The 55,067-nt window shown below is 41.0% G+C and overlaps 1 long non-coding RNA gene across 4 annotated transcripts; it reads right to left on the reverse strand.

Moving 5' to 3' along the window:
• Nucleotides 1-601: 601 nt before the first annotated feature.
• Nucleotides 602-44,958, reverse strand: LOC147997111 (uncharacterized). 4 transcript variants are annotated; one of them, XR_015653349.1, is made up of 4 exons: nucleotides 44,724-44,958; nucleotides 30,797-30,959; nucleotides 6,460-6,492; nucleotides 602-644 (listed from the first exon to the last, which is right to left on the reverse strand). It is a non-coding gene; the product is annotated as an uncharacterized LOC147997111 (long non-coding RNA). The 4 variants fall into 4 exon arrangements; XR_015653347.1 differs by lacking the exons at nucleotides 602-644; nucleotides 6,460-6,492 and adding exons at nucleotides 6,565-6,980; nucleotides 7,386-7,492; XR_015653348.1 differs by lacking the exons at nucleotides 602-644; nucleotides 6,460-6,492 and adding exons at nucleotides 6,569-6,980; nucleotides 7,386-7,514.
• Between the last annotated feature and the right edge of the window lie 10,109 nt (nucleotides 44,959-55,067).

A 55,067-nucleotide genomic window follows, 5' to 3' on the forward strand; every position in this document is an offset into this window, starting at 1 on the left:
AATAAAGGCTGTTGAGAAGAATCCGACGGTGTTGCGTCTTCTTTGCTGGTTGAGGTGGGCATTTCAAATGGTGGCCATGTATGGGGACCCAAGAAAATTCTCATGTGATTCAGAACTCTTCTAACTCAGGACGGCGACGTCGGTAAGTTCCCGGATGGGACAATAAGGCTCCCAGATAGGGACAATAAGGCTCCCGGATAAGGGACAATAAGGCTCCCGGATAAGGGACAATAAGGCTCCCAGACAAGGGACAATAAGGCTCCTGGATAGGGGACAATAAAGCTCCCGGATAAGGGATGATAAAGCTCCTGGATAAGGGAATATAAAGTTCCCTAATATGGACAATAAGGTTATCTGGAGTAAGCAGAGATGATGAGAGCCTTGGTTTAGAGGTTAAAAAGTCTGTGCTCTAGGATTTGTAATTTTGTTTCTTCTTTGTGTGGTGGATTTGTTTTTCTTTTTAATTGCTACCGTCCTGGGCATGAGTGCATTTGCTGGGAAGAGCCCACTAATGATGAGCTACAAGATCGTGTGTAAACACGCCTGCTCGCCCTGCTTGTAAATCGATCGTAAATAAGCTCCTAAAGCGTGGGAAACTCACCCTGCTCCTGTTAGCTCTTCAGGAGCTTCTTGGTCAGCGTAACCTTAAAATCAAAAAGAAAATCCTGTTGAGTTTTCTTGATGAATGTAACCGTTGTGCTCCGTGGTTTATAGTGTCAGGATTGCTTACTTTGAGAGCATGGGACAAGTTAGGAGAAGATCTGAATAGGGAAACAACAGACGGCAAGCTTAAACCAGGGACAAAGCTGCTTTGGCAAATGGTCCGTGCCTGCTTAGAAGATAAACGATGTGAAGAAGCTGTTCGCACAGGTCAAAAAATCCTTATAGAGCAACAGGAAAGTATGTCAGAGGGAGAGAAAGTTTTTAAGGAAGGAAAGAAAAGAAAGGGGGAAAGGGAGTAAAAGAGAAGACAGAAAAAAACCAAAGGAGAGGATAGACAAAGACAGGAATAATAATCAGGACCTAGAGACAAAGAAAATATATCCCTCATTAAAGGCATTGACCTTGGGAATGTCTAGTGACTCAGAGCTTAGTGAAAATGACTTGGCAGACCTTGAGGAAGAAACTGCTCATAAATAAAAGTTCCCCAGATAAGGCCTCCGGCTATGGAGCAAGTGTAGTGAGTAGGAAATTTAATTTTATGGACCCCGCTGTAGTGGTGGTGTGTTGATTGATAGCCAATGTTATTTTTTTGAAGCATAGTGTTTTATCTGTGCTTGTGCTCACAGCCCACACAGTTGGGGGGAGCGAAACTAGCTGCGGAGCCGCTGCAGCGAACATGGGGACTTCTCAGTCTCACCCAATTTTTCTAGCTCTTCAAGAGCTGTTTGAAAGAAAAAAGGCTTAGGATAAAAAGAAGCACTATAGAGAGATTTCTTAGTGAGTGCGATGCCATTGCACCTTGGTTCGCTGTCTCTGAGAATCTCACAGTGGACAGCTGAGATAAGCTGGGGAAAGATTTAGATTTTGATTGGGAGCAAGGAATCTTAAAGGCGGAGTTTCAGCCAGTATGGCATTTGGTGCGTAGCTGCCTAGAAGATCAGAAATGCTGTCAGCAGGCTATAAAAAAAGGGACAGGCTGTGTTAGAAATGCTACAGGAGGAATGATCTGAAAAGGCTGAGAGTGAGGCGGAGGAGGACTCTAGGAAAACAAGAACAAGAAAGGAATTTATCCATCACTCAAAGAACAAGGTCAGAGAAAAAAAATTCCAGTTGCTGCCTTTAGTGGCCTGACCTTTAACATTTGCTCGCAGAAGGAGAGTGCTCATTAAAAGAAGTTCTTTAAGGGAGCCTGCCTTATCTGCTGGCCTTATTCCAAGAGAGGAGTTGATCTCCAACATTAAGTATATGGAGAATGCCTTTGATCCTATCCCCTCAGCAGCCAGTTCCTGCCCCTATGGTCAAAATGCCCCAGGTTTGGGGACAGGGGAGCTCCTGAAGTAGTTTCATAAAAAGTCTGCAACAGACTGTGAGTAACTTTGTTTTTCCAGACAGAACAGGCTTTACTTTAAGATGATAAGAGGAGAAAGTCTTGGCACCAACTCTTCAGCTTACTCCAATTAGAGGCTGTGGCCAAGGTCAAGATTAATGTTTTCTTTTCCATGGGCCCTTAGCCCACTGAGACAGTTTGATAAAGGGCTGCTACTGAGATCCTGAAAGTCCCAGGTATACTGGTTACAATTTCTTTTGTCAGCCACTTGACAAAAAGATCATTTAAAAACATTAAATGACTTTCAGAAATTACTAGGAAACATAAATTGGATTCGACCCTATTTTAAAATGCCCAATGTAGATTTACAACCACTCTATGAGATCCTGAAAGGGGATTCTCAGCTTACTTCACCCGTGCTTTAACCAAGGAAGCATGATTATCCTTAAGGAAAGTAGAAGAAAGACTGGAAAAGGCAATGCTAAGAAGGTACAAGGAAAAGGAAGATCTCCTTTTGTGTATACTGAGAACCTTTCTTCAGCCTACAGGAGTGCTATGGCAACAAGGACCACTTCTGTGAATTTATCCTCATATTTCTCCTAATAAGACCCTTGAATATTACCCTTCTGCTGTTGCACAGCTTGCTATGTTAGGTGTTAAATCTTGCATTCAGCATTTTGGTATTGTACCCAAGAGAATTATTATACCATATACTACAGCTCACATAGAAACATTGTGTGCCTTGATAGATGATTGGGCCATATTACGCTGTAGTTTTGATGGAGAGCTTGACAATCATTATCCTAAGGATCCTTTGCTACAATTTTTTACTGAACATCCAGTGATTTTTCCTAAGGTCACTGCCTCAGAGCCTTTGTCTGGAGCATTAGACATTTATACAGATGGCTCCAAAACAGGTGTAGGTGCTATATGGTTGATTCTCAAGAACCAGTATTGATTCAATACAGTCCCGAAGGACCACATTAGCTAATTGGTTAGATCCTATGAGTGACAGTGCAATGAGCACTGGGGCCATCCTGGCTGCTTTGAGTCTAGTTATCCAAGGAGTCTCTTCAGGCAGTGGAAACACATCAGTCAATAATTCTGCTGAGTTGAACATTACAACTTTAATTATGATGCATAATTGTAGTTTTCCATGTATTACTCCTTTGCAAGCTAATTTTTCTCAGTATTCTCAACAGAGCAAAGAAATCTCAAATTATCTGAAAGGAAACTGGTCCATGAAAGCAGAGAACTATTGAGACAATTGCTGATGCAGATTGCTGTCCTTAACAACACTAGATTGGAACCTATCACGTTTGGAGACTTCACCTCATGGATTACCAATGCTTTCTCCTTTTTCAAAGAATGGGCTGGCATGTTTGCCTGGGGGGCCATTGTCTTCTTGAGATGTGGAGTATGTCTATGGCTCTTTTGCCGTTTACAACAAGAGCATGCCAGACACAAAGCGATTGTTTACCAGGCTATGGTCGCCATTAAAAGTGGTGCTTCTCCCAACATATGGCTGGCCTCTTTGAAAAATTAAGAGTTCGCCCTAGATCGTATTGTGTCACTGTCATGTGAAGTCATTGTATCCAGAGACGGGCAACTTTCCTCTTGCTCGGACCAACCTAAGGCAGGGGCCCGGTGGCTATAGGGTGACCCAGTGACGGGAAAGGTCGAGCTTCTGAGAGGAAAGATCTAAGACAGAAACAATGACAATATTGATGTAACACCTTGATCTAGACAAGTCATAGACAGAGGTGGCTATACCCCATTTGAATGTACGGGCTGGTCAAATGCCCCTCTGCTCAGTTTCTCCCCCAAATAAACACACACGTATAGCCCAGAATAAGTTCATTTATTGCCATTAGGGTGCAGTCCTAACTGCAAGAGTGGCTCGCCATGGCCAAGCTGGGCACTCTGTGAGGCATGTCTGATCTCTCTCAGACCACTACCTCCACCTAATGGTTTCATTTTTATAATACAAAAAAAGGAGGAGTTGTAGGGAGCAGCACATATAGATAAAGATGGCACTGACATTTAGTGGTCGTTTGTGGTATACAACCATTACAGCACATGTGTTGGCATACCTCCAACATCTACAAGGCCAGGGTGATGTTCATGCTAATAAGGTACTTCATGCTCCACCAATCCCTAGAGGACAAGTTTACAGCCACAACCTGTTTTGTTTATAAGGCGAGTGACTTTGTTCCTTGGGGTCCCCTGTACCAACAATGGGGTGTTCCTGCAATAAAGGCTGTTGAGAAGAATCCGACGGTGTTGCGTCTTCCTTGCTGGTCGAGGTGGGCGTTTAAACCCAACATTTTGCTACATAAAAGAAACAAACCTCAATGACAAAGACAGAAACTAACTCAGAGCAAAAGGAAATGGTCCAAAGAAAAACCAAGATTAGCCATTCTAATATTGAATAAAATAGACTTTCAACAAAAAGTTATCTAAAAGATAAGGAAGAAAATTTCATATATATCAAAGGAAAAAATCCTCCAAGATGTCTCTCAATTTTAAATATCTATGCTCCAAATGCAAGGGCACATACATTCATAAAAGAAACCTTACTAAAGTTCATACAATGAGCCTCGCACAATTATAATGGGAGACATAAACACTCCACTCTCATCAATGGACGGGTCATGGAAACAGAAAATAAATAGAGACAGAGAGAAATTAACAGAAGTTATAAATCAAGTTGTTTTAATAGATATTTATAGAACATTTCAACCTAAAGTAAAAATATACCTCCTTCACAGCACCTCATGGTATCTTCTCAAAAAAATGACTATATAATTGGTCACAAAACAGGCCTTAACAGATACAAAAAGATTGAAATAACCCCATGCATGCTATCAGATTACCATGAACAAAGGCTGGTCTTCAACAACAAGAAAAACAACAGTAAGCCCACATACACATGGAAGTGGAACAACGCTCTACTCAATGATAACTTGGACAAGGAAGAAGTAAAAAAGAAATTAAGGACTTAAGAAATTAATGAAAATGAACATACAACATACCCAAATTTGTGGGAAACAATGAATGCAGTTCTAAGGGGGAAATTCATAGCTATTAGTGCCTCCAAAAATAAACAGGAGAGAGCATGCCCTAATAGTTTGACAGCACACCTAAATGCTCTAGCACAAAAAGAAGCAAATATACCCAAGAAAAGTATACTGCAGGAAATAATCAAACAGAGCTGAAATCAACCAAGTAGAAACAAAAGGAACAATACAAGGAGCTGGTTCTTTGAGAAAATCAACAAGATCAATAAACCAGTAGCCAAAATAACAAGAGAGGAGAGAGAGAGAGAGAGAGAGAGAGAGAGAGAGAGAGAGAGAGAGAGAGAGAGACAAAGAATGAAAATTAACAAAATCAGAAATGAAAAGGGAGACATGACAAAAGAATGTGAGGAAATTCAATAATTCATCAGATCCTACTAGAAAAGTCTATATTCAACAAAATTTGAAAACTTAGATGAAATAGACAATTTTCTACACAGATTCAAGGTACCAAAGTTAAATCAGGATCAGATAACCATATAAAGATTCCTATAACTCCTAAAGAAATAGAAGCAGTTATTAAAAGTCTCCCAACCAAAAAGAGCCCAGGTCCAGATGGACTCAGTGCAGAATTCTATCAGACCTTCATAGAAGACCTCATACCAATACTGTCCAAACCCACAACCCAAAGAGTACACATGGACAGACCCATATGTAGCATATAGGATGGCCCTGTTGGGCAACGATGGAAGGAGAAGCCTTTGTTCCTGCCAAAGCTGTAACCCCCCAGTATAGGGGAATGTCAGGACTGGAAGCAGGAAAGATTGGGTGGTTGGAGGGGGGAACATCCTCATAGAAGAAGGGGCAGGGGGAATGGTGTAGGGTTTATTGATGGGAAACTGAGAAAGGGAATAACATTTGAAATGTAAATTAAAAATATCTAATAAAAAATGCAGGAGTCACCTTTTTAAAAAAGTTCTAAATATATGGACATAAGATTGTATGCATGCTTATCTGTGTATTTAAATTGGTACTTGCTAATTTTATCATATAGACATATGCTTTAATTATAAATGCAGTATGACTCTAATATATGCTTTGAGCAACAAAGGTAAGACAAAAGACAAAAATATCTCATATTCATAACACATTTTAAGAAGAAAATATATTACATTGATATACAATGAACACTGTGACTTTTACCAAATGAAGTTCAATAGATGACCTAGGCTATTCTCTTTCTCTCTTTCTTTCTCTCTTTCTCTCTTTCTCTCTTTCTTTCTTTCTCTCTTTTCCTTCCTTCCTTTCTTTCTTCCTTTCAATTGTCAGCACTACAACAGAAGGACTACAAGTGTTCCACAACTCATAGCTGGAAGAACTTAGAATTCAATGTGATTACTTTGTAATTGCAGATATCCTCTGGCTTTACAGTTATTAGTATTCTCCACTTACCATCATTTCAGAAATGCGGCTAGCTCAGCATAACTGAACAGAAGACAATAAATGAAAATTAGTGGGAAAGATTATCTTCTAGAATTGAAACACTCCAGAAACATTGATTTTGTTCATTTTTATTCTTCCATTGATAATAATCATAAAGAGTTGGTCCAACATAATGAAGGTTTGTTAAATGTGAATCAGTTATAGAATGTGTGTTCTATGTATATCAAAACTGTACTATAAAATGACAGACGTATGCAGAATTAAATAAGTAGAGACATACATTTTCAGTACTTAAATTCCAGAAAACTTACACTTATTATTTGAGCAGTTCAAGCAAAGCCATCTTCTGTAAAAGATGTCATTATGTTTGCTCTGATTAGACTAAACAGATATTCATATTTGTCCTTAGTATAAGAAGTTCTCTTCTTGATACTTGCTTACATCGCATTTTATTAGTAGTTATTAAAGTAGTTCTGTCAATTTTTCACTGTTTCTTTATGTATGTTCCAGTTCAATTACTGTGGCTTTTTCTGTATAAGGAGATTAGAAAATGGGCCTTGGTTATTTACAACCTAGACAAACTAGACAAGATGCTCCAGTGGCTGGATTGGGGTTCTAGACCATGCCAAATGTTTCTCATGTCTTTCCCTGAATAAATATACCCCATTCAACTGTATCAATCGACAGTACTGACTTTGTCCTAAAGTTCAATATTGACTATATTGAATCAAAATAAATAAGGAGTTACTCAATAACACTCTCAGGATTTAGAACATGCATTTTATAACAGTTTGCTTTTTATAATTTACAGAACATTTGTGGTCCAACATTTTGGAGATCTCCATTATGCATAACAGAATAAGTAGTAATTTGTGACTGACTAATGTTGGTCTGAAATCCCCCAATTTTGAAAAAATTATATTGAAGAAACGTACCCAGTATATTTCTTTAAAATCAGAATTATTTTACATCCAAAGAAATGGTTGTTCCTTCTCCATTTATCCATTTCTTGTGATGAGGATTTTTACAGACTTTTAATCTCCTAGAATGAAATCAGTATGTCCCTTTTGAAGAAGGGGCATCTTTTAAAATATTTCTTAACTCTTTGAATTTCATATATTGAATTTTGATTTTCTCATAGATATAACTCCCATCCCATACCACCAATCTTGTGTTCTCATTCTTAACCTATCAAATCTCATACATACTCTTAGGTATATGTTGTTTCATCTCTTTGGAGACATACTTGCAAGGATATCCAGATACCCATTTCTGGCAGCTCTCAATTACTAGTAGCTCCGCAGATAATGGTGAGACAATGTGGTCACCTCCAGGCAACACATACTTGCTGGCATTTTGTTTGGATTGCAGTTTCACTTGCAATGTGGTTGTTGTCACTACTGTTTAAGTTTATGTATGCTGATGTCCATTTTGTCTGGAAAGCATTTTCCTAGTCTTTTGGCCCCAGTTTTGCCATCTTTCCTGAGTCTCAAACATTAGGAATATGAAAAACAGTACTCCAATTATGTCTGAGCACTCTGCATTTTCTTATCCTTCTTAAGTATCCATGGGTCTTTGATAATTATCGTTTGATATTTTTTACAGAAATAAAACCAACTTTTAATTTAATTACTATGTCTTGAAAGTAATAAAACTTGGCTCTGTCCTGGTACCTTTGACCTATTTAGTTACATGTCCATGGCTTTGAAAATAGTTCCAGATGTGTGTTCTAGCTTGTTTAGTGGGTCTTAAATTCACTCAGAACATTGTTAGTTACTCCCACAATTTTCAGGTTACTAGGTTAGCTAGTAGACATAAACTCTTAACATTTTACATACATACAATAAAAACAGTTTAAATTACTGATTTTATAATATATTAACACTGACCCTCTTAGAGATGATAGGCTACCAAATACAATGTGGGTACCAGGTACAAGATACCTCTATAGGAGTTTTGGGCCAGTAATGTTCAAAAAACTCAGAGATATTACAGGCTATAGATACTGTAATGTCTTATGTTTTAAAATTTGATGGTAAGACCACATAGCTGATGGCACCTTATTCTCAAGTCACTGGTCCTGAAAAGTCAAGCTAATGTAGACCTAACAATAAAAATTAAGATCAACTTGCATATAATTTGCCTTAATAAAAAGCAAGGAGCAGAAGGCAGCACAGGCCCTCCTGGTTGACTCCCTCACAGAGGGCTCAAAAGCAACCACCCCCTGAGCAAACTTGAGCCGCGGGATCAAAGGTAAGACCAACTGTTCTGCTCCAAGTGACCTGCCTGGTGGTATCAGGACACACAGAGGCAAAATTCCTCTGGGACCAGACACCTCGGTTTCTAGCTGGAGCCTGAAGCTCCCTGATCCTGGCCCGCAGCTCCCTGCTTCCAAACTCCATGGGAGAGAAAGCTCATTGCCCAGACAGGTGGGCACTCATGAGAGTGCAGGGCAGGAGAGAACGTAAGTACTGACCACCATTGCACACATGCCTGGCCCAAGAGGAAACTGTATAGGGCCTCTGGGAACAGGAAGATAGGGGCACTCAAGTTGCAGGAGCCCGGTGGTACAGACTGTGCACAGATCTAAAGGGAACAGCTCCCTGCACCCAAATCCCGTGGGAGGGAGAGCTAGACCTTCAGAGGGGCAGATACACTTAGGAAGCCAGAGGAGAATACTCTCTGCCCACATTTCTGACTCTAGAGGAAACTGCCTAGCACCATCTGGGCTACCTGTGCACTGGGACCTGAGAGAAGGTGAGGAAGGCCCTTCTGGTTGCTTGCCTCATGGAGAGCTGAAACTCATCCCCGAGGAATGACTTGAGGTGAGAGACCAGAGATAAGATGAAGTTTTCTGTTACAGGTGACCTGGCTGGTGGACTCAGGACACACACCCACAGGAAGAGTTGAAGACAAGTAGACAGGAATGAATAAATGCCTGAAAACAGAAAACTCTGTCCCCATAACTGGCTGAAAGAAAACAGGAAAACAGGTCTACAGCACTCCTGACACACAGGCTTATAGGACAGTCAAGCCACTGTCAAAAGGAGCAGAACAAGGTAACACCAGAGACAACGTGATGGCAAGAGGCAAGCACAGGAAAACAAGCAACAGAAACCAAGACTACACAGCATCATCAGAGCCCAATTCTCCCACCAAAGCAAACACAGAATATCAAAACAAACAAGAAAAGCAAGATCAAGTTTTAAAATCACATTTGATCATATGATGGAGGACTTCAAGAAAGACATAAAGAAACTCACTTAAAGAAATGCAAGAAAACACAAATAGACAAGCAGAAGCCTATAGAGAGAAGAGGAGCAGGAGGAGTTAGGAGGATGTTGTCCTGGAATCCAGGAAAGGGATTGACAATTGAAATGTAAATAAGAAATACCCAAGTTAATAAAGATGGAAAAAATGTATTGTAGAGATCAGAACTTCAAGGCCCATACCTAAATATAAATAAAATCAATTCAGAGCTAACAAACCACCAATTTCAAATTAAATAGAAAAAATACTTGAAGCAATCCCACTAAAATCAGGGACAAAATAAGAATGCCCACTCTCCCAATATCTAGTCAATATAGTACTGGGAGCTGTAGTTAGAGCAATAAGACCATGAAAGTGGGTTAAGGGAATGCAGATTTTAAAAGAATATTTCAAAGTATCAGTATTTACAGAAGATATGAGAGTATACATAAGCAATCTCCAAAATTCTACCAGATAACTTCTACAGCTTATAAACAACCATGAAAGTGACTGGATATAAAATTAAATCAAATTAGTAGCCTTTTATTATACAAATGTTAAGTGGGCTGAGAAAGAAATTAGGGAAACAGCACCCTTCACAATATTCATAAGTAATATAAAATATCTTGGGATAACTCTAACCAAACAAGTGAAAGAGCTGTATGACAATAACTTTAGGTCTCTCAAGAAAGAAAACGAAAATCTCAGAAAATGAAGAAATTTCCCATGATCATGGATTGACAGAATTAACATAGCAAAACTCATGATCTTATCATAAGTAATGTATGGATTCAACACAATCCCCATCAAAATCACACCCAAATTTTTCAAAGACATGGAAAGGCAATTGACAAATTCATCTGGAAATGCAAACATCTCAGAATAGTGAAAACAAGTCTTAACAATAAGAGAACTTCTTGGGGAATCACCATGTCTGACCTCAAGTAATACTACAGAGAAATAGTGACAAGCAGCATAATATTGGTACAGAGAAACCAGGTTGATCAGTGGAATAGAATTAAAGATCAAGAAATAAAACCACACACTTATGGACACCTAATCTTCGACAAAGAAACCAAAAATATACAATGCATAAAAGAAAGCATCTCCAATGAATGGGGATGGTCTAACTGGCTATCTGTATGTGGAAAAATGAAAATAGACCCATATTTGTCACCTCAAGTCCAAATGAATCAAAGAACTCAATACAAAACCAGATACACTGAATCTAATAGAAGAGAAAATTCTAAGGAGTCTCAAACACATTGACACTGTGAGAAACTTCCTAAAAAGAACACCGATGGCTCAGGCTCTAAGATCACGAATTGATAAGTGGAGCCCCATGAATGAGCAAAGCTTCTGTAAGGCAAAGAACACAATCAATAGTAAAATCAGCAACCTACAGATTGGAAAAAAAATCTTTACTAACCCCTCATCTGATAAAAGTCTAATATCTAAAATATATGAATAACTCAAGAAAGTAGCCACCAAACAAGCAAACAATACAATACAATACAGTGAAAAAATGGGGTATAGAATGAAACAGAGAATTCACAACAGAGGAATCTTGAAGGGCTGAGAAGTACTTAAAGAAATTTTCAAAGTGCATAGTGATCAGGGAAATGCAAATTAAAGTAGCATGAGATTGCACCTTACACCAATCGGAATGGCTAAGATCAAAATTCAGGTGACAACACATGCTGGAGAGAATGTTGGAAAAGGGCAACACTCTTCCATTGCTGGTGGGATTACAAACCAGTACATCCACTCTGGAAATAAATCTAGATTTTCCTCAGAAAACTGGAAATAGGTCTACCTGAAGACATAGCCATACCACTCTTGGACATATACCCAATAGATGCCCCACCATGCCACAGTGGCACATGCTCCACTCTGTTTACAGAAGCCTTATTTGTGAGAGACAGAAGCTGGAAATGAACCAGATGTCCCACAATGGAAAAATGGATACAGAAAAGGTGGTTCATTTACACCATGGTATACTACTCAGCTATTAAGAATGAGGACATCGTGAGATTTGCAGGACAATGGATGGAACTAGAAAGTATCATCCAGAGTGAGGTAACTCAAACCCAAAAGGATATGCATAGTATATACTCACAAAGTGGATATTAGCCAAAAAGTACACAACACCTAGAGTATAACCTACAGACTGTAAGAAGTATATTAAGAAGAAATGCCCAAGTGAGGAGGCTTCAATCCCACTTAGAAATCAGAAGGACATAATTGTAAGAGGTGGACGAAGGGAATAGTCTGGGTGTCAGAAGGGAGGAGAAATGGAAAGGGAGAGCAGGATCAATATGGGGGCAGATGAGAAGCCGAAAGGGCCAAGATTATGGGGTGGTAGTTACAGGGATCCTCTAGAAAGTGAATCACGGCTGCCGCCGCGGAGAGCTCATAAGCAACACCCCACGAGCAAACTTGAGCCTTGGGACTGCAAGTAAGACCAACTTTTCTGCTGCAAGTGACATGACTGGTGGCCTTGGGACACACAGAGGCAAAATTCCTCTAGGACCGGACACTTCCGGTTTTTAGCAGGAGTCCCAATCTCACTCTCCCTGCCTCCAGATCTCTGCTCCCAAACCCCGTGGGAGAGAGAGCTCACCGCCAAGACAGGTGGGCAATCCTGAGATTGCAGAGCTGAAGAGACCAACAACACTGCCCACCCCTGCCCACATCCAAGAGGAAACGGTATACTGCCTCTGGGTTCCTGGAGATAAGGGACAGGAGCAGCAGGTCCCCTGCATCTGAGACACTGCCGGAACCTGAAGGGACTGACCAGATAAAGAGTTCTCTGCACCCAAATCCCGTGGGAGGGAGAGCTAAACCTTCAGAGAGGCAGACACGCCTGGGAAACTAGAAGAGACTACACTCGGCCCACATCAATGACTCCAGAGGAAAACACCAAACTCCATCTGGAACCCTGGTGCACTGAAGTTCCCGGAAAGGGCGGCGCAGATCTTCCTGGTTGCTGCCGCCACGGAGAGCTCATAAGCAACACCCCACAAGCAAACTTGAGCCTCGGGACCACAGGTAAGACAAACCTTCCAGCTCCTAGCGAACTGCCTGGTAAACTCAAGACACAGGCCCACAGGAACAGCTGAAGACCTGTAGGTAGTAAAAACTACACGCCCGAAAGCAGAAAACTCTGTCCCCATAACTGGCTGAAAGAAAACAGGAAAACAGGTCTACAGCACTCCTGACACACAGGCTTATAGGACAGTCTAGCCACTGTCAGAAATAGCAGAACAAAGTAACTCTAGAGATAATCTGATGGTGAGAGGCAAGCGCAGGAACCCAAGCAACAGAAACCAAGACCACATGGCATCATCGGAGCCCAATTCCCCCACCAAAGCAAACACGGAATATCCAAACACAACAGAAAAGCAAGATCTAGTTTCAAAATCATATTTGCTCATGCTGCTGGAGGACTACAAGAAAGACATGAAGTACTCCCTTACAGAAACGCAGGAAAACATAAATAAACAAGTAGAGGCCTACAGAGAGGAATCAAAAAATTCCCGGAAAGAATTCCAGGAAAACATAAACAAGTAGAAGCCTATAGAGGGGAATCATAAAAATCCCTGAAAGAATTCCAGGAAAACACAATCAAACAGTTGAAGGAATTAAAAATGGAAATAGAAGCAATCAAGAAAGAACACATGGAAACAACCCTGGATATAGAAAACCAAAGGAAGAGACAAGGAGCCGTAGATACAAGCATCACCAACAGAATACAAGAGATAGAAGAGAGAATCTCAGGAGCAGAAGATTCCATAGAAATCATCGAATCAACAGTCAAAGATAATGTAAAGCAGAAAAAGCTACTAGTCCAAAACATACAGGAAATCCAGGATTCAATGAGAAGATCAAACCTAAGGATAATAGGTATAGAAGAGAGTGAAGACTCCCAGCTCAAAGGACCAGTAAATATCTTCAACAAAATCATAGAAGAACACTTCCCTAAGCTAAAGAAAGAGATACACATAACCATACAAGAAGTCTACAGAACTCCGAATAGATTGGACCAGAAAAGAAACACCTCCCGAAACATAATAGTGAATGCACAAAATAAAGAAAGAATATTAAAACCAGTAAGGAAAAAAGTTCAAGTAACATATAAAGGCAGACCTATCAGAATCACACCAGACTTTTCGCCAGAGACTATGAAAGCCAGAAGATCCTAAACAGATGTCATACAGACCCTAAGAGAACACAAATGCCAGCCCAGGTTACTGTATCCTGCAAAACTCTCAATTAACATACATGTAGAAACCAAGATGTTTCATGACAAAACCAAATTTACACAATATCTTTCTACGAATCCAGCACTACAAAGGATAATAAATGGTAAAGCCCAACATAAAGAGGCAAGCTACACCCTAGAAAAAGCAAGAAACTAATCATCTTGACAACAAAACAAAGAGAAGAAAAGTACACAAACATAACCTCACATCCAAATATTAATATAACAGGAAGCAATAATCACTATTCCTTAATATCTCTCAACATCAATGGCCTCAACTCCCCAATAAAAAGACATAGATTAACAAACTGGATACGCAATGAGGACCCTGCATTTTGCTGCCTATAGGAAACACACCTCAGAGACAAAGACAGAAACTATCTCAGAGTGAAAGGCAAGAAAACAACTTTCCAAGCAAATGGTCGTAAGAAGCAAGCTGGAGTAGCCATTCTAATATCGAATAAAATAAATTTTCAACTAAAATTCATCGAAAAAGATAAGGAAGGACACTTCATATTCATCAAAGGAAAAATCCACCAAGATGAACTCTCAATCCTAACTATCTATGCTGCAAATACAAGGGCACCTACATATGTAAAAGAAACCTTACTAAAGCTCAAAACACACATTGCACCTCACACAATAATAGTAGGAGATTTCAACACCCCACTCTCATCAATGGACAGATCATGGAAACAGAAATTAAACAGAGACATAGACAGACTAAGAGAAGTCATGAGCCAAATGGACCTAACGGATATTTATAGAACATTCTATCCTAAAGCAAAAGTATATACCTTCTTCTCAGCTCCTCATGGTACTTTATCCAAAATTAACCATATAATTGGTCAAAAAACGGGCCTCAACAGGTACACAAAGATAGAAATAATCCCATGCGTGCTATCGGACCACCACAGCCTAAAACTGGTCTTCAATAACAATAAGAGAAGAACGCCCACATATACGTGGAAATTGAACAATGCTCTACTCAATGATAACCTGGTCAAGGAAGAAATAAAGAAAGAAATTAAAAACTTTTTAGAATTTAATGAAAATAAAGATACAACGTACCCAAACTTATGGGACACAATGAAAGCTGTGCTAAGAGGAAAACTCATAGCGCTGAGTGCCTGCAGAAAGAAACAGGAGAGAGCATATGTCAGCAGCTTGACAGCACACCTAAAAGCTCTAGAACAAAATGAAGCAAATACACCCAGGAGGAGTAGAAGACAGAAAATAATCAAACTCAGAGCTGAAATCAGCCAGGTAGAAACAAAAAGGACCATAGAAAGAATCAACAGAACCAAAAGTTGGTTCTCTGAGAAAAGCAACAAGATAGATAAACCCTTAGCCAGACTAACGAGAGGACACAGAAAGTGTTTCCAAATTAACAAAATATGAAATGAAAAGGGAGACATAACTACAAATTCAGTGGAAATTCAAAAAATCATCAGATCTTAATATAAAAGCCTATATTCAACAAAACTTGAAAATCTGAAGGAAATGGACAATTTCTAGACAGATACCAGGTACCGAAGTTAAATCAGGAACAGATAAACCCCTTAAACAACCCCATAACTCCTAAGGAAATAGAAGCAGTCATTAAATGTCTCCTACCCAAAAAGAGCCCAGGACCAGACCGGTTTAGTGCAGAATTCTATCAGACCTTCATAGACGACCTCATACCAATATTACCCAAACTATTCCACAAATTGAAGCAGATGGAGCACTACCGAATTCCTTCTATGAAGCCACAATTACTCTTATACCTAAACCACACAAACCCAACAAAGAAAGAGAACTTCAGACCAATTTCCCTTATGAATATCGATGCAAAAATACTCAATAAAATTCTGGCAAACCGAATGCAAGAGCACATCACATGATCGTTTCATTAGATGCTGAGAAAGCATTTGACAAAATTCAACACCCCTTCATGATAAAAGTCCTGGAAAGAATAGGAATTCAAGGCCCATACCTAAACATACTAAAAGCCATATACAGCAAACCAGTTGCTAACATTAAACTAAATGGAGAGAAACTTGAAGCAATCCCACTAAAATCAGGGACTAAACAAGGATGCCCACTCTCTCCCTACTTATTCAATATACTTCTTGAAGTTCTAGCCAGAGCAATCAGACAACAAAAGGAGATCAAGGGGATACAGATGGGAAAAGAAGAGGTCAAAATATCACTATTTGCAGATGATATGATAGTATATTTAAGTGATCCCAAAAGTTCCACCAGGGCACTACTAAAGCTGGTAAACAACTTCAGCAAACTGGCTGGGTAAAAAATTAACTCAAATAAATCAGTATCCTTCCTCTACACAAAAGAGAAACACGCTGAGAAAGAAACTAGGGAAACGACACCCTTCATAATAGACCCAAACAATATAAAGTACCTCGGTGTGACTTTAACCAAGCAAGTAAAAGATCTGTACAATAAGAACTTCAAGAGTCTGAAGAAAGAAATTGAAGAAGACCTCAGAAGTAGGAAAGATCTCCCATGCTCATGGATTGGCAGGATTAATATAGTAAAAATGGCCATTTTACCAAAAGCAATCTACAGATTCAATGCAATCCCCATCAAAATACCAATCCAATTCATCAAAGAGTTAGACAGAACAATTTGCAAATTCATCTCAAATAACAAAAAACCCAGGATAGCTAAAACTATCCTCAACAATAAAAAGACTTCAGGGGAATCACTATCCCTGAACTCAAGCAATATTACTGAGCAATAGTGATGAAAACTGCATGATATTTGTACAGAGACAGACAGATAGACCAATGGAACAGAATTGAAGACCCAGAAATGAACCCACACACCTATGGACACTGAATTTTTGACAAAGGAGCCAAAACCATTCAATAGAAAAAAGATAGAATTTTCTGCAAATGGTGCTGGTTCAACTGGAGGTCAACATATAGAAGAATACAAATCGATCCATGCTTATCACACTGTAAAAAGCTTAAGTCCAAGTGGATCAAGGACCTCCACATCAAACCAGATACACTCAAACTAATAGAAGAAAAACTAGGGCAGCATCTTGAACACATGGACACTGGAAAAAATTTCCTGAACAAACCCCCAATGGTTTATGCTCTAAGATCAAGAATCGACAAATGGGAACTCATAAAACTGCACATTTTCTGGAAGGCAAAGTACACTGTGGTTAGGACAAAATGGCAACCAAAAAATTAGGAAAAGATCTTTACGAATCCTACAACAGATAGAGGCCTTATATCCAAAATATGCAAAGAACTCAAGAAGTTAGACCGCAGGGAGACAAATGACCCTATTAAAAAATAGGGTTCCGAACTAAACAAAGAATTCACAGCTGAGGAATGCCAAGTGGCTGAGAAACACCTAAAGAAATGTTCAACATCTTTAGTCATAAGGGAAATGCAATTCAAAACAACCCTGAGATTTCACCCCACACCAGTGAGAATGGCTAAGATCAAAAACTCAGGTGACAACAAATGCTGGTGAAGATGTGGAGATAGAGGAACACTCCTCCATTGTTGGTGGGATTGCAGATTGGTACAACCATTCTGGAAATCAGTCTGGAGGTTCCTCAGAAAATTGGACATTGAACAACCTGACAACCCAGCTATAACTCTCTTGGGCATAGACCCAAAGATGCCCCAACATATAAAAAAGACACGTGCTCCACTATGTTCATCGCAGCCTTATTTATAATAGCCAGAAGCTGGAAAGAACCCAGATGCCCTTCAACAGAGGAATGGATACAGAAAATGTGGTACATCTACACAATGGAATATTACTCAGCTATCAAAAACAATGCCTTTATGAAATTCATAGACAAATGGTTGGAACTGGAAAATATCATCCTGAGTGAGGTAACCAAATCACAGAAAAACACACATGGTATGCACTCATTGATAAGTTGCTATTAGCCCAAATGCTTTTATTACCCTAGATGCATAGAACACATGAAACTCAAGACGGATGATCAAAATGTGAACGCTTCACTCCTTCTTTAAAAGGGGGAACAAGTACAACAATGCCAAGCAACCAGAGCTTCCAGGGACTAAGCCACTACCTAAAGACTATACATGGACTGACCCTGGACTCTGACCTCATAGGTAGCAATGAATATCCTAGTAAGAGCACCAGTGGAAGGGGAAGACCTGGGTCCTGCTAAGACTGAACACCCAGTGAACTAGATTGTTGAGGGGAGGGCGGCAAGGGGGGAGGCTGGGGAGGGGAATACCCATAAAGAAGGGGATGGGGGAGGGGATGTTTGCCCAGAAACCGAGAAAGGGAATAACACTCGAAATGTATGTAAGAAATACTCAAGTTAATAAAAAAAGGTGGGGGACAAGAATACCCTTGGCAGGGAATAGAGAGGCAAAGATTAAAACAGACACAGAAGGAACACCCATTCAGCGCCTGCCCCACATGTGGCCCATACATATACAGCCACCCAATTAGACCAGATGGATGAAGCAAAGAAGTGCAGGCCGACAGGAGCTGGATGTAGATCCCTCCTGAGAGACACAGCCAGAATACAGCAAATACAGAGGTGAATGCCAGCAGCAAACCACTGAACTGAGAATAGGACCCCCATTGAAGGAATCAGAGAAAGAACTGGAAGAGCTTGAAAGGGCTCAAGACCCCTTATGAACAACAATGCCAAGTAACTAGAGCTTCCAGGGACTAAGCCACTACCTAAGGACTATACATGGACTGACCCTGGACTCTGACCTCATAGGTAGCAATGAATATCCTAGTAAGATCACCAGTGGAAGGGGAAGCCCTGGGTCCTGCTAAGACTGAACCCCCAGTGAACGTGATTGTTGGGGGGAGGGCGGCAATGGGGGGAGGATGGGGAGGGGAACACCCATAAAGAAGGGGAGGGGGAGGGATTGGATGTTTGCCTGGAAACCGGGAAAGGGAATAACATTCGAAATGTAAATAAGAAATACTCAAGTTAATAAAAAAAAAAAGATATTTATGGAACATTCTATCCTAAAAAAAAAAAAAAAGATATACATTCTTCTCACCACGTCATGGTACTTTCTCCAAAATTGACCATATAATTGGTCATAAATCAGGCCTCAACAGATTCAGAAAGATAGAAATAATCCCATGGGTCCTCTCAGACCACCACGGGGTAAAGCTGGTCTTCAATAACAATAAGGGAAGAACGACAACATATATATGGAAGTTGAGCAGTGCTCTAATCAATAATAACCTGGTCAAAAAAGAAATAAAGAAAGAAATTAAAGACTTTTTAGAATTTAATGAAAATGAAGGTACAACATACCCAAACTTATGGGACATAATGAAAGCTGTGCTAAGAAGAAAACTCCTAGCTCTCGGTGCCTGCAGAGAGAAACAGGAGACAGCATATGTCAGCAACTTGACAGCACACCTAAAAGCTCTAGAACAAAAAGAAGCAAATACACCCAAGTGGAGTAGAAGGCAGAAAATAATCAAACTCAGAGCTGAAATTAAGCAAGTAGAAACACAAAGGACCATAGAAAGAATCAACAGAACCAAAAGTTGGTTCTTTCAGAAAATCAATAGATAAATCCTTAGCCATACTAATGAGAGGACACAGAGAGTGTGTACAAATTAACAAAATCAAAAATGAAAAAGAGACATAACTACAGAATCATAGGAAATGCAAAAAAATCATCAGATCCTACTACAAAAGCCTATATTCAACACAACTTAAAAATCTGCATGAAATGGAAAATGTCCTAGACAGATACCAGGTACCAAAGTTAAATCAGGAACAGATAAACCATTTAAACAGCCCCATAACTCCTAACGAAATAGAAGCAATCAGAAAAGGTCTCCCAACCAAAAAGAGCCCAGGTCCAGATGGGTTTAGTGCAGAATTGTATCAGAACTTCATAGAAGACCTCATACCAATATTATCCAAACTATTCCACAAAATTGAAACAGATGGAGCACTACCGAATTACTTCTATGAAGCCATAATTACTCTTATCCCTAAACCACACAAAGACCCAACAAAGAAAGAGAACTTCAGACCAATTTCCCTTATGAATATCGACGCAAAAATACTCATAAACATTCTGGCAAACCGAATCCAAGAGCACAACAAAACAATCATCCAGCATGATCAAGTAGGCTTCATCCCGGGAATGCAGGGATGACTTAATCTACAGAAAACCATCAACGTAATCCATTATATAAACAAACTGAAATAACAAAACCACATTATCATTTCATCATATGCTGAGAAAGCATTTGACAAAATTACACACCCCTTCATTGTAAAAGTCCTGGAAAAAATAGGAATTCAAGGCCCATACCTAAACATAGTAAAAGCCATATACAGCAAACCAGTCTCTAAAATTAAAATAAATGGAGAGAAACTTGAAGCAATCCCAATAGAATCAGGGACTACACAAAGCTGCCCACTCTCTCCCTACTTATTCAATATAGTTCTTGAAGTTCTAGCCAGAGCAATAAGACAACAAAAGGAGATCAAGTGGATGCAGAATGGAAAAGAAGAAGTCAAAATATCACTACTTGCAGATGATATGATAGTATATTTAAGTGATCCCAAAAGTTCCACCACAGAACTACTAAAGCTGATAAACAACTTCAGCAAAGTGGCTGGGTACAAAATAAACTTAAATAAATCAGTAGCCTTCCTCTAAACAAAAGAGAAACAAGCCAAGAAAGAAATTAGGGAAATGACACCCTTCATAATAGTCCCAAATAATATAAAATATCTTGGTGTGACTTTAACCAAGCAAGTAAAAGATATGTACCATAAGAACTTCAAGCCTCTGAAGAAAGAAATTGAAGAAGACCTCAGAAGATGGAAAGATCTCCCATGCTCATGGATTGGCAGGATCAATATAGTAAAAATGGCCATTTGACCAAAAGCGATCTACAGATTCAATGTAATCCCCATCAAAATACCAATCCAATTCTTCAGAGAGTTAGACAAAACAATTTGCAAATTCATCTCAAATAACAAAAATACCCAGGATAGCTAAAACTATCCTCAACAATAAAAGGACTTCAGGGGGAATCATTATCCCTGAACTCAAGCAGTATTGCAGAGAAATAGTGATAAAAACTGCATGGTATTGGTACAGAGACAGACAGATAGACCAGTGGAATAGAATTGAAGACCCAGAAATGAACCCACACACCTATGGTCACTTGATTTTTGACAAAGAAACCAAAACCATCCAATGGAAAAAAGATAGCATTTTCTGCAAATGGTGCTGGTTCAACTGGAAGTCATCATGTAGAAGAATGCAGATCAATCCATGCTTATCACCCTATACAAAGCTTAAGTCCAAGTGGATCAAGGACCTCCACATCAAACTAGATACACTCAAACTAATAGAAGAAAAAGTGGGGAACTATCTCAAAAACATGGGCACTGGAAAAAAATTTCCTGAACAAAACACCAATGGCTTCCGCTCTTAGATCAAGAATCGACAAATGGGATCTCATAAAACTGCAAAGCTTCTGTCAGGCAAAGGACCCTGTTGTAAGGACAAAACAGCAACCAACAGATGGGAAAAGTATCTTTACCAATCCTACAACAGATAGAGGGCTTATATCCAAAATATACAAGGAATTCAAGAAGATAGACTGCAGGGAGACAAATAACCCTATTAAAATTGGGGTTCAGAGCTAAACAAAGGATTCACAGCTGAGGAATGCCAAAGGGCTGAGAGACACCTAAAGAAATGTTCTACATCTTTAGTCATAAGGGAAATGCAAATCAAAACAACCCTGAGATTTCACCTCACATCAGTGAGAATGGCTAAGATCAAAAACTCTGGTGACAACAAATGCTGGCAAGGATGTGGAGAAAGAGGAACACTCCTCCATTGTTGGTGGGATTGCAGACTGGTACAACCATTCTGGAAATCAGTCTGGAGGTTCCTCAGAAAATTGGACATTGAACTGCCTGAGGATCCAGCTCTACCTCTCTTGGACATATACCCAAAAGATGCCTCAACATATAAAAGAGACACGTGCTCCACTACGTTCATCGCAGCCTTATTTAGAATAGCCAGAAGCTGGAAAGAACCCAGATGCCCTTCAACAGAGGAATGGATACAGAAAATGTGGTACATCTACACAATGGAATATTACTCAGCTATCAAAAACAATGCCTTTATGAAATTCATAGGCAAATGGGTGGAACTGGAAAATATCATCCTGAGCGAGGTAACCCAATCACCAGAAAACACTCATGGTATGCACTCATTGATAAGTGGCTATTAGCCCAAATGCTTGAATTGCCTAGATGCACAGAACACATGAAACTCAAGACAGATGATGAAAATGTGAATGCTTCACTCCTTCTTTTAAAGGGGAACAAGAATACTCTTGGCAGGGAAGAGATAGGCAAAGTTTAAAACAGAGGCAGAAGGAACACCCATTCAGAGCCTGCCCCACATGTGGTCCATACATATACAGCTACCCAATTAGATAAGATGGATGAAGCAAAGAAGTGCAGCCCGATTGGAACCAGATGTAGATCTCTCCTGAGAAACACAACCAGAATACAGCAAATACATAGGCATATGCCAGCAGCAAATCACTGAACTGAGAACGGGATCCGCGTTGAAGATATCAGAGGAAGGACTGGAAGAGCTTGAAGGGCCTCAAGATCCCATATGAACAACAATGCCAAGCAACCAGAGCTTCCAGGGACTAAGCCACTACCCAATTACTATACATGGACTGACCCTAGGCTCCACCATCATAGGTAGCAATGAATAGCCTAGTAAGAGTACCAGTGGAAGGGGAAGCCCTTGGTCCTGCCAAGACTGAAGCCCCAGTGAACGTGATTGTTGCGGGGAGGGCAGTAATGGGGGGAGGATGGAGAGGGGAACACCCATGTAGAAGAGGAGGGGAAGGGGTTAGGCGGATGTTGGCCCGGAAACCGGGAAGGGGAATAACAATCGAAATGTAAATAAGAGCCCCCACCCGCGGATCCCGGCCCGCAGCAGCTCTCTGCTCCCAGACCCGGTGAGAGAGAAACCCAACCGCCTGGTCAGGTGGGCACTCCTGAGGCTGCAGAGCGGAAGAGACCACCAACACTGCTCACCCCTGCCCACATCCCTGGCCCAAGAGGAAACTGTATAAGGCCTCTGGGCTCCCGTGGGGGAGGGCCCAGGAGCGGCAGGACCCCACCAGACCCTGAAGGAAACAGACCGGATAAACAGTTCTCTGCACCCAAATCCCGTGGGAGGGAGAGCTAAACCTTCAGAGAGGCGGACAAGCCTGGGAAACCAGAAGAGACTGCTCCCTGCACACACATCTCGGACGCCAGAGGAAAAAGCCAAAGACCATCTGGAACCCTGGTGCACTGAAGCTCCCGGAAGGGGCGGCACAGGTCTTCCTGGTTGCTGCCGCTGCAGAGAGCCCCTGGGCAGCACCCCACGAGCAAACCTGAGCCTCGGGACTACAGGTAAGACCAAATTTTCTGCTGCAAGAAAGCTGCCTGGTGAGCTTGGGACACATGGAAGCAGAATTTCTCTAGGACCCAGCACGTTCTGTGTTTACCGGAAGTCCCCCACCCGCGGATCCCGGCCCGCAGCAGCTCTCTGCTCCCAGACCCGGTGAGAGAGAAACCCAACCGCCTGGTCAGGTGGGCACTCCTGAGGCTGCAGAGCAGAAGAGACCACCAACACTGCTCACCCCTGCCCACATCCCTGGCCCAAGAGGAAACTGTATAAGGCCTCTGGGCTCCCGTGGGGGAGGGCCCAGGAGCGGCAGGACCCCACCGGACCCTGAAGGAAACAGACCAGATAAACAGTTCTCTGCACCCAAATCCCGTGGGAGGGAGAGCTAAACCTTCAGAGAGGCGGACAAGCCTGGGAAACCAGAAGAGACTGCTCCCTGCACACACATCTCGGACGCCAGAGGAAAAAGCCAAAGACCATCTGGAACCCTGGTGCACTGAAGCTCCCGGAAGGGGCGGCACAGGTCTTCCTGGTTGCTGCCGCTGCAGAGAGCCCCTGGGCAGCACCCCACGAGCAAACCTGAGCCTCGGGACTACAGGTAAGACCAAATTTTCTGCTGCAAGAAAGCTGCCTGGTGAGCTTGGGACACATGGAAGCAGAATTTCTCTAGGACCCAGCACGTTCTGTGTTTACCGGAAGTCCCCCACCCACGGATCCCGGCCCGCAGCAGCTCTCTGCTCCCAGACCCGGTGAGAGAGAAACCCAACCGCCTGGTCAGGTGGGCACTCCTGAGGCTGCAGAGCGGAAGAGACCACCAACACTGCTCACCCCTGCCCACATCCCTGGCGCAAGAGGAAACTGTATAAGGCCTCTGGGCTCCCGTGGGGGAGGGCCCAGGAGCGGCAGGACCCCGCCGGACCCTGAAGGAAACAGACCAGATAAACAGTTCTCTGCACCCAAATCCCGTGGGAGGGAGAGCTAAACCTTCAGAGAGGCGGACAAGCCTGGGAAACCAGAAGAGACTGCTCCCTGCACACACATCTCGGACGCCAGAGGAAAAAGCCAAAGACCATCTGGAACCCTGGTGCACTGAAGCTCCCGGAAGGGGCGGCACAGGTCTTCCTGGTTGCTGCCACTGCAGAGAGCCCCTGGGCAGCACCCCACGAGCAAACCTGAGCCTCGGGACCACAGGTAAGACCAAATTTTCTGCTGCAAGAAAGCTGCCTGGTGACCTCAAGACACAGGCCCACAGGAACAGCTGAAGACCTGTAGAGAGGAAAAACTACACGCCCGAAAGCAGAACACTCTGTCCCCATAACTGACTGAAAGAAAGGAAAACAGGTCTACAGCACTCCTGACACACAGGCTTATAGGACAGTCTAGCCACTGTCAGAAACAGCAGAACAAAGTAACACTAGAGATAATCTGATGGCGAGAGGCAAGCGCAGGAACCCAAGCAACAGAAACCAAGACTACATGCCATCATCGGAGCCCAATTCTCCCACCAAAACAAACATGGAATATCCAAACACACCAGAAAGGCAAGATCTAGTTTCAAAATCATATTTGATCATGATGCTGGAGGACTTCAAGAAAGACATGAACACACTTAGGGAAGCACAGGAAAACATTAATAAACAAGTAAAAGCCTACAGAGAGGAATCGCAAAAATCCCTGAAAGAATTCCAGGAAAACACAATCAAACAGTTGAAGGAATTAAAAATGGAAATAGAAGCAATCAAGAAAGAACACATGGAAACAACCCTGGATATAGAAAACCAAAAGAAGAGACAAGGAGCTGTAGATACAAGCTTCACCAACAGAATACGAGAGATGGAAGAGAGAATCTCAGGAGCAGAAGATTCCATAGAAATCATTGACTCAACTGTCAAAGATAATGTAAAGCGGAAAAAGCTACTGGTCCAAAACATACAAGAAATCCAGGACTCAATGAGAAGATAAAACCTAAGGATAATAGGTATAGAAGAGAGTGAAGACTCCCAGCTCAAAGGACCAGTAAATATCTTCAACAAAATCATAGAAGAAAACTGCCCTAACCTAAAAAAAGAGATACCCATAGACATACAAGAAGCCTACAAAACTCCAAATAGATTGGACCAGAAAAGAAACACCTCCCGTCACATAATTGTCAAAACACCAAACGCACAAAATAAAGAAAGAATATTAAAAGCAGTAAGGGAAAAAGGTCAAGTAACATATAAAGGGAGACCTATCAGAATCACACCAGACTTCTCGCCAGAAACTATGAAGGCCAGAAGATCCTGGACTGATGTCATACAGACACTAAGAGAACACAAATGCCAGCCCAGGTTACTGTATCCAGCAAAACTCTCAATTAACATTGATGGAGAAACCAAGATATTCCATGACAAAACCAAATTTACACAATATCTTTCTACATATCCAGCACTACAAAGGATAATAAATGGTAAAGCCCAACATAAGGAGGCAAGCTATACCCTAGAAGAAGCAAGAAACTAATCGTCTTGGCAACAAAACAAAGAGAATGAAAGCACACAAACATAACCTCACATCCAAATATGATTATAACGGGAAGCAATAATCACTATTCCTTAATATCTCTCAATATCAATGGCCTCAACTCCCCAATAAAAAGACATAGATTAACAAACTGGATACGCAACGAGGACCCTGCATTCTGCTGCCTACAGGAAACACACCTCAGAGACAAAGACAGACACTACCTCAGAGTGAAAGGCTGGAAAACAACTTTCCAAGCAAATGGTCAGAAGAAGCAAGCTGGAGTAGCCATTCTAATATCAAATAAAATCAATTTCCAACTAAAAGTCATCAAAAAAGATAAGGAAGGACACTTCATATTCATCAAAGGAAAAATCAACCAAGATGAACTCTCAATCCTAAATATCTATGCCCCAAATACAAGGGCACCTACATACGTAAAAGAAACCTTACTAAAGCTCAAAACACACATTGCACCTCACACAATAATAGTGGGAGATTTCAACACCCCACTCTCATCAATGGACAGATCATGGAAACAGAAATTAAACAGTGATGTAGACAGACTAAGAGAAGTCATGAGCCAAATGGACTTAACGGATATTTATAGAACATTCTATCCTAAAGCAAAAGGATATACCTTCTTCTCAGCTCCTCATGGTACTTTCTCCAAAATTGACCATATAATTGGTCAAAAAACGGGCCTCAACAGGTACAGAAAGATAGAAATAATCCCATGCGTGCTATCGGACCACCACGGCCTAAAACTGGTCTTCAATAATAATAAGGGAAGAATGCCCACATATACGTGGAAATTGAACAATGCTCTACTCAATGATAACCTGGTCAAGGAAGAAATAAAGAAAGAAATTAAAAACTTTTTAGAATTTAATGAAAATGAAGATACAACATACTCAAACTTATGGGACACAATGAAAGCTGTGCTAAGAGGAAAACTCATAGCGCTGAGTGCCTGCAGAAAGAAACAGGAAAGAGCATATGTCAGCAGCTTGACAGCACACCTAAAAGCTCTAGAACAAAAAGAAGCAAATACACCCAGGAGGAGTAGAAGGCAGGAAATAATCAAACTCAGAGCTGAAATCAACCAAGTAGAAACAAAAAGGACCATAGAAAGAATCAACAGAACCAAAAGTTGGTTCTTTGAGAAAATCAACAAGATAGATAAACCCTTAGCCAGACTAACGAGAGGACACAGAGAGTGTGTCCAAATTAACAAAATCAGAAATGAAAAGGGAGACATAACTACAGATTCGGAGGAAATTCAAAAAATCATCAGATCTTACTATAAAAACCTATATTCAACAAAATTTGAAAATCTTCAGGAAATGGACAATTTCCTAGACAGATACCAGGTATCGAAGTTAAATCAGGAACAGATAAACCAGTTAAACAACCCCATAACTCCTAAGGAAATAGAAGCAGTCACTAAAGGTCTCCCAACCAAAAAGAGCCCAGGTCCAGACGGGTTTAGTGCAGAATTCTATCAAACCTTCATAGAAGACCTCATACCAATATTATCCAAACTATTCCACAAAATTGAAACACATGGAGCCCTACCGAATTCCTTCTACGAAGCCACAATTACTCTTATACCTAAACCACACAAAGACACAACAAAGAAAGAGAACTTCAGACCAATTTCCCTTATGAATATCGACGCAAAAATACTCAATAAAATTCTGGCAAACCGAATTCAAGAGCACATCAAAACAATCATCCATCATGATCAAGTAGGCTTCATCCCAGGCATGCAGGGATGGTTTAATATACGGAAAACCATCAACGTGATCCATTATATAAACAAACTGAAAGAACAGAACCACATGATCATTTCATTAGATGCTGAGAAAGCATTTGACAAAATTCAACACCCCTTCATGATAAAAGTCCTAGAAAGAATAGGAATTCAAGGCCCATACCTAAACATAGTAAAAGCCATATACAGCAAACCAGTTGCTAACATTAAACTAAATGGAGAGAAACTTGAAGCAATCCCACTAAAATCAGGGACTAGACAAGGCTGCCCACTCTCTCCCTACTTATTCAATATAGTTCTTGAAGTTCTAGCCAGAGCAATCAGACAACAAAAGGAGATCAAAGGGATACAGATCAGAAAAGAAGAGGTCAAAATATCACTATTTGCAGATGACATGATAGTATATTTATGTGATCCCAAAAGTTCCACCAGAGAACTACTAAAGCTGATAAACAACTTCAGCAAAGTGGCTGGGTATAAAATTAACTCAAATAAATCAGTTGCCTTCCTCTATACAAAAGAGAAACAAGCCGAGAAAGAAATTAGGGAAACGACACCCTTCATAATAGACCCAAATAATATAAAGTACCTCGGTGTGACTTTAACCAAGCAAGTAAAAGATCTGTACAATAAGAACTTCAAGACACTGAGGAAAGAAATTGAAGAAGACCTCAGAAGATGGAAAGATCTCCCATGCTCATGGATTGGCAGGATTAATATAGTAAAAATGGCCATTTTACCAAAAGCAATCTACAGATTCAATGCAATCCCCATCAAAATACCAATCCAATTCTTCAAAGAGTTAGACAGAACAATTTGCAAATTCATCTGGAATAACAAAAAACCCAGGATAGCTAAAGCTATCCTCAACAATAAAAGGACTTCAGGGGGAATCACTATCCCTGAACTCAAGCAGTATTACAGAGCAATAGTGATAAAAACTGCATGGTATTGGTACAGAGACAGACAGATAGACCAATGGAATAGAATTGAAGACCCAGAAATGAACCCACACACCTATGGTCACTTGATTTTTGACAAAGGAGCCAAAACCATCAAATGGAAAAAAGATAGCATTTTCAGCAAATGGTGCTGGTTCAACTGGAGGGCAACATGTAGAAGAATGCAGATCGATCCATGCTTATCACCCTGTACAAAGCTTAAGTCCAAGTGGATCAAGGACCTCCACATCAAACCAGACACACTCAAACAAATAGAAGAAAAACTAGGGAAGCATCTGGAACTCATGGGCACTGGAAAAAATTTCCTGAACAAAACACCAATGGCTTATGCTCTAAGATCAAGAATCGACAAATGGGATCTCATAAAACTGCAAAGCTTCTGTAAGGCAAAGGACACTGTGGTTAGGACAAAACGGCAACCAACAGATTGGGAAAAGATCTTTACCAATCCTACAACAGATAGAGGCCTTATATCCAAAATATACAAAGAACTCAAGAAGTTAGACCGCAGGGAAACAAATAACCCTATTAAAAAATGGGGTTCAGAGCTAAACAAAGAATTCACAGCTGAGGAATGCCGAATGGCGGAGAAACACCTAAAGAAATGTTCAACATCTTTAGTCATAAGGGAAATGCAAATCAAAACAACCCTGAGATTTCACCTCACACCAGTGCGATTGGCTAAGATCAAAAACTCAGGTGACAGCAGATGCTGGCGAGGATGTGGAGAAAGAGGAACACTCCTCCATTGTTGGTGGGATTGCAGACTGGTAAAACCATTCTGGAAATCAGTCTGGAGGTTCCTCAGAAAATTGGACATTGAACTGCCTGAGGATCCAGCTATACCTCTCTTGGGCATATACCCAAAAGATGCCTCAACATATAAAAGAGACACGTGCTCCACTATGTTCATCGCAGCCTTATTTATAATAGCCAGAAAATGGAAAGAACCCAGATGCCCTTCAACAGAGGAATGGATACAGAAAATGTGGTACATCTACACAATGGAATATTACTCAGCTATCAAAAACAACGAGTTTATGAAATTCGTAGGCAAATGGTTGGAACTGGAAAATATCATCCTGAGTGAGCTAACCCAATCACAGAAAGACATACATGGTATGCACTCATTGATAAGTGGCTATTAGCCCAAATGCTTGAATTACCCTAGATCCCTAGAACAAACGAAACTCAAGACGGATGATCAAAATGTGAATGCTTCACTCCTTCTTTAAATGAGGAAAAAGAATACCCTTGGCAGGGAAGGGAGAGGCAAAGATTAAAACAGAGACTGAACGAACACCCATTCAGAGCCTGCCCCACATGTGGCCCATACATATACAGCCACCCAATTAGACAAGATGGATGAAGCAAAGAAGTGCAGACCGACAGGAGCCGGATGTAGATCGCTCCTGAGAGACACAGCCAGAATACAGCAAATATAGAGGCGAATGCCAGCAGCAAACCACTGAACTGAGAATAGGTCCCCTATTGAAGGAATCAGAGAAAGAACTGGAAGAGCTTGAAGGGACTCGAGACCCCAAAAGTACAACAATGCCAAGCAACCAGAGCTTCCAGGGACTAAGCCACTACCTAAAGACTATACATGGACTGACCCTGGACTCTGACCCCATAGGTAGCAATGAATATCCTAGTAAGAGCACCAGTGGAAGGGGAAGCTCTGGGTCCTGCTAAGACTGAACCCCCAGTGAACTAGTCTATGGGGGGAGGGCGGCAATGGGGGGAGGGTTGGGAGGGGAACACCCATAAGGAAGGGGAGGGGGGAGGGGGATGTTTGCCCGGAAACCGGGAAAGGGAATAACACTCGAAATGTATATAAGAAATACTCAAGTTAATAAAAAAAAAAAAAGAAAAGAAAAAAAAAGAAATGTAAATAAGAAATACTCATTTAATAAAGATAAAAAGAATACATAAATAAAATTTGAAAAAAAGAATATAAATAAAAGCAATGCCTAAAGGAATTGGAATAGACACTGGAAATCTCAAATACAAAAGGTGCTGACATTTGGCAGCTATAGAGTCCTAGCCTATTCTGGAAAGACAAATATGATCTCTACCCTCCACCATTCAGTTTACTCTGGAATCTGCCCAGTATACACATAAGCGTACATACACTTACCTTGACCTTTAGAAACCTTTTCATGAATTGGGATCCTTCCTCTTCCAGAGAACGCTTCCCCATAGTCAATGAGGGCTTCTTTCAATGCCTCATAGCCATACAATAACACAGTAGGCTGTGAGCCAAAATATAGAGTGTACACAGGACCATAGGTTTTAGAAAACTGGAAAGAAATAGCAAACATAAATATTAGTGGAAGTGTCATTGTATTTTCCATAGAATGAGTCTATTTAGTTTGATGATAGTACTGTGTCATAATATTTTTATTCTGAAAAAAAACAGTTTAAAGTCTGTATAATTCTTTACATTATAATGATTATCATATATTGGTGGCTTACAGTGCCAGAATATCTCCCAGGCTGTTGACACAACAAAACCAGAGATTTATAACACTAAGATATTAACCTCATCTGTTCATCATGTTACACAATAAAACTGAAGTAAAATATCTACATTTATTTTCAGGGTTCTATTTCAAATAAGTAGACACAATTTTGACACTCTGCTTATCCATTATTGGATATTGAGAGTGACTTTCATGATATTCCCATACTGAAATGAATTTCAATAGCCAGATGAGTGTGGCAGAACCAGCTAACCAGGAAGTTATCTTAACTTCCTGTTAAGATAAGGTAGCCCTGTGATAAAGAGTAGAAATCTAAAACCTGAGATCATCACAAATGTTCCACTTCCATTCTCATCTATTATAATAAATACATAGAATGTACATCAAACAAAGTGTACCATAGCATGAAACATCATAGAAAAAAATGCATTCTCACTAATCAGCATCCTAGGCCCCAGTGATGGCCTATGAATGGAATAAAAGTGATTGGGATAATACTACATGTGCTACCACACACTGTTTACAGTTTTTATTTCATGTATGAGTTCATTCACATTAGATTACTTCAAATAAGGCACCAGTAATTTCTTCAGAGTACAACATTAATGCCAAATCAAAAATCAATGCAAGTATAAAATTCTGAATCATTGAAATATTACTTACCCTTTACCTTCAGTCAAAATAATAGAAAATGATGTTAAAAAATAGTTCATAATTACTTGCATTTCAGGTTGTTCAATCGTAAACCTAGAGTATTACTAATTTTCTGACCAACACTGGATGCAAAAGTCAGATAAAAAGAATAGAACTTTAGGGGAACAGGAAGAAAGGGGCACTCAATCTAAAGATCCCCTGTGGTCCAGACACCACCCGAATCTGGAGGGAATGGGTCAACAGCTCCCTGCACCCAAATCCCATGGGAGGGAAGGCTTCAGAGGGTCACACATGCCTGGGAAGACAGAAGACACTACACTCTGCCCACATTTGTGACTCCAGAGGAAAATACCTAATGCCTTCTGGGAACCTGGTGAACTGCAGGCCCTTCTGATTGTCACCCTCAAGAGGAGCTCAAAAGCAGCGCCCCAGGAGCAACTTCAGCCCTGGGATTAGAGGGAAGACCAACTTTTCTGCTCCAAGTGACCTGACTGGTGGACTCAGGACACACGCCCAAAGGAACACCTGAAGACCAGTAGACAGGAAAGACTACACACCTGAAAGCAGAACATTCTGTTCCCATAACTGGCTGAAAGAAAACAGGAAAACAGGTCTACAGCACTCCTGACACACAGGATGGTCTAGCGACTGTCAGAAATAGCAGAACAAGGTAACACCAGAGACAACCTGATGGCAAGAGGCATGAGCAGGAACCCAAGCAACAAAAACCAAGACTACATGGCATTATCGGAGCCCAATTCTTCTGCCAAAGCAAACACTGAATATCCAAACACACCAGAAAAACAAGATCTTGATTTTAAATCACATTTTATCATGATGAAGAAGGACTTCAAGAAAGACATAAAGAACTGCCTTAGAAATACAGGAAAATATAAATAAACGAGTAGAAGCATATAGAAAGTAATCACAAAACACCTTGAAAGAATTCCAGGAAAACACAAACAAACAGGTGAAGGAATGAAAAATGAAAATAGAAGCAATAAAGAAAGCACAAAGGGAGACAACCCTGGATATAGAAAACCAAAGGAAGAGACAAGGGGCCATAGATACACACATCACCAACAGAATACAAGAGATAGAAGAGAGAAGCTCAGAGGCAGAAGATTCCATAGAAACCATTGACACAACTGTCAAAGATAATGTAAAACAGAACAAGCTACTGGTCCAAAACATACAGGAAATCCAGGACACAATGAGAAGGTGAAACCAAAGGATAGCGGGTATAGAAGAGAGTGAAGACCCCCAGCTCAAAGGACCAGTAAATATCTTCAACAAAATCATAGAAGAAAATGTGCCCAACCTAAAGAAAGACATGCCCATAAAATTAGAGGAAGCCTACAGAACTCCAAATAGATTGGACCAGAAAAGAAACTCCTCCCGTGACATAATAGCCAAAACACCAAATGAACAAAATAAAAAGAGAATATTAAAAGCAGTAAGGAAAAGAGTCAAGTAACATATAAAGGCAGACCTCTCAGAATTATACCAGACTTCTGAGCACAGACTATTAAAGCCAGAAGATCCAGGACAGATGTCATACAGACCCTAAGAGAACACAAATGCCAGCACAGGTTACTGTATCATGCAAAACTCTCAATTAAAATAGATGGAGAAACTAAGATGTTCCATGACAAAACCAAATTTATACAATATTTTTCTACAAATCCAGCCCTACAAAGGAAAATAAATGGTAAATCCCAACATAAGGAGGCAAGCTACACCATAGAAAAAGCAAGAAACTAATCATCTTAGCAACAGAACAAAGAGAAAAAAGCACACAAACATAATCTCACATCCAAATATGAATATAACAGGAAGAAACAATCACTATTCCTTAATATCTCTCAACATCAATCAACTCAATTCCCCAATAAACAGACATAGATTAACAAACTGGATATGTAATGAGGACCCTGCATTCTGCTGCCTATAGGAAACACACCTCAGAAACAAGACAGACACTACCTCAGAGTGAAAGGGTAGAAAATAATTTTCCAAGCAAACGGTCAGAAGAAGCAAGCTGGAGTAGCCATTCTAATATCAAATAAAACATATTTTCAACCAAAAGTCATCAAAAAAGATAAGGAAGGACACTTCATATTCATCAAAGGAAAAATCCACCAAGATGAACTCTCAATCCTAAATATCTATGCTCCAAATATAAGGGCGCCTACATACATAATAGAAACCTTAATAGAGCTCAAAGCACACATTGAACCTCACACAATACTACTAGGAGATTTCAACACCCCACTTTCATCAATGAACAGATCATGGAAACAAAAATTAAACAGAGACATAGACAGACTAAGAGTAGTAATAAAACTAAAGGACTTATCACATTTTTATAGAACATTCTATCCTAAAACAAAAGGCTATACCTTCTTCTCACCACCTCATGGTACTTTCTCCAAAATTGACCATGTAATTAGTCATAAAACAGGCCTCAACAGATACAGAAAGATAGAAATAATCCCATGAGTCCTATCAGAACACCATGGGCTAAAGCTGGCCTTCAATAACAATAAGGGAACAACGCGCACATATACATGGAAGTTGAACAATGCTCTACTCAATGATAACCTGTTCAAGGAAGGAATAAAGAAAGAAATTATGGACTTCTGAGAATTTAATGAAAATGAAGGTACAACATACCCAAACTTATGGGACACAGTGAAAGCTGTGCTAAGAGGAAAACTCATAGCTCTGAGGGCCTGCAGAAAGAAACAGGAGAAAGCATATATCAGCAGCTTGACAGCACACCTAAAAGCTCTAGAACAAAAAGAAGAAAATACACCCAGGATGAACAGAAGGCAGGAAACAATCAAACTCAGAGCTGAAATCAACTAAGTAGAAACAAAAAGGACTATACAAACAATCATCAGAAGGAAAAGTTGGTTCTTTGAGAAAACCAAAAAGATAGATAAACCCTTAGCCAAACTAATGAGAGGACACAGAGAGCGTGTCCAAATTAACAAAATGAGAAATGAAAAGGGAGACATAACAACAAAATCAGAAGAAATTCAAAAAATCATCACATCCTACTACAAAAGCCTAAATTCAACAAAACTTGAAAATCTGCAGGAAATGGACAATTTCCTAGACAGATACCAGGTACCAAAATTAAATCAGGAATGGATAAACCATTTAAACAACCCCATAACTCCTAAAGAAATAGAAGCAATCATTAAAGGTCTCCCATCCAAAAGAGCCCAGGTTCAAATGGGGTCAGTACAAAATTCTATCAGACCTTCATAGAAGACCTCATACCAATACTATCCAAACTATTCCAAAACTGAAACAGAGGGAGCACTACCGTTTTCCTTCTATGAAACCACAAACACTCTTATACCTAAACCACACAAAAACCCCAGCAAAGAAAAAGAACTTCAGACCAATTTCCCTTATGAATATCGACACAAAAATACTCAATAAAATTCTTGCAAACCGAATTCAACAGCACATCAAAACAATCATCCATCTTGATCAAGTAGGCTTCATCCTAGGCCTGCAAGGTTGCTTTCATATACAGAAAAGCTTCAATGTAATCCACTATATAAACAAACTGAAAGATAAAAACCACATGATCACTTCATTAGATGCTGAGAAAGCATTTGACAAAACTCAACACCACGTCATGATAAAAGTCCTGGAAAGAATAGGAATTCAATCTCTGCTCCCGAACCCAGTGGGAGAGAGACCTCACCGCCTGTATAGGTGGGCACTCTTGAGACTGCAGAGAGGAAGAGACCACCAACACTGCCCACCCCTGCTCACATCCCTGGCACAAGAGGAAACTGTATATGGCCTCTGGGTTCCCGTAGAAGAGGGCCCAGGAGCAGCTGGTCCACTGCGTCTGAGACACCGCCAGAAGCTGAAGGGACCGACCGGATAAACAGTTCTCTGCACCCAAATCCCGTGGGAGGGAGAGCTAAACCTTCAGAGAGGCAGACACGCCTGGGAAACCAGAAGAGACTGCACTCTGCACACATCTCTGACGCCAGAGGAAAATACCAAACGCCATCTGGAACCCTGGTGCACAGAAGCTCCTGGAAGGGGCGGCTCAGATCTTCCTGGTTGCTGCTGCAGTGGAGAACTCATAGGCAGCACCCCACAGGCAAACTTGAGCCTCAGAACCACAGGTAAGACCACCTTCTCTGCTGCAAGTGGCCCACCTGGTGAACTCAAGACACAGGCCCACAGGAACAGCTGAAGACCTGTAGAGAGGAAAAACTACACGCCCGAAAGCAGAACACTCTGTCCCCATAACTGGCTGAAAGAAAACAGGAAAACAGGTCTACAGCACTCCTGACACACAGGCTTATAGGACAGTCTAGCCAATGTCAGAAATAGCAGAACAAAGTAACACTAGAGATAATATATGGCAAGAGGCAAGCGCAGGAACCCAAGCAACAGAAACCAAGATTACATGGCATCATCAGAGCCCAATTCTCCCATCAAAACAAACATGGAATATCCAAACACACCAGAAAAGCAAGATCTAGTTTCAAAATCATATTTGATCATGATGCTGGAGGACTTCAAGAAAGACATGAAGAACTCCCTTAGAGAACAAATAGAAGCCTAGAGAGGAATCGCAAAAATGCCTGAAAGAATTCCAGGAAGACACAATCAAACAGTTGAAGGAATTAAAAATGGAAATAGACTGGGATCGGTCCCCAGCTCCGAAAAAAAAATAAAAAAAAAATAAAAATGGAAATAGAAGCAATCAAGAAAGAACACAGGAAAACAACCCTGGATATAGAGAATCAAAAGAAGAGACAAAGAGCTGTAGATACGAGCTTCACCAACAGAATACAAGAGATGGAAGAGAGAATCTCAGGAGCAGAAGATTCCATAGAAATCATCGACTCAACTGTCAAAGATAATGTAAAGCGGAAAAAACTACTGGTCCAAAACATACAGGAAATCCAGGATTCAATGAGAAGATCAAACCTAAGGATAATAGGTACAGAAGAGAGTGAAGACTCCCAGCTCAAAGTACCAGTAAATATCTTCAACAAAATCATAGAAGAAAATTTCCCTAACCTAAAGAAAGAGATACCCATAAGCATACAAGAAGCTACAGAACTCCAAATAGATTGGACCAGAAAAGAAACACCTCCCATCACATAATAGTCAAAACAATAAATGCACAAAATAAAGAAAGAATATTAAAAGCAGTAAGGGAAAAAGGTCAAATAACATATAAAGACATACCTATCAGAATCACACCAGACTTTTCGCCAGAAACTATGAAAGCCAGAAGATCCTGGACAGATGTCATACAGACCCTAAGAGAACACAAATGCCAGCCCAGGTTACTGTATCCTGCAAAACTCTCAGTTAACATAGATGGAGAATCCAAGATATTCCATGACAAACCCAAATTTACACAATATCTTTCTACATATCCAGCACTACAAAGGATAATAAATGGTAAAGCCCAACATAAGGAGGCAAGCTATACCCTAGAAGAAGCAAGAAACTAATCGTCTTGGCAACAAAACAAAGAAAAGAAAAGCACACAAACATAACATCATATCCAAATATGAAGATAACAGGAAGCAATAATCACTATTCCTTAATATCTCTCAACATCAATGGCCTCAACTCCCCAATAAAAAGACATAGATTAACAAACTGGATACGCAATGAGGACCCTGCATTCTGCTGCCTAAAGGAAACACACCTCAGAGACAAAGACAGACACTACCTCAGAGTGAAAGGCTGGAAAACAACTTTCCAAGCAAATGGTCGTAAGAAGCAAGCTGGAGTAGCCATTCTAATAACAAATAAAATCAATTTTCAACTAAAATTCATCAAAAAAGATAAGGAAGTACACTTCATATTCATCAAAGGAAAAATCCACCAAGATGAACTCTCAATCTTAAATATCTATGCTACAAATACAAGGGCACCTACATACGTAAAAGAAACGTTACTAAAGCGAAAAACACACATTGCACCTCACACAATAATAGTAGGAGATTTCAACACCCCACTCTCATCAATGTACAGATCATGGAAACAGAAATTAAACAGAGACGTAGACAGACTAAGAGAAGTCATGAACCAAATGGACTTAACAGATATTTATAGAACATTCTATCGTAAAGCAAAAGGATATACCTTCTTCTCAGCTCCTCATGGTACTTTCTCCAAAATTGACCATATAATTGGTCAAAAAACAGGCCTCAACAGGTACAGAAAGATAGAAATAATCCCATGCATGCTATCAGACCACCACGGCCTAAAACTGGTCTTCAATAACAATAAGGGAAGAATGCCCACATATAAGTGGAAATTGAACAATGCTCTACCCAATGATAACCTGGTCAAGGAAGAAATAAAGAAAGAAATTAAAGACTTTTTATAATTTAATGAAAATGAAGATACAACATACCCAAACTTATGGGACACAATGAAAGCTGTGCTAAGAGGAAAACTCATAGCACTGAGTGCCTTTAGCAAGAAACAGGAAAGAGCATATGTCAGCAGCTTGACAGCACACCTAAAAGCTCTAGAACAAAAAGAAGCAAATACACCCAGGAGGAGTAGAAGGCAGGAAATACTCAAACTCAGAGCTGAAATCAACCAATTAGAAAAAAAAGGACCATAGAAAGGATCAACAGAACCAAAAGTTGGTTCTTTGAGAAAATCAACAAGATAGATAAACCCTCAGCCAGACTAACGAGAGGACACAGAGAGTGTGTTCAAATTAACAAAATCAAAAATGAAAAGGGAGACATAACTACAGATTCAGAGGACATTCAAAAAATCCTCAGATCTTACTATAAAAGCCTATATTCAACAAAACTTGAAAATCTGCAGGAAACGGAAAATTTCCTAGACAGATGCCAGGTACCGAAGTTGAATCAGGAACAGATAAACCAGTTAAACAGCCCCATAACTCCTAAGGAAATAGAAGCAGTCATTAAAGGTCTCCCAACCAAAAAGAGCCCAGGTCCAGACCATTTTAGTGCAGAATTCTATCAGACCTTCATAGAAGACCTCATACCAATATTATCCAAACTATTCCACAAAATTGAAACACATGGAGCACTACCGAACTCCTTCTATGAAGCCACAATTACTCTTATACCTAAACCACACAAAGACCCAACAAAGAAAGAGAACTTCAGACCAATTTCCCTTATGAATATTGATGGAAAAATACTCAATAAAATTCTGGCAAACCGAAATCAAGAGCACATCAAAACAATCATCCACCATGACCAAGTAGGCTTCATCCCAGGCATGCAGGGATGGTTTAAAACCATCAACGTGATCCATTATATAAACAAACTGAAAGAACAAAACCACATGATCATTTCATTACATGCTGAGAAAGCATTTGACAAAATTCAACACCCCTTCATGATAAAAGTCCTGGAAAGAACAGGAATTAAAGGCCCGTACATAAACATAGTAAAAGCCATATACTGCAAACCAGTTGCTAACATTAAACTAAATGGAGAGAAACTTGAAGCAATCCCACTAAAATCAGGGACTAGACAAGGCTGCCCACTCTCTCCCTACTTATGCAATATACTTCTTTAACTTCTGGCCAGAGCAATCAGACAACAAAAGAAGGTCAAGGAGATACAGATCGGAAAAGAAGAAGTCAAAATATCACTATTTTCAGGTGATATGATAGTATATTTAAGTGATCCCAAAAGTTCCACCAGAGAACTACTAAAGCTGATAAACAACTTCAGCAAAGTGGCTGGGTATAAAATTAACTCAAATGAATCAGTTGCCTTCCTCTATACAAAACAGAAACAAGCCGAGAAAGAAATTAGGGAAACGACACCCTTCATAATAGACCCAAATAATGTAAAGTACCTCGGTGTGACTTTAACCAAGCAAGTAAAAGATCTGTACAATAAGAACTTCAAGACACTGAGGAAAGAAATTGACGAAGACCTCAGAAGATGGAAAGATCTCCCATGCTCATGGATTGGCAGGATAAATATAGTAAAAATGGCCATTTTACCAAAAGCAATCTACAGATTCAATGCAATCCCCATCAAAATACCAATCCAATTCTTCAAAGAGTTAGACAGAACAGTTTGCAAATTCATCTGGAATAACAAAAACACAGGATAGCTAAAACTATCCTCAACAATAAAAGGACTTCAGGGGGAATCACTATCCCTGAACTCAAGCAGTGTTACAGAGCAATAGTGATTAAAAACTGCATGGTATTGGTACAGAGACAGACAGGTAGAACAATGGAACAGAATTGAAGACCCAGAAATGAACCCACACACCTATGGTCACTTGATTTTTGACAAAGGAGCCAAAGCCATCCAATGGAAAAAAGATAGCATTTTCAGCAAATGGTGCTGGTTCAACTGGAGGTCAACATGTAGAAGAATGCAGATCGATCCATGCTTATCACCCTGTACAAAGCTTACGTCCAAGTGGATCAAGGACCTCCACATCAAACCAGATACACTCAAACTAATAGAAGAACAAATAGGGAAGCATCTGGAACACATGGGCACTGGAAAATATTTCCTGAACGAAACACCAATGGCTTATGCTCTAAGATCAAGAATGGACAAATGGGATCTCATAAAACTGCAAAGCTTCTGTAAGGCAAAGGACAATGTGGTTAGGACAAAACAGCAACCAACAGATTGGGAAAAGATCTTTACCAATCCTACAACAGATAGAGGCCTTATATCCAAAATATACAAAGAACTCAAGAAGGTAGACCACAGAGAGACAAATAACCCTATTAAAAAATGGGGTTCAGAGCTAAACAAAGAATTCACAGCTGAGGAATGTCGAATGGCTGAGAAATACCTAAAGAAATGTTCAACATCTTTAGTCATAAGGGAAATGCAAATCAAAACAACCCTGAGATTTCACCTCACACCAGTGAGAAGGGCTAAGATCAAAAACTCAGGTGACAGCAGATGCTGGAGAGGATGGGGAGAAAGAGGAACACTCCTCCATTGTTGGTGGGATTGCAGACTGGTACAACCATTCTGGAAATCAGTCTGGAGGTTCCTCAGAAAATTGGACATTGAACTGCCTGAGGATCCAGCTATACCTCTCTTGGGCATATACCCAAAAATGCCCCAACATATAAAAAAGACAAGTGCTGCACTATGTTCATAGCAGCCTTATTTATAATAGCCAGAAAATGGAAAGAATCGAGATGCCCTTCAACAGAGGAATGGATACAGAAAATGTTGTACATCTACACAATGGAATATTACTCAGCTATCAAAAACAATGCCTTTATGAAATTCGTAGGGAAATGGTTGGAACTGGAAAATATCATCCTGAGTAAGGTAACCCAATCACAGAAAAACACACATGGTATGCACTCATTGATAAGTGGCTATTAGCCCAAATGCTTGAATTACCCTAGATGCCTAGAACAAATGAAACTCAAGACGGATGATCAAAATGTGAATGCTTCACTCCTTCTTTAAAAGGGGAACAAGAATACCCTTGGCAGGGAATAGAGAGGCAAAGATTAAAACAGACACAGAAGGAACACCCATTCAGAGCCTACCCCACATGTGGCCCATACATATACAGCCATCCAATTAGACCAGATGGATGAAGCAAAGAAGTGCAAGCCAACAGGAGCCGGATGTAGATCGCTCCTGAGAGACACAGCTAGAATACAGCAAATAAAGAGGCGAATGCCAGCAGCAAACCACTGAACTGAGAATAGGACCCCTGTTGAAGGAATCAGAGAAAGAACTGGAAGAGCTTGAAGGGGCTCGAGACCCCATATGTACAACAATGACAACCAACCAGAGCTTCCAGGGACTAAGCCACTACCGAAAGACTATACATGGACTGACCCTGGACTCTGACCTCATAGGTAGCAATGAATATCCTAGTAAGAGCACCAGTGGAAGGGGAAGCCCTGGGTCCTGCTAAGACTGAACCCCCAGTGAACTAGATTGTTGAGGGGAGGGCGGCAATGGGGGGAGGATGGGGAGGGAAACACCCATAAAGTAGGGGAGGGGGAGGGATTAGGGGGATGTTTGCCTGGAAACCGGGAAAGGGAATAACACTCGAAATGTATATAAGAAATACTCAAGTTAATAAAAAAAAAAGTATAGGAATTCAAGGCCCATACTTAAGCATAGAAAAAGCCATATACAGTAAACCAGTAGCTGATATTAAACTAAATGGAGAGAAACTTGAAGCAATCCCACTAAAATCAGGGACTAGACAAGGCTGCCCACTCGCTCCCTACTTATTCAATATAGTTCTTGAAGTTCTAGCCAGAGCAATTAGACAACAAAAGGAGATCAAGGGGATATATTTTGGAAAAGAAGAAGTCAAAATATCATTATTGGCAGATGATATGATAGTATATTTAAGTGATCCCCAAAGTTCGACCAGAGAACTACTCTACCTGATAAACACCTTCAGCAAAGTGGCTGGGTATAAAATTAACTCAAATAAATCACTAGGCTTCCTCTACAAAAAAGAAAAACAAGCCGAGAAAGAAATTAGGGAAACGACACCCTTCATAATAGTACCAAATAACATAAAATACCTCAGTGTGACTTTAACGAAGCAAGTGAAAGATCTGTATGATAAGAATTTCAAGCCTCTGAAGAAAGAAATTGAAGATCTCTGAAGATGGAACCATCTCCTATGCTCATGTTATGGCAGGAAAAATAGAGTAAAAATGGCCATTTTATCAAAAACCATCTACAGATTCAGTTCAATCCCCATCAAAATACCAATCCAATTCTTCAAAGTGTTAGACAGAACAATTTGAAAATTCATCTGGAATAAGAAAAATCCCAGGATAGCTAAAACTATTCTCAACAATAAAAGGATTTCTGGGGGAATCACTATCCCTGAACTCAAACAGTATTACCAAGTAATCGTGATAAAAACTGCATGGTATTGGTACAGAGACAGACAGATAGATGACTGGAATAGAACTGAGGACCCAGAAATGAGCCCACACACCTATGTTCACTTGATTTGACAAAGGAGCCAAAATCATCCAATGGAAAAAAGATAGCAGTTTCAGCAAATGGTGCCGGTTCAACTGGAGGTCAGCATCTAGAAGAATGCAGATCGATCCATGCTTATCACCCTGTTCAAAGCTCAAGTCCAAGTGGTTCAAGGACCTCTACAGCAAACCAGATACACTAAAACTGATAAAAGAAAAAGTGTGGAAGAATCTAGAACACATGGGCACTGGAGAAAACTTCCTGTACAACACATCAATGGCTTATACTCTAAGATCAAGAATCGACAAATGGGATCTCATAAAACTACAAAGCTTATGTAAGGCAAAGGACACTGTTGTTAGGACAAAACAGCAAACAACAGATTGGGAAAAGATCTTTACCAATCCTGCAACTGATAGAGGGCTTATAGCCAAAATACACAAAGAAGATTGCACAAAGGTAGATTGTAGGGAGACAAATAACCCTATTAAAAATGGGGTTCAGAGCTAAACAAAGAATTCACAGCTGAGGAATGTCGAATGGCTGAGAAATACCTAAAGAAATGTTCAACATCTTTAGTCATAAGGGAAATGCAAATCAAAACAACCATGAGATTTCACCTCACACCAGTGAGAATGGCTAAGATCAAAAACTCAGGTGACAGCAGATGCTGGAGAGGACGGGGAGAAAGAGGAACACTCCTCCATTGTTGGTGGGATTGCAGACTGGTACAACCATTCTGGAATTCAGTCTGGAGGTTCCTCAGAAAATTGGACATTGAACTATCTGAGGACCCAGCTGTACCTCTTTTGGGCATATACCCAAAAGACGCCACAACATATAATAAAGACACATGCTCCAGTATGTTCATAATAGCCAGAAGCTGGAAAGAACCCAGATGCCCTTCAACAGAGGAATGGATACAAAAAATGTGGTACATCTACACAATGGAATATTACTCAGCTATCAAAAACAATGACTTTATGAAATTCATAGGCAAATGGTGGAACTAGAAAATATCATCCTGAGTGAGGTAACCCAATAACAGAAAAAACACACATGGTATGCATTCATTGGTAAGTGGATATTAGCCCAAATGCTCGAATTACCCTAGATCCACAGAACACACGCAATTCAAGAAGGATGACCAAAATGCGAATGCTTCACTCCTTCTTTAAAAGGGGAACAAGAATACCCTTGAGAGGGAATAGGGAGGCAAAGTTTAGAACAGAGGCCGAAGGAATACCCACTTAGAGCCTGCCCCACATGTGGCCCAGTCATATACAGCTACCAAACTAGATAAGATGGATGAAGCAAAGAAGTCAATGCCGACAGGAAGAGGATGTAGATCTCTCCGTAGAAACACAGCCAGAATATAGCAAATACATAGGCAAATGTCATCATTAAACCACTGAACTGAGAATGGGACCCCTGTTGAAGGAATAAGAGAAAGGACTGAAAGAGCTTGAAGGGGCTTGAGACTCCATATGAACAACAATGTCAACCAACCAGAGCTTCCAGGGACTAAGCCACTACCCAAAGCCTATACATGAATTGACCCTGGGCTCCAACCTCATAGGTAACAATGAATAGCCTAGTAAGAGCACCAGTTTTAGGGAAGCCCTTGGTCCTGCCAAGACTGAACCCCCAGTGAACATGATTGATGGCGGGTAGCGCAGTAATGGGGGGATGATAGGTAGGGGAACACACTTATAGAAGGTGAGGGGGAGGAGAAAGGGGGATGTTGGTCTGCAAACCGGGAAAGGGAATAACAATCGAAATGTGAATAAGAAATACCCAAGTTAATACAGATGAAAAAAAAAGAATAGAACTTTACACTTTTTGACTTTATACTCATGTTCACAATATTTTCTCCAGTAACAAAATTTCATAAGAGCAGAATGACTTATATCCCCTTGCAATATACCTGAAGAGCATAAGGCATACTTACTTTGGTTAAGGATTAGCAGATGTCCTTCATATCTAGCTGAAGGTAATTTCTAATAATTGGGAGAGGAGTAGGGCCAGGAGGGAGCTTCCCTCTCCTAGAGTTATTTCTCCACAGTGAGAGGAAAAGCAGACAGGAAAGACTGAGTACCAACACCACAATTGGATCCATGGAGACACTTTTTACTGACACAGGTGTGATCAGGCACTCCTCAGATTTTTATAGTGCATCATATCAGAATCAACATTCTGTGTTTGGGCATCTTTGTACAATCATCTAGTCACTGTTTAACTCTCTTCCAAATGGACTTTGTCTCAATGATAAGACAAAAAAGAGCTCTTTTTTTGTTTGTTTGTTTGTTTGTTTGTTTGTTTGTTTGTTTGTTTGTTTTTTCTTTGTTTTTTTTGAGGGGGTCTGTAAGAGATTTTGGCTTAATTTTATTGAGTTGAGACTTATAACACTGATAAATATGAACATTCAAATCTTGAAATATACATGAGTTACTTGTTTAAAACTATTTATAGCACTGGAGCAGCAGATCCCCAGCAGTCCAGACACCACCCGCACTTGAAGGGAATTGGTCAACAGTACTCTGCACACAAATCCCGTGGGAGGGAGAGCTAGAACTTCAGAGGGGAGACACACCTGGGATACAAGAAGACACTACACTCTGCCCACATTTCTGAGTCCAGAGGAAAACACCTAAGGCCATCTGGGACCCCGGTGCACAGGGGTTCCAGGAAAAGGCGGCCCAGGCCTTCCTGGTCGCTGCCCTCACCAAGAGCTCAAAAGCAGCCCCCCATGAGCAACTTGAGCCACGGGACCACAGGTAAGACCAACTTTTCTGCTCCAAGAACCTGCTTGGTGGACTCAGGACACGCAGAGGCAAAATTCCTCTGGGACCGGACACTTCTGGATTTTGGCTGGAGCCCAAACCTCAATGATCCCAGTCCACAGCTCCCTGCTCCCAAACCCCTTGGGAGAGAGATCTCACCGCCCAGACAGGTCGGCACTCCTGAGACTGCAGAGTGGTAGAGACCACGAATACTGCTCACCCCTGCCCACATCCCTGGCCCAAGAGGAAACTGTATGAGGCCTCTGGGAACCAGAAGATAGGGACACTGGAGCAGCAGATCCCCCGCAGTCAAGACACCACCCGAAACTGAAGGGAATTGGTCAACAGCTCCCTGCACCCAAATCCTGTGGGAGAGAAAGCTAAACCTTCAGAGAGGCACACATGCCTGGGAAGACAGAAGAGACTACACTGTGCCCACATTTGAGACTCCAGAGGAAAGCACCTAATGCCTTCTGGGAACCTGGTGAACTGCAGACCCTTCTGATTGTCGCCCTCAAGAGGAGCTCAAAAGCAGCCCCCCCCCCAGGAGCAACTTCAGCCCTGGGATTAGAGGGAAGACCAACTTTTCTGCTCCAAGCTTGCTTCTTCAAACTATTTGCTTGGAAAGTTGTTTTCCAGCCTTTCACTCTGAGGTAGTGTCTGTCTTTGTCTCTGAGGTGTGTTTCCTGTAGACAGCAGAATGCAGGGTCCTCATTGCGTATCCAGTTTGTTAATCTGTGTCTTTTTATTGGGGAGTTGAGTCCATTGATATTGAGAGATATTAAGGAATAGTGATTGTTGCTTCCTGTTATATTCATATTTGCCTGTGAGGTTATGTTTGTGTGCTTTTCTTCTCTTTGTTTTGTTGCCAAGACATTAGTTTCTTCCTTTTTCTGGGTGTAGCTTGCCTCCTTATGTTGGGCTTTGCCATTTATTATCCTTTGTAGGGCTGGATTTGTAGAAAGTTATTGTGTAAATTTGGTTTTGTCATGGAATATCTTGGTTTCTCCATCTATGTTAATTGAGAGTTTTGCAGGATACAGTAAGCTGGGCTGGCATTTGTGTTCTCTTAGGGTCTGTATGACATCTATCCAGGATCTTATAGCTTTCATACACTCTGGCAAGAAGTCTGGTATGGTTCTGATAGGTCTGCCTTTATATGTTACTTGACCTTTTTCCCTTACTGCTTTTAATATTCTTTCTTTATTTTGTGCATTTGGTGTTTTGACTATTATGTGACGGGAGGAGTTTCTTTTCTGGTCCATTCTATTTGGAGTTCTGTAGGGTTTTGTATGCTTATGGGCATCTCTTTCTTTAGGTTATGGAAGTTTTCTTCTATGATTTTGTTGAAGATAATTTACTTGTCCTTTGAGCTGGGAGTCTTCACTCTCTTCTATACCTATTATCCTTAGGTTTAATCTTCTCATTGAGTCCTGGATTTCCTGTATGTTTTGGACCTGTAGCTTTTTCCATTTTACATTATCTTTGACAGTTCTGTTAATGATTTCTATGAAATCTTCTGCTCCTGAGATTCTCTCTTCTGTCTTTTGTATTCTGTTGGTGATGCTTGTATCTGTGGCTCCTTGTCTCTTCCTTTGGTTTTCTATACCCAGGGTTGTTTCCATATGTTCTTTCTTCATTGCTTCTATTTCCATTTTTAATTCTTTTAACTGTTTGATTGTGTTTTCCTGGAATTCTTTCAGGGATTTTTGTGATTCCTCTCTATAGACTTGTACTTGTTTATTTATGTTTTTCTGCATTTCTCTAAGGGAGTTCTTCATGTCTTTTTTGAAGTCCTCCAGCATCATGAGCAAATATGATTTTTAAATCTAGATCTTGATTTTCTGGTGTGTTTGGATAATCACTGTTTGCTTTGGTGGGAGAATTGGGCTCCGATGATGTCATGTAGTCTTGGTTTCTGTTGCTTGGGTTCCCCTGCTTGCCTCTCTCCATCAGATTGTCTGTGGTGTTACTTTGTTCTGCTATTTCTGACAGTGGCTAGACTGTCCTATAGGCCTGTGTGTCAGAAGTGCTGAAGACCTGTTATCCTGTTTCTTTCATCCAGTTATGGGATGTTTTCAGGCATGCAGTCTTTCCTGTCTACTGGTCTTCAGCTGTTCCTGTGGGCCTGTGTCCTGAGTCTACCAGGCAGGTCGCTTGGAGCAGAAAAGTTGGTCTTACCTGTGTCCCTGCGGCTCAAGTTGCTTGTGGGGAACTGCTTTTGAGCTCTTGGTGAGGGTGGCAACCAGGAGGCCCTGAGCTGCCTTTTCCGGGATCCCCTGTGCACCGGGGTCCCAGATGGCATTAGGTGTTTTCCTCTGGAGTCAGAAATGTGGGCAGAGTGTAGTCTCTTCTGGCTTCCCAGGCATGTCTGCCCCTCTGAAGGTTTAGGTCTCCCTCCCATGGGATTTGGGTGCAAAGAACTTTTGATCTGGTCCCTTCAGGTCCCGGGGATTTCTGGAGCATGGGGGACCTGCAGCTCCCATACCCCTATCTTCCAGTTCCCAAAGGCCATGTACAGTTTCCTCTTGGGCCAGGGATGTGGGCAGGGATGGGCAGTATTGGTGGTCTCTCCCACTCTGCAGTCTCAGGAGTGCCCACCTGTCAGGGCAGTGAGCTCTTTCTCCTAAGTGGTTTGGGAGCAGTGAGTTGCAGGCTAGGATCATCGAGGGTGGGGCTCCAGCTAAAAACCGGAAGTGTCCAGTCCCATAGGAATTTTGCCTGTGTGTGTCCTGAGACCACCAGGCAGGTTGCTTGCAGCAGAAAAGTTGGTCTTACCTGTGGTCCCATGGCTCAAGTTTGCTCATGGGTGTTTGGTTTTGAGCTCTCCATGAGGGCGGCAACCAGGAAGACCTGCACCACCTTTTCCAGGAGCCCCCATGCACTGGGGTTCCAGAGTCATTAGGTGTTTCCTCTGGAGTCCAACTTTATGAAATTCTTAGACAAGTGGATGGATATGGAAAATATCATTCTGAGTGAGGTAACCCAGTCACAGAAAACACACATGGTATGCACTCATTGGTAAGTGGCTATTAGCCCAAATGCTTGAATTACCCTAGGTGCACAGAACACATGAAACTCAAGAAGGATGACCAAAATGCGAATGCTTCACTCCTTCTTTAAAAGGGGAACAAGAATACCCTTGGCAGGAAATAGGGAGGCAAAGTTTAGAACAAGGGCAGAAGGAACACCCATTCAGAGCCTGCCCTGTATATGTATGTGGCCCATACATATACAGCCACCAAACTAGATGAGATGGATGAAGCAAAGAAGTGCAGGCCAACAGGAACTGGATGTAGATCTCTCCCGAGAGACACAGCCAGAATACTGCAAATACATAGGTGAATGCCAGCAGCAAACCACTGAACTGAGAATAGGACCCCTGTTGAAGGAATCTTAGAAAGGACTGGAAGAGCCTGAAGGGGCTTGAGACCCCATATGAGCAACAATGACAACCAACCAGAGCTTCCAGGGACTAAGCCACTACCCAAAGACTATACATGGACTGACCCTGGGCTCCAACCTCATAGGTAGCAATGAAAGCCTAGTAAGACCACCAGTGGAAGGGGAAGCCCTTGGCCCTGCCAAGACTGAACCCACAGTGAATGTGATTGTTGGGGGGAGGGTGGTAATGGGTGGAGGATGTGGAGGGGAAGCCCATATAGAAGGGGAGGAGGAAGGGTTAGGGGGATGTTGGCCTGTAAACCGGGAAGGGGAATAGCAATCGAAATGTAAATAAGAAATACTCAAGTTAATAAAGATAAAAAAAAAAAGAAAGGAAAAGAAAAAAGCAGAATTAGAAATAACACTTGCGAGCTGGATTCCAAACTTCACTGAGCCCTGCCCACAGCTCACTGCTCCGGAACCCCATGGGAGAGAAAGCTCACCGCCCGGACAGGTGGTCACTCCTGAGACTGCAGAGCGGGAGAGACCACCAATACTGCCCACCCCTGCCCACATCCCTGGCCAAAGAGGAAACTGTATACAGCCTCTGGGAAACAGTAGATAGGTGCACTGGAGTTGCAGACCCCTGCACCTAAAGACACCGCCAGAACCTAAAGGGACTGGATTAACAGCTCTCTGCACCCAAATCCCATGGAAGAGAAAGCTAAACCTTCACAGAGGCAGACAAGCCTGGGAAGCCAGAAGACACTACACTCGGCCCAAATTTCTGACTCACAGGAACACACAGAAACTCTTCAGGCCCACAGGAACAGCTGAAGACCTGTAGACAGAAAAATCTACACACCCAAAAGCAGAACACTCTGTTCCCATAACTGCCTGAAAGAAAACAGGAAAACAGGTCTACAATACTCCTGTCATACAGGCTTATAGGACAGTCTAGCCACTATAAGAAATAGCAGAACAAAGTAACACCAGAGATAATCTGATGGCGAGGGGCAAGCACAGGAACCCAAGCAACAGAAACCAAGACTACATGGCATCATCGGAGCCCAATTCTCCCACCAAAGCAAACACTGAATATCCAAACACACCAGAAAAGCAAGAACTAGTTTCAAAATCATATTTGCTCAAGCTGCTGCAGGACTTCAAGAAAGACATGAAGAACTCCCTTAGAGAAATGCAGGAAAATATAAATAAACAACTAGAAGCCTATAGAGAGGAATCACAAAATTCCCTGAAAGAATTCCAGGAAAACACAATCAATCAATTGAAGGAATTAAAAATGGAAATAGAAGCAATCAAGAAAGAACACATGGAAACAACACTGGGTATAGAAAACCAAAGGAAGAGACAAGGAGCCATAGATACAAGCATCACCAACAGAATACAAGAGACAGAAGAGAGAATCTCAGGAGCAGAAGATTCCATAGAAATCATCGACACAACTATCAAAGATAATGTAAAACGGAAAAAACTACTGGTTCAAAACACACAGGAAATCCAGGACTCAATGAGAAGATCAAACCTAAGGATAATAGGTATTAAAGAGAGTGAAGACTCCTAGCTCAAAGGACCAGTAAATAGCTTCAACAAAATCATAGAAGAAAACTTCCATAACCTAAAGAAAGAGAAGCCCATAAGCATACAAGAAGCCTACACAACTCCAAATAGAATGGACCAGAAAAGAAACTCCTCCCATCACATAATAGTCAAAACACCAAATGCACAAAATAAAGAAAGAATATTAAAAGCAGTAAGGGAAAAAGGTCAACTAACATATAAAGGCAGACCTATCAGAATCACACCAGACTTCTCGCCAGAGACTATGAAAGCCAGAAGATCCTGGACAGGTGTCATACAGACCCTAAGAGAACACAAATGCCAGCCCAGCTTACTGTATCCTGCAAAACTCTCAATTAACATAGATGGAGAAACCAAGATATTCCATGACAAAACCAAATTTACACAATATCTTTCTACGAATCCAGTGCTACAAAGAATAATGAATGGCAAAGCCCAACATAAGGAGGCAAGCTGCAACCTAGAAAAGGCAAGAAACTAAACATCTTGGCAACAAAACAAAGAGAAGAAAAGCACACAAACATAGCCTCACATCCAAATAGGAATGTAACAGGAAGCAATAAACACTATTCCCTAATATCTCTCAACATCAATGGTCTCAACTCCCCAATAAAAAGACATAGATTAACAAACTGGACACGCAGTGAGGACCCTGCATTCTGCTGCCTACAGGAAACACACCTCAGAGACAAAGACAGACACTACCTCAGAGTGAAAGGCTGGAAAACAACTTTCCAAGCAAATGGTCAGAAGAAACAAGCTGGAGTAGCCATTCAAATATCGAATAAAATCAATTTTCAACTAAAAGTCATCAAAAAAGATAAGGAAGGACACTTCATATTCAACAAAGGAAAAATACACCAAGATGAACTCTCAATCCTAAATATCTATGCCCCAAATACAAGGGCACCTACATACGTAAAAGAAACCTTACTAAAGCTCAAAGCACACATTGCTCCTCACACAATAATAGTAGGAGATTTCAACACCCCACTCTCATCAATGGACAGATCATGGAAACAGAAATTAAACAGAGATGTAGACAGACTAAGAGAAGTCATGAGCCAAATGGACTTAACGGATATTTATAGAACATTCTATCCTAAAGCAAAAGGATATACATTCTTCTCAGCACCTCATGGTACTTTCTCCAAAATTGACCATATAATTGGTCAAAAAACAGGCCTCAACAGATATAGAAAGATAGAAATAATCCTATGCATCCTATCAGACCACCACGGCCTAAAGCTGGTCTTCAATAACAATAAGGGAACAACGCCCACATATACGTGGAAGCTGAACAATGCTCTACTCAACCATAACCTGGTGAAGGAAGAAATAAAGAAAGGAATTAAAGACTTCTTAGAATTTAATGAAAATGAAGGTACAACATACCCAAACTTATGGGACACAGTGAAAGCTGTGCTAAGAGGAAAACTCATAGCGCTGAGTGCCTGCAGAAAGAAACAGGAGAAAGCATATATCAGCAGCTTGACAGCACACCTAAAAGCTCTAGAACCAAAAGAAGAAAATACACCCAGGATGAACAGAAGGCAGGAAACAATCAAACTCAGAGCTGAAATCAACTAAGTAGAAACAAAAAGGACTATACAAACAATCATCAGAAGGAAAAGTTGGTTCTTTGAGAAAACCAAAAAGATAGATAAACCCTTAGCCAAACTAATGAGAGGACACAGAGAGCGTGTCCAAATTAACAAAATGAGAAATGAAAAGGGAGACATAACAACAAAATCAGAAGAAATTCAAAAAATCATCACATCCTACTACAAAAGCCTAAATTCAACAAAACTTGAAAATCTGCAGGAAATGGACAATTTCCTAGACAGATACCAGGTACCAAAATTAAATCAGGAATGGATAAACCATTTAAACAACCCCATAACTCCTAAAGAAATAGAAGCAATCATTAAAGGTCTCCCATCCAAAAGAGCCCAGGTTCAAATGGGGTCAGTACAAAATTCTATCAGACCTTCATAGAAGACCTCATACCAATACTATCCAAACTATTCCAAAACTGAAACAGAGGGAGCACTACCGTTTTCCTTCTATGAAACCACAAACACTCTTATACCTAAACCACACAAAAACCCCAGCAAAGAAAAAGAACTTCAGACCAATTTCCCTTATGAATATCGACACAAAAATACTCAATAAAATTCTTGCAAACCGAATTCAACAGCACATCAAAACAATCATCCATCTTGATCAAGTAGGCTTCATCCTAGGCCTGCAAGGTTGCTTTCATATACAGAAAAGCTTCAATGTAATCCACTATATAAACAAACTGAAAGATAAAAACCACATGATCACTTCATTAGATGCTGAGAAAGCATTTGACAAAACTCAACACCACTTCATGATAAAAGTCCTGGAAAGAATAGGAATTCAATCTCTGCTCCCGAACCCAGTGGGAGAGAGACCTCACCGCCTGTATAGGTGGGCACTCTTGAGACTGCAGAGAGGAAGAGACCACCAACACTGCCCACCCCTGCTCACATCCCTGGCACAAGAGGAAACTGTATATGGCCTCTGGGTTCCCGTAGAAGAGGGCCCAGGAGCAGCTGGTCCACTGCGTCTGAGACACCGCCAGAAGCTGAAGGGACCGACCGGATAAACAGTTCTCTGCACCCAAATCCCGTGGGAGGGAGAGCTAAACCTTCAGAGAGGCAGACACGCCTGGGAAACCAGAAGAGACTGCACTCTGCACACATCTCTGACGCCAGAGGAAAATACCAAACGCCATCTGGAACCCTGGTGCACAGAAGCTCCTGGAAGGGGCGGCTCAGATCTTCCTGGTTGCTGCTGCAGTGGAGAACTCATAGGCAGCACCCCACAGGCAAACTTGAGCCTCAGAACCACAGGTAAGACCACCTTCTCTGCTGCAAGTGGCCCACCTGGTGAACTCAAGACACAGGCCCACAGGAACAGCTGAAGACCTGTAGAGAGGAAAAACTACACGCCCGAAAGCAGAACACTCTGTCCCCATAACTGGCTGAAAGAAAACAGGAAAACAGGTCTACAGCACTCCTGACACACAGGCTTATAGGACAGTCTAGCCAATGTCAGAAATAGCAGAACAAAGTAACACTAGAGATAATATATGGCAAGAGGCAAGCGCAGGAACCCAAGCAACAGAAACCAAGATTACATGGCATCATCAGAGCCCAATTCTCCCATCAAAACAAACATGGAATATCCAAACACACCAGAAAAGCAAGATCTAGTTTCAAAATCATATTTGATCATGATGCTGGAGGACTTCAAGAAAGACATGAAGAACTCCCTTAGAGAACAAATAGAAGCCTAGAGAGGAATCGCAAAAATGCCTGAAAGAATTCCAGGAAAACATAAATAAACAAGTAGAAGCCCATAGAGAGGAGACACAAAAATCCCTGAAAGAATTCCAGGAAGACACAATCAAACAGTTGAAGGAATTAAAAATGGAAATAGACTGGGATCGGTCCCCAGCTCCGAAAAAAAAATAAAAAAAAAATAAAAATGGAAATAGAAGCAATCAAGAAAGAACACAGGAAAACAACCCTGGATATAGAGAATCAAAAGAAGAGACAAAGAGCTGTAGATACGAGCTTCACCAACAGAATACAAGAGATGGAAGAGAGAATCTCAGGAGCAGAAGATTCCATAGAAATCATCGACTCAACTGTCAAAGATAATGTAAAGCGGAAAAAACTACTGGTCCAAAACATACAGGAAATCCAGGATTCAATGAGAAGATCAAACCTAAGGATAATAGGTACAGAAGAGAGTGAAGACTCCCAGCTCAAAGTACCAGTAAATATCTTCAACAAAATCATAGAAGAAAATTTCCCTAACCTAAAGAAAGAGATACCCATAAGCATACAAGAAGCTACAGAACTCCAAATAGATTGGACCAGAAAAGAAACACCTCCCATCACATAATAGTCAAAACAATAAATGCACAAAATAAAGAAAGAATATTAAAAGCAGTAAGGGAAAAAGGTCAAATAACATATAAAGACATACCTATCAGAATCACACCAGACTTTTCGCCAGAAACTATGAAAGCCAGAAGATCCTGGACAGATGTCATACAGACCCTAAGAGAACACAAATGCCAGCCCAGGTTACTGTATCCTGCAAAACTCTCAGTTAACATAGATGGAGAATCCAAGATATTCCATGACAAACCCAAATTTACACAATATCTTTCTACATATCCAGCACTACAAAGGATAATAAATGGTAAAGCCCAACATAAGGAGGCAAGCTATACCCTAGAAGAAGCAAGAAACTAATCGTCTTGGCAACAAAACAAAGAAAAGAAAAGCACACAAACATAACATCATATCCAAATATGAAGATAACAGGAAGCAATAATCACTATTCCTTAATATCTCTCAACATCAATGGCCTCAACTCCCCAATAAAAAGACATAGATTAACAAACTGGATACGCAATGAGGACCCTGCATTCTGCTGCCTAAAGGAAACACACCTCAGAGACAAAGACAGACACTACCTCA

This window comes from Rattus norvegicus, chromosome 1, assembly GCF_021556685.1.
Source record: "Rattus norvegicus strain SHRSP/BbbUtx chromosome 1, alternate assembly SHRSP_T2T, whole genome shotgun sequence".
Classification (NCBI taxonomy): Eukaryota; Metazoa; Chordata; class Mammalia; order Rodentia; family Muridae; genus Rattus; species Rattus norvegicus.